At 39.3% G+C, this 72,089-nt stretch overlaps 3 protein-coding genes and 1 pseudogene across 3 annotated transcripts; 2 read left to right on the top strand and 2 right to left on the bottom strand.

Moving 5' to 3' along the window:
- Positions 1-16,074: 16,074 nt before the first annotated feature.
- On the top strand, positions 16,075-18,830 carry LOC133817857 (receptor-like protein kinase FERONIA). Its single transcript, XM_062250478.1, has one exon. The coding sequence runs from the start codon at positions 16,125-16,127 to the stop codon at positions 18,660-18,662; it is 2,538 nt and encodes an 845-aa protein (XP_062106462.1). The 5' UTR covers positions 16,075-16,124; the 3' UTR covers positions 18,663-18,830.
- Positions 18,831-19,139: 309 nt separating this feature from the next.
- Positions 19,140-34,825, bottom strand: LOC133814278 (uncharacterized; annotated as a pseudogene).
- Positions 34,826-36,268: 1,443 nt separating this feature from the next.
- Positions 36,269-38,204, top strand: LOC133817856 (uncharacterized). The gene is made up of 8 exons (XM_062250477.1): positions 36,269-36,424; positions 36,518-36,639; positions 36,721-36,773; positions 36,878-36,941; positions 37,065-37,107; positions 37,203-37,250; positions 37,545-37,712; positions 37,822-38,204. Exons 1-7 carry the CDS (start codon positions 36,344-36,346, stop codon positions 37,701-37,703), a joined length of 570 nt encoding a protein of 189 aa, XP_062106461.1. The 5' UTR covers positions 36,269-36,343; the 3' UTR covers positions 37,704-37,712; positions 37,822-38,204.
- Positions 38,205-41,704: 3,500 nt separating this feature from the next.
- LOC133817855 (uncharacterized) lies at positions 41,705-45,459 on the bottom strand. Its single transcript, XM_062250476.1, has 6 exons — positions 45,126-45,459; positions 43,914-44,295; positions 43,476-43,672; positions 42,825-42,966; positions 42,299-42,452; positions 41,705-42,144 (listed from the first exon to the last, which is right to left on the bottom strand). Exons 1-6 carry the CDS (start codon positions 45,185-45,187, stop codon positions 42,122-42,124), a joined length of 960 nt encoding a protein of 319 aa, XP_062106460.1. The 5' UTR covers positions 45,188-45,459; the 3' UTR covers positions 41,705-42,121.
- Between the last annotated feature and the right edge of the window lie 26,630 nt (positions 45,460-72,089).

Genomic DNA, 72,089 nt, shown 5'->3' with positions numbered 1-72,089 from the left:
ACTATCTTCGAGATAGACGAAGAAATTTATCCGAGAATAGAGGAAAGAGCTGATCCCGAGCCATTAGAAGAGTTCGAAGAGGTCAAACTCAAAGAAGTAGACCCCTCGAAGACAGTGAAGGTAGGGAAAAACCTTCCAAAAGAAACGAAATAGCAATTAATTTTCTTTTTGAAAAAGAACCAGGATGTTTTCGCATGGTCACATTCGGACATGGTAGGGATAAATTCGAATGTGGTAAGCCATGCTCTAAATATTGACAAGAGCTTCCCCCCGAAGCAGCAAAAGCGAAGACTCCTGGACGACGATAGGAAGAAGGCCCTAAAGGAAGAGGTCGACCGGTTAAAGGAAAATTGATTCATACGAGATGCCTTCTACCCCGATTAGGTCGCCAACCTGGTGCTAGTTCTGAAACCTAACAAGACATGGCGAACCTGTATTGATTATTCAGACCTCAATAAAGCTTGTCCTAAGGACTACTTCCCCCTACCTCGGATCGACCAGCTCGTAGATGCCACAGCTGGGCATGGACTTATGTCATTCATGGACGCTTATTCTAGATATAACCAGATCACCATGCATGCCCCAGACCAAGAGCATACGAGTTTTGTGACAGACAAAGGACTATATTGCTACAATGTCATGCCGTTCAGACTCAAGAATGCTGGAGCCACTTACCAACGGCTCGTAAACATGATGTTCTCCGAACAGATAGGTAATAACATGGAAGTTTATGTTGATGATATGTTAGTTAAATCTAAACATAACAATAACCATGTGGACGACCTTGAAGAGTGCTTTGTCATGTTACGGAGGTACGACATGAAGCTCAACCCCCAGAAGTGCTCTTTTGGAGTGTCGTCAGGTAAGTTCCTAGGTTTCATTGTGACTGCCTGGGGAATAAAGGCTAATCCAAACAAGATCCAGGCTCTAATTGATATGCCCTCACCTCGAAATCATAAGGATGACCAAAGTTTGACTGGACGGATGGCGGCACAGAGTAGGTTTATCTCGAAATCTACAGACCGCTGTCTTCCATTTTTCAACCTTTTGAGGGGAGGCAAAAAATTCGAGTGGATAGAAGAATGTGAGCTAGCTTTTTAGGAGCTCAAGAAGCACCTCATGGAGCCTCCCATCTTGTCAAAACCTATCACAGGAGAAGTTTTGTATCTATATCTCGCTACGACCGAGCACACCATTAGCGCCGTGCTCGTCCGAGAAGAATAGAAGGTGCAAAAGCCAGTATACTATGTCAGCAAATGGTTACTGGGGGAAAAATCGAGATACCCCCTAATGGAAAAGTTGGCTCTTAGCCTAATCCACTCATCTCGAAAGCTCTGACCTTACTTCCAGGCACACCCCATCCTGTGCTGACCGATCAACCACTAAGACAAATCTTATCCAAGCCAGAAGCCTCGGGCCGATTACTGAAATGGGCCGTTGAACTCGAACAATTCGAGATCACCTACCATCCGAGGACAACCATAAGAGGACAGGCCCTGGTAGACTTCATAGTGGAATGCACTGGAATGACTAACGATGAAGTTATAACCCCAGCCCGCGAGCTGTGGAAACTTTATGTCGATGGGTCTTCTAATGAAAATGGGTCGGGGGCAGGAATAATACTAATCACCCCAACAGGAAGTCAGTTTCACTCCACTTTGAGATTTGACTTCGAAGCATCAAATAACGAGGCTGAATACGAAGCTCTACTGGCAGGACTTCGAATAGCCAAGGAACTCAAGGCTAAGGCGATACATTGCTATACTGACTCCTAGTTGGTGGTCGACCAAATCTTAGGGGAATACCAGGCTTGTGGGATGAGAATGGCTGCATATTTAGAAAAAGCAAAGGCAACACTCGAGCACTTCAAATTTTACACGATAGAGCAGGTTCCCCGAGAGCAAAATTTGAACGCAGACGCCTTAGCCAGGCTCACCACATCCACTGAGTTCGACGAGCTGAATGTCGTTCCAATTGAACATCTATCGACACCCAGTATAAGTGAGCCTGAATAGGAAGATGTGTGCATGATTAACTCCGAGCCAACCTGGATGACCCCGATAATTGAGTACCTTGAAACCAGCATTCTCCCAGAAGAACGGACCAAGGCTCAAAAACTGATGTATCAGATTCCCAGGTACACCATTGTGGATGGAAGCCTATATAGAAGAGGATACTCTATGCCATTACTTCGATGTGTGACTCCACCCGAGGTTAAGAAGATCATAGAAGAGATTCATGAAGGATTATGTGGAGACCACACTGAGGGGCATAGCCTATCCAAGAAAATCATACGCTAAGGGTACTTCTGGCCTACCATCAAAGCAGATTCGTTTGATTAGGTCAAAAATGTGATAAGTGTCAATGGTTCGCCACAATCCCTCGAGCTCCACCTTCCGAGCTAACTATGATGACCTTCCCATGGCCATTTGTGGTCTAGGGAATTGACCTCATAAGCTCGCTGCCAACTGGCAAAGGCGGAGTCAAGTACGCAGTAGTCACAGTAGATTACTTTATGAAATGGACTGAGGCTGAGCCTCTGGCAACAATTACTTCGAAAAAAGTCTTGGACTTCGTGGTAAAGAACATCATCTACCGATATGGGATGCCATGGAAGATAGTGTCCAATAACGGTACTCAAATCGATAGCGACTTATTTACCAGCTTTTGCGAGAAAAATGGGATAATAAAAAGCTTCTCCTCCGTGGCCTGTCCCCAAGCGAATAGCCAAGTCAAGGTTGTAAATAAAACCCTGAAGAGTTATATGAAGAAGAAGTTGGAAGAAGCTAAGGGGAAATGGCCTGAAGAACTTCCCCAAGTTTTGTGGGCATATCGAACCACAACCCGTACTTCAACGGGACACACCCCTTTTTCTCTGGCATATGGATGCGAGGCTATGCTACCAATTGAGGTCGAAATACCCACCATCCGAACCCACGCTTATGACCAAGCCTCGAACTAATACCATCTCGAAGTAAGTCTGGACCTGATTGAAGAAACAAGGGAAGAGGCTCAGCTAAAAAATGTTGCATACCAGCAGCGAGCTACCAGGTATTTCAATAAGAGGGTTCGACATAGAAAATTCGGTGTGGGCGATTTGGTGCTGAGACGTGTGGTCTTGGCTACACGGGACCCAGCTGCTGGTGTGCTCGGGCCTAATTGGGAAGGACCTTATCAGATCGAATCAGTTATCCGACCTGACATCTACAAGTTGGCAAGATTGAATGGGAATTTGGTACCACGAGCATGGAATGGCGAACATTTACGACCTTACTATCAATAGTATAGGAACAATGACACTTGTAACCATGTTTGTTTATCTTTGTTGTGTTTTTGTTAACAAATTGTTCAATTTCGAATAAACCTCGTTTTCGTTTCAATATGCTGTATTTTTTGCAAACTCTCTTGATTTAATAACCTATGGTCACACTCATAGGATATTAAGGGGGCATTAGTGGTATATATACCGTCAACTTGAAAAAATAAAATAGCATATACGAAAAGCATGAAAGTGTTTGGATATAACCAAATACGCAAGCTAAGATAGTTTGGACATAACCAAATTATTAAGGGATAATTGTGGCAAAAGTACCCAAAGTTTGGGTTTTGTACGCGGCATAGACCCAATGTTTATTTTTAGTGGCAAAAGTACCCATAGTACCAAAAAGTGTTATTCCGTTTGGTTCCGTTTGTGGCTTCTGGGTGTACACGTGTACGCACCAGATAATTCAGAGTTTTAATTAAATTGAAAATATTTTTTAAAATCTATTTCTAAATTAATTAAATTAAATCTATTTCCTAAAACAAATTATTTAATTTAGTTGTGCAAATCATATTTATTTTTTAAAATTTATTAAAAATACATTTTAATTCATAAATTTTTTAAATATTAAAATAAAAATATAAGATCAGATTTTTTTACAAATGAAAACTAATTAAAGGTTTTTTTTTACAAAGCTAAAATAAAAATAAATTAAAGAGATGGTTAGAGAATTCGGGTAACAGAGGAGCACGTCTTGATCAAGAATGAGAGAGGAGAGAGAGATTGAGTAAACGAGTTTCGGATTTAGGGACAGCGAGAACTCTACGCCGGCATGGGGTTTCAGGCAAGGGAAAGATTTCGAACCGGACATGGGGTTTAGGGTTCGGGGATAGGATAATATGAAAAATCTCTTAGGTCAGGGCAACGCAATTTTTAGCTTTGGAGGCTGGCAAACATGGGTTCGGGCTTGAGTTGCGATGTCGTTGGCTTGGGTGAAGAAGACAGGGGTCAGACTTATTGGGAAGCAGTGGTGGTGGCGCTGGGTATCGCGAGAGTGGTGGTGTCGTTGGGTTTCAGGGGCAATTGGGCTGGTGGATGACGAGAATGGTTCAGGTCTTGGTTTATTTGTCTGCTGCTGCACTTGTTTCCCATGGATTTGCTCTATATGAATTTCATTTGATTTTTTTTTGGGAATGGCAATTGCATTTTTGTTTTGGCAGGTAGAAGATAGAATATGAACATGCTTGTTTACTTGTAAATTTGTCAATTTGATTCTGATTTTAGGGGGAACTGTCGGAGAGGAAATAGATTTAATTTAATTAATTTAGAAATAGATTTTAAAAAATATTTTCAATTTAATTAAAACTCTGAATTATTTGGTGCGTACACGTGTACACCCAGAAGCCACAAACGGAGAAAACCAAACAGAATAACACTTTTTGGTACTATGGGTACTTTTACCACTAAAAATAAACATTGGGTCTATGCCGCGTACAAAACCCAAACTTTGGGTACTTTTGCCACAATTATCCCAATTATTAAAAATAAAAGTGTTTGGATATAACCAAATACGCGAGCTAAGATAGTTTGGACATAACCAAATTATTAAAAATAAAAGTGTTTGGATATAACCAAATGCGCAAGGCAAAGTAATTTGGATAAAACCAAATGTGCGATCTAAGACATAACTAGATCAAAAATAAAAGTGTAAGGATGTTGTGAAAATTGATTCGATTAAAATGTGCAAGTGTACACAGTCACAAAACAAGTAATAAAGTAGTAAGTATTCAAGATCGTCTCCACAGGGATTGCAAATTAAAAAGTAAGCAAAATAATTACTAAACAATTTTAGAAAATTAAAAGTCAAGTGGTTGTTTATAGACTAAGCAAAGTATTAAAATAAAATAGAAATACTGAAATTAAAAACTGAACTGAACAAGAAAATTAAGAGAAATTTATGAATTGCAAAATGGACTTGAATTGTTGAATTCCCCTATATTATTCGTCCTGAACAAATTGCGAACGTGTTGCTGCAGCAATATTCTAGCAAAACTCCCAGGATAACAAAAAGTTCATTTAACACGCATAAAACTTTCCCAAATCTTATGACCTTAATTCTTCTATCTAATTAAACATATTCCTATGCCAAAATCAGATTTAAGAATGCAATCACAGTTCACTTCTCATAGGTTACACAAGGTAATTAACATATCCCTATATTAATTACTAACATAACCTAACCTAGATTATGACTTGTGTCATCCAAGTTTTTCCTATTACATTTAACCTTTCCAGCATTAAATATAATTAAAATAACTTGCCATTGCTGGCCAAACAACAACAAGAAATTAATTTAAGCACACTTGAATGATCAAGGGAGATTTTACTAAAATAAAGTGCAAGAAATGGATAGATTATAACATAGGGTTCATCAACAATCCAAGCCACCAAGAAATTAGTTCATGGCTGGTTTCATAAACAGTAATTCACAATCAAAACAGCCCATAATATTCAGATTTAGTATCTAACTCAGAAATTAATAACAGAAAGTTTAAGAAAAGAAGAAAGAACAAATCCAAATGATGCTTGAGCTTTCTATGCTTGTCCTCCTTCTTCCTTGTGGGTATCTCAGCTTGTTTCTCTGTTTTTTTTCTGGTTTTTCTTTGCCAAAAAAGGCTGCTGGTTGTTTATTATGGCTGGAGCATTCTTTTGGTATATTAGGTTATCTTCTTCTCCTCCAAAAGTACCATAATGCCCCTCTTTTCCTCCCAAAGCAACAAGTCTTCCTTCTCTTTTGTCCTTTTCTCCATTATGCTGATATTTCCTTCTGCCACTGCCACATCAGCTGAAATGTAAGCTTGACTCTTGACTGCCACGTGTTCCATGCTCCAAAATGCAGCTGATCACAATGCTTCAGTTTTGCTGCAGCAATCCTGAATATTCAGCCATCAACACAATAATTTCATCACAATAGACTCTTAAGCTCACTCATTCCTTTGTGCAAATATTTAACTATGAAATCATTATCTTTAACCCAATAGCTATTAAAATCTAAAAAATAATTACACTTAATTAAGATAATGAAAACATCCAAGTTAGCTACAAAAACTAAAAATAAACTAACATCACTCATGATTTTTTCACAAATATAAGTTCAAAAGCACATGAAATAACTCTTTATTCAAGATTTATCAAAGGACTACAAACCAAAAACACGACCTGAATAGGTTTGAAACAAACCAGCTAAAACTAATCGACAGTAAGTTGGAACATAAATAAACCTACTTCAAATTAAGTCGATATCAAGGCTGGAATATCTTGCAAAAAGATAGTTTCGACTTCATAACCTTGGGGAGCTACCCGAGGACGAGGAAAGGTAACTAAAAAGAGCAAAGATATAACTAAACCACCTACGTTACACACCATATTAGCACTTTCGGGTGCATGGTAAAAGTAATTTTTGACCTTGACAAATAACGAGATCGAATACGGATATATCGAGCAAACTGTGCATGAATGCATTGACGCTCGAGCTTAAAAATCCACCACATGTTTGTATGAATAAACAGACATAAGGACCCTTTAATATAAATTTCTTGAAATGTTTCATCTTAGGAAATTTAAAGCAATATTAAAGTAAAGTCAAAAATAGTATCATAAATATCCTGAACAAAAGAAAAAATAGCTCTTAACGAGCTATAAATTGTCTTGGCCCTAGGGGGCATAAAAAAGAAAATAAAACCTATTACAAAAGATTCGAAGGGACACAGCCCCAGGTTGAGACTTAGGAGGGAGGAGCATCCTCCTTAGCCTTCTCAGCATCCTCCTTAGCTCTCTCTGCCTCGTCCCGAGCAGCGTCCTCCGCGTCGAGCTGAGCCTGCCATTTGGCCACAAGTTCTGCCTCAAAAGAGCCTAGGAAGTTGGTATCGAGATCGGCATTACAAGCCCAGATCCTATACATGGCCAGGTCGACCGCCTGATCCTTCTTCTCCTTAAACTCTGCAAGGAGACGAGCCTTTTCGCCCTCCATTATCTCGAAAGTGGCCGCTTTCTCCTCCTCAAGCTTGGCATTGATCCTCTCAAGCTCCGCGAGCCGGGCATTCACCTTCTCGAGCTCGGCTGTCTTGGCCTTTATCTGTTCAGCTTCAGCCTCCATCTTTGCCTTTGCGGCCTTGAGCTTGTCAGTAAGCTTAAGTTGGAGATCCTTTGACTCTTGGGCATAGGACATGCTCAAATGGACCTCATTGTTCAACTTATAATTAAGCTGAGCAGAGATAGCAAGAGCTTGGCACATAAAGAAATCAAATTAGAACATACGCTAAGCACAAGTACAACTAATAATAAGATGAGGGAAGTTACCGCAGTAGTGAGCTCGATACTCTTGTCATAAAGTGTATTGCAGTCCCAAGCATTGTTCAAAAACTGCCACTGAGGGGCGTCAAAGCCACCAAAGCTCTGGCCCACTCGGGACAGAATGTTCGAGCCAAGTGTAGCCCCATGGGGCCCGGCAGCATTGTCGATTACATACTCATCGACGTGAGTAGAAATTGACAACATGTGTGTTATGGAGGCCGAGGGATTTTTCAGGGGTAGGCCGAGTGTTGAGTGAACCATGATCGGAGGAGCAAGGGAGGAATGATCGTAGTGGACGCTTCGACCTGAGGAGTCGGATCCACAGCTGGGCTCGTAACAGTGGGAGCTGGTGAAGGAGGAGTCTTCTCAGTCCTCTTAAGGACCTTGGCAGGTCAGTCTGACTTTCGCGAGCCCCCCGGGTGCTTACTCCTCTGGGGCCCCTCGCCACTGGCGAGCACGGTGTCGAGGTCGGAGTCCATAGCACCTGCACAATTACATCGCATTATAAGATATTCCAAGATAAAAAGTTAGCATGGTGCAGACAGGCAAGGAATAAAAGGACAAGTAGAGAAAAACCTAACTGGAACTCTTGTTAGAGAATATATATTATTGCTCAATGGAAATATGGAAAAACCAATTACAACTCTATGCAAAAATACAATGGACAAGATAATATTTATTAAATAAGTATTACAACTCAATTGCTCAAAATACAAGTAAATATAAAGATGTAGAAGAAGAAGATTACAAACTCAATACTATAACAATACAAGTAAATAAGAAGAACACAAGAATGAAAAACACAAACAAACTCTCACACAACCAAAGTGTAGAGTAGTGGGGATCACCAACTTGAACAAGGTTCAAGACCTTTGTCCAAAAGTTTATTTCCCCCTATTCCCTAAGCACTAAGGGATCTCTCTAGGAAATAGCTCTCTGGAATTATCAAGCCTTTTGGTGTATTTTTCAGTCAAGTGCTTTGTGGATGAAAAATGGTGTGTCTTACAAGTGAGCATTAGGCTCCTATTTATAGAGTTTGAGATACCCCTTTGAATTTCAAATTCCCCCAACCCCCATGGCTGTTACCAATGATTAATTGGGTGTTTTATGGAATTAAAATAGAGATTTGGGAGTTACTTGGTTGTTGGAAACGTTCAAAATTGGAAAAAAACCGAAATTCAAAGAAGCTGTCAGCCACTAGGGCCGCGGCGCTTGTTCTAGGCGCCGCGGCGCTCAGTCAAGTTCAGACACTAGGGCAGCGGCGCTTGTTCCAGGTGCCGCGGCGCTCAGTCAATTTCAGCAACAAATTTTTTCAGTTTTTTCCAAAACGTTCCAATTTATTCCCACTTGATTTTGTAACTTCCATACACAATATGGGAGTTAAAATCATATCTCTATCATCCATTTCTCATATGGCTTTATGAAATCCAATCTCAAATGTGTAACATATAATATACACATTATTGGGTAATATTTGGGAGTTACAAATTTGTAACTGATTTTGTAACTCCAAAATATGTCACATTTGGACACACACATGTGTCCAATTTTGTGACTCTCAATAATATGTTACAAGGTGTGACAAATCACATTTGTGTGACAAATCACATTTTGTCACATTATTTAATCTAATATTATATTATATGAAATAATATAACATTCCCCCACTAGATTAAATAATCACTTTTTGTAACACTTATTTAATCAATCAAACATTATATTAAAATATAATAACTCTCCCCCGAGCTCGTGCTCGGCGATCACGTAATTCCCCCATCTTTAGAGGAGGCGGGGGGAGTACCTTCCCTATACGTGGAAGTCAACCTCGAAAGGTCTCTATAGTCATTTGTCCCGTATTGAACGGCTATTTCGTTCCATACCTTATTCAGACTATACATAGTGTCATACCTCCCAAGCCAACTATCGAACCTATGAACCCTCTCATCTACCCAGGACCATACATAAAAATGGTCCCTATCATCCTTACACAAGACTAATCTGTCGGGCTTATGCTTAAGTAGTGAGGGAGACCATAAGTCCGAGCTAAGGATGACCATACCTCTGTCGCTCGAGCTTGAGGCCTCATCATTGGCCTCGTTCCCCGATTGCGGACTCTTGCGACGTCGGCATGGGGATTGTGGCTTAGTACTTCGCCTCGGAGGAAGGCTGCCAGTTGGGAGTGGCACGAACTCCCACTTGGTATATTTTTTGTTGGACCAGTCGAACGTGGACTGATCCTTCTCCAGGAGGCCACAGGCTCAAAGCCTATCTTCGTGAAGAAGATAGGAAAGGAAGCGCCTGCCGTAGGGAAGTTGGAGCAAAGCCTCCTTATGCTCTTTCATCTCCTCAGTGGGAGTGGGTTGACGGTAGTTGGCTGGAAAAATGCACATGTTATGGCTGGTACGAGCCTAAGCAACAACTCGAGCACAAAAAGAATAAATTTTTTTATATACTTACGGATTCGCCTGAACGAGTAGTGTCTGGAAGGAGCCAGGCCATCCGTCCAAAAGAAAGCCTTCTTGAAATCTGGGGTATGGTTGGGTAGATCCTCAAAGATTTTCTTCTCCTTGGGATAGCTCGAAAGGTAATAGAAGTCGTCTCCTCCCCGAGCTCGGGAGGGATTGCTTTTCAAACAAAAGAGATACAGAATCTCCTTTGGTAAAGGTCCTTCCCACTTTAGCTCGTGGTAAAGCGACCTCAAGGCAGACAAAACCCTTTACGAATTGGTGTTGAGCATGAAAGGGGTGAGCCCAACGAAGTCCAAGAAGTTCTTGAAAAAGGACGTTAAGGGCAGTAAAGCCTCTGCCCTCGTGTTTTCCTGGCTCCAGGCCGCGTACTTCAACTTGTTGTCGGGGTTCCCATCTCCCGGGGCACGGCAACTTCGCTCGTGGGATATCAGAGCTCGACACCTCAGCGAGCCTGATAGTCCAATATTGTGAAGGGCCAAGATGTCGGAGATCTGCCCTAATGAAGAAATCGAGCTCCAGTAGTGCTCGGCCTTGAAGAATTCTCTCTTCGAGGTGGGACTGGAGGTTGACTGCGAGGTAGAAGGGGGGTTTGATGGTTCTCCCATCAGTGAAAATTGAAGGTCCCCCGGCTTGAAGGCGATTGTCACTCTAAGAGTGGGATCGATGGGGATTGGTCTGGGCTCGGGGTCTGGATCTGGGTGGATGGCGACCCTAAGTCTCTTCCTTTTCCTCTCCTCGACCTCATCGATTTGACGTTGAAAGTGATCTCGGGTATCTTCTTGCTCACGCCTTAGTTGGTACTCCCGAATCAAGCGCTGATTCCGGGTGAAAGGTTACTCTAGGCTCGAAGTTTTCGATGAGTAAGGAATCGCGAGCTTTGACCCCCACCGCTTTCCCGAGTTCTGCGACATCTAGCAAAAGAGCAAAAGGGTGAGGGTCAGGCGAACAAGAAATCAAGAATGAATATTAGGATGACTTAAGCTCGAATGATCGAGGCTACGGGGCAAACTTGATCCGAAGGACGAGGCCAGTCTCGGAGCATGTATTCCACGGAAAGGAAGGAAGGTGGATTTATTTTTTAAGATCCCGATATTTCAGGGAAAAAAGTTGGCGGTTACTCAAAAAGTGATATTTTTGGGAAACATGCAATTTAAAGACCCTAATTTTGTACCCAATATCTTGGTGTACAAGATATGTCATCTGAAATTCAAAAACTCAGTAAAAGAACCGTATTTGGGTCTTTTACACAGAATCTGGGTTTGGAACCCATGATATTAGAACTTAAGACTAATATTTATCAACTGAAACACTCTAGTGTGCAAAACTAGTGAGTGAACCAATAGTGCAACAATATAAACGTGCATGAAAACAAATTATATATATGGGCATACGAAGCTATGAACAGATACTTACACAATGCAGTCGGTGAAAACAAAGAGATTGATGACTGAATAAGCGGTTGCAAAAATGATCTCACGGAGTCGAAAAGGCCAACGTTGCTTTGTCTTCTCAGATTGGAGAACATGCAAGAGCTGGGCAAAGAAATTTCTGATTTTTTCTTCTTTTTTCTCTCTGAAAGCTTGAACGTGAAAGTAAAGTGGGGAAGATGAATGGGGATATATTTACAGACCCCTGGGAATGTTAAAAGCCAAATTAATATGGGCCATTGGCCAGATTTTGTATCTGATCTGACGATCAAGGACCAATGAAATGATAGTACCATAAAGTTGGCAGGCGAACGAACGTGGGCAGGGTTCCAAGGCACTCAAGTACTTTGATTGGTCAATACCCGGCTGACGCGTGTCCACATTCGGGTGTATTTGATGGTACAATTTCCAAGAGGAGCAGTTCAAAAATTTCCTTCTCATAGGATTCGAACTGATACTTTTGAGGGGGCAAAATGTTACACCCAGATTTCGAGACAAGAGGTTATGACCCCGAAAGCTGGGCTCGTCAAGTGTGAGCTCGAAATGTATGAAAACATTGCATGGTCGAGCTATAAAATCTTTGAAGTAAACAACGACCTCAAAGATGTGTAACCTCGGGATATTTTCTGAGTTCGAAATGGCACGACACTGGGATACATCTGTTACCGATTGTCTTCGGATAAAACAGTCCGAGCTTGGGAAGTGCAAGCTCGGGTGTGATAGCTTCGATAATATATCTATCTACTCCGAGCATGTCCTGAAGTTGGGTGACAAGTTTGTAACAGTTCCATAAGTCTTGACAGTCACAATGTCGATTGCTGATCTCGAAGACCTGATGAGTCACCTAGGATAATCCATTACGTGTGAACATATTTATTGTGGTGTAATCCCAATATTTAAGGGATACCATGTAGTCTGTTATCTGTTCTCGATATTTATGGGACATTTCCATGTATATATGAGATATTGCATTTATTGTCATTATTTGAATTGATATACAGAATATCTTCCCGAAATATGTGGGAATGAACTCTGTAACCTTCCCTATAAATAGAGGAGGAATGACCACTTGTAAGGGATCGATTTCTGATTTCTTGAGAGAAAGCTCTGGGTAATTCATCTCTGAAGAATTTCCAGAAAACTCTAAGTCTTAATAACATAAACTCGTAGACTAAGTAGAATTAACTACTGAACCACGTAAAAATCTTCTTATTTCTCTTCATCATTGATTCGCTTCATAGTTTACATTGTTTAATTGCTTTACGATTTGAGTTGACGAAAAACGGCGTCAACAAAGTTTATAATATATTTAATGAAAAAATAATATTTGTAGTGATAGTACTCAAGTTATCTAGATTTGCACTTAAGTACCCAATTTTTTTTTTTTTTTTGCGTCAAAAGTACCCGTGATTAACTTTGTTGTTAGATGATAACATTGGGTACAAACCGTGCAAGGAAAAGTTGAACATTGACACTTTTACCCTAAAAAAATAACTTAAATATTTTGTATAAGTTGAGTAAATTTCGCGGCAAATATTATATCATCATGCCGTTTATATATTATAGGGATAATGGAGTTCCCTATTTTTTATTTATCAGCCAATTCCACAAATATCTATGGCAAAAGGTACATTACACAGTTCTCTTCACGCTAGTTCACGAATTCTTTCATTATGATTGTTGAGCTTCAACTTTTCACGGGCTCGAAGCGAGTGGCACTCTCGACTAGTCCAATAATAATTATCAATAAAAAAGACCCCATGCAAACGTGACAGTTACTAAGAATAACAGATAAAGGAGAGCCGTTCAATAAATACGTCTTAGGTATACCTGTAGCTTTATTTAAGGCAAATAAACAATAATGCGTATATATATTTATATATATAGGAAGGGATCCCTGAATAAACTGAACTAAAACTCTGTAAAAAGAGAATAGAAAAGGCTGAAAATGAGGAGAACAGAATGCATGGAAATCTCTAATTATGCCATAATCCTTGTATTATCACTACTTATAATTCACTCAATAATACTTTCCGGAGCAAGTAGAACACCAAAAATGGAGGCTGTTTCGGTGATTGAGGGGAGCAGTAGTACAGGGCAGTGGCAGTGCAACGCCACTATTGGAGAATGCGATGGAGAAATAAAAGAGTTGATTTTTATGGAGGAGGATCCTCCTCTTGCTGCTGGTGATGATGAAGAAGATAATAACAAGTACATTGTTTATGACGTTTCGAGAAAGAGAGGACCGGTTTGTAATGCGCTCATATACCAGTCATGCATCCAGCTGAGTAGTAGTAAGCGACCCTCTCGAGCATGCACTATCTACAACTTATGCGATCGTGGACGTCGAGGACTCTAAGCGCTGCCACCCCTAGCTAGTTACTACTACTACGTACGTACCCTCTAATAATTAAGGCCTTTCTAATCAGGGTTTTATTTATATTATATATTCATCGGCGAATATGTATGATTTATGTAGTAAAAGAAGTAAGTCGTAATAAAGGAGAGAAATCACTAAGTTTATGTATAATATGTATGAGTTGGTGCTTGTCAACGTACGCCGTTAATATATATGTGTGTTTATGTATTGCTAAATTAATATATATTTATCTCCTTAATTGGAAATATTATTATATAAGCTTTGTTTGGTTTAGTTGGAAGAAACGTCACAAATATTCCACTTAAATCAGGGGTGCTTATTCAATTTAATCCAATTTTATCATAGAATGGATTTTGAAAATCCTAAACCAGTCTAATCTATTTTGCTTTTACCAATCTAATTCTTGGTTTTTACAATTTTTGTCATGATCGTAATAATTAATATTTAAAATAATAATGAACATATATTGATTACTATGGATAGATTTTTATTAGGAATTTTGAAAGGAGTTTCATTACAAATTTGGATAGAAAATTCTAAAAATTTACCAATTAAATACTGTGATTAAATTTTTAAAGCGTCAAGTGTTCTAATTTTTAAAATCTAACATTTGTGCTGCTCCAATCAAATTTAATTATAATTTGAATATCCAATTTTTACTAATTGGATTATTTAAAGCTTTTTCAAAAATATGGACATCACCAATCATAGAAATTTAATAACGTACAATATCGGGGACCGTAAAAAAAGAAAAATATCGTATAAATAATTTTTTTTTAGTATTTCCTTTTGATTAGTTCAGATCATTGAATTTTTATTTATTTATTAATTTTGTGGCATGGTTTAGAATGAATTCTGGTCGCCTCTACAGTACGTGATACAAAAGTGTACACATACAAACAACAAATTTAGCAGACATGCAAATAATTTGAACAATAAAACCAAAAAAAAAAAGTTAAACTATAAATGAATTATTAACAAAATCAATAATTGGGGCAGTCCCACAAACTTTCAAACAAAAAGAGAGATAAAATCTTAACAAGAGACTTGAAGATTAATTTCAAAGAACATGACCACAACGCTTCATCTAATTACAATAGACATTAGCAGAATAATATTAACAAGTAAAATTACTTTTCAATCAAATAATATCTCAATAAAATTGGTGCTCATAATCAATAGACAATACATTCAACATCAAAAGCAAATTAGACCATATTAAAGCACACTAAAAAGTAGAATTCAGGTTGACATCATCAGAAGGCACTACTATAAATCCCTTATTCACATCATCCTAAATCGTATTTTGAGCGTCATAAAAGTCTTCTTTTTTTTTCTATTTTTTCTTTAATTTTACTTTCGAGCGTCATAACAAGCTTTTTTTTTTAATTATTATTATGATTGTGTGGCTAACGAATTCCAGGGTCTATATATGCATCGTTATAGACTAATTCTTAAAAAGAAATAATTAAAGGTGGGCACTTAAATCCTATTTTTCCAACACTAAATACACTTTCTACATATCACGGTCACGCTCACGGACTTTTATTTTACTAAGATATTTTTGGCTTCGGCCTTTCACGGGTTCCGAACTGATGATATAAACTCCAAGTCAAAAAATTAAAGCATATATATAAATATCATCAAGTAGCCTCCCTTTTTGCACAACTTTTAATCACACCATCAATATTTATAATATTAATATAATTATATTATATGTAAACAGACAATAGTAAAATGAAGGGAAGAAATTTGAAAATTTGTCCAAAAAAAAAAAAAGATGTGAGTATCCTGGACAAAAAGTACTACTTACTGGATAGGGATCAACCTACGGACTCTTATAATCATAAAGATTCTTCCTCCAAACAATACGTTGCCCTAAATTGTTTCCTTTCATTCAGTAACTAAAGTGTTCAGGCGCATCATTTTTTTTTATTAACTTTTTCACTTTTTTTATGGTGGTTACATGAAACTCGAGAGAAACCAAGTCATAATCTAAAAATCTTCATCTTCTTCTTTCTATCTATGAAAAGTGCGCTGCAAGTGGTACTAAAAAGAAAGTCAAAGAAATGGATATCATGGGAGGGATTACATGGGAATCAACCACCCAAGCGTGTGTTTCAAGTCACTCTATATATTAATACATGCAACCACTATATGCATGCTAATCTCTATCAGAAAAATAATATATATAGAACGCTACTCAAAGTCTCAAACCTTACGGTTTACCAAATATGCTAGACGCCATAGCTAACTGTATCTCAATTTTTCTTCTCTTAACTCTTTCCACTGCCACTACTCAAACGCAGCCACCTTACAATCCTACTGATTATTTTTTCCTTAGTTGTGGTTCATCTTCTAATGACCAGACTGATACTCAAGGCCGTCTCTGGGAAAGCGACTCGCACTCGAAACATTATAACAACACAGAAGACGTATCTTCAGTATCCATTGCCTCAGAACACGACTCTTCTGTTCCCAAAGTCCCTTACAAGACCGCCCGAATCTTTCACTCCAAATTCAGCTACTTATTTCCCTTATCACCCGGACCAAAGTTTCTCCGTCTTTACTTCTATTCAGCCACGTACGCCAACCTCAGTATATCTGATTCTTTCTTCTCTGTCACTGCCAATGATTTTATTCTCCTGAACAACTTCAGTGTTTATCTTACTGCTTCGGCTATCAAGGATCCACCTCAACCCTATTTCGTAAAAGAGTTCATCATCAACGTGGGCAACAACCAAAAGCTGATCAATATAACCTTCAATCCATCTCCAAGCTCTTATGCGTTCATTAATGGCATGGAAATCGTTTCCATACCAGACAATCTCTACATTAGCAATACAGATGTTAAATCCATCAACTTCGTAAATAACCTTGCAATCCCATTCTCCATTCCAAACCACACTGCTCTTGAGAACGTTTACAGGTTAAACGTCGGGGGTCAGGATGTACTCAGCATAAACGACACTGGATCAATGTTCCGAGCTTGGAAACAGGACTTGAATTACATATATAGTTACAATGTTGGGACAGTTCCTCATCTTCCTAATGTTACAATCCAGTACAACAACGACACACCTGCCTACACTGCTCCGGAGATCGTTTACACCACCTTTCGGGAAATGGATCCAAAAAGTGAAAACAACACCAAGTACAATCTCACATGGCGCTTCCCAGTGGACTCCGGGTTTTACTACCTCGCTAGGCTTCACTTCTGCTCGATTCTTAACGAGGTAACTCGAGAGAACCAAGTAGTGTTTAATATTTATATGAATGGAATGACTGCTCAGCCACAAATGGATGTAATACATTTCACCGATGGTTCAAAAACTCCCATGCACATAGACTATATTATACTTATCAAAGAAGATTTTTTAATGCTCGAGTTGCAACCTGCTTTGGAGGTAAAACCAGATTATTACAACGCTATACTCAACGGTGCCGAGATATTTAAGCTGAATCGATCAGAAGGCAGTCTTGCTGGGCCCAACCCTCCAGAGCTGGACCAAAATCACAAACCAAAGCTAAGCCAAGTAATAAGGAATAGTAAAAACAAGCTCTCGCTAGTTGTCAAAGCTATCACAGTTTCCGGAGTTGTGCTTGGTTTGTTATTCGGTGTACTTTCAGTGATATTCTTCTTTATCCTCCGCCGGAGAAGGACATCGCTCGAACCATCATCCAAGATATGGAAAGGTTCTTCTCTACCCTCCAAGCTGTGTCGTCACTTCACCATCACGGAGATCAGAATGGCCACAGGCAACTTCGACGAGCGACGTGTCATCGGATTCGGAGGCTTCGGCAACGTGTACAAAGGGGACATCGATGGCGATATCGTCGCCATAAAGAGACTAAACCCTTCGTCGAAGCAAGGAGCTAAAGAGTTCATAACCGAGATAGAGATGCTGTCCAAGCTAAGACACATGCATCTCGTGTCTCTCATCGGTTACTGCGACGATCACGGCGAGATGGTTCTCGTGTACGAGTACATGTCACGAGGAACCCTCCGTGATCACCTGTACAAGTCCGATAACCCTTCTCTTCCGTGGAAACGGAGACTCGAGATTTGCATCGGTGCAGCCAAAGGATTGCATTACCTCCATACTGGGGCGAAGCACATGATTATTCACCGAGACGTGAAGTCAACGAACATACTTTTGGACGAGAAGTGGGTCGCCAAGGTTTCGGATTTCGGGTTATCCAGGACGGGTCCGATTACGGAATCGGTGACCCACGTTAGCACCGCCGTAAAGGGTAGTTTCGGGTATATGGATCCGGAGTACTACAGAAGGCAACAGTTGACTGAGAAATCCGACGTGTACTCGTTTGGTGTGGTGTTGTTTGAGATTTTATGTGCTAGGCCAGCTCTGGCGCGTAATTTGCCGAAAGAGGAAGTGGGCCTGGCCAACTGGGCCCAGAAATGTTGCAGAAAAGGGATAGTTGAGCAAATAATTGATCAGAATTTGATTGGCGAGATGGTGTCGGCGGTGTGTTTGAAGAAGTTTGTGGAGATAGCCCTGAGCTGCTTGGAAGATGACGGAGCTGAACGGCCGTCGATGAATGATGTGGTAGGAGGACTTGAATTCGCTTTGCAGCTTCAAGAGAATGCTGAGAAAACTATTAATATTTGTGGATTAGAGATGACGGCGATTAGTACGCCGTTTGGTGAAAGTGGTGACGACTCGTTTTCTTTGGATTCTAGTAATACGACGTTCTTTATTAGTAGTAGTGGGACGAGTAGGGAGGGACCTGATTCAGATAAGTATTACTAACGCATTGTATGCCAATATATATATATAATGTGGTCGTATGACTAGGAATCTGTGTCTAAATCTATAGGCCGGTAATTATTATTAGTTTATAAACATGCAAAAAGATTTGTTTCTATTAATGTTTTGATCCATTTGGTGTTACAAGCCAATTCTTTATGTGCCTCCGAATGTAACTAGTGCAGTAGAAGTAATTTAACATAATTCATTTAAGAATTAGTCTTTTTTTTCATTAATTCTTTTTTATGAAAAGTGGAAAGAAAAAAAATATATGAAAAGTTGATTTCATCTAGGAAATTTTTGTACATAAAGCAGTAGAGAGAGAGAGAGAGAGAGAGTGATTCTATTTTATTACTTACAAAAACAAGAAATTATCACTATGGTGACCTAGTTTTACGCATAGATCCTGGATTGAACATATGGTGAAAAGGCATTTACTGCCCCAAATTGCATTAACACGAGCAAAAAGTTTGAGGGCTTCCTGATGAAAATAATGTGAATCCAACATGTATATACAGAATCAAAGAATGGTCATGATTAAAAAAAAAAGTATCATAAATTAGTGTGGCTAAGCAATGAAAAGAGTTGTGTACTATAAACTGATTTCATGGGTACTTGACAGCACAAACCAAAGGGTAAAAAGTATGTTTACCATAGAGCTGGCTTTGACTTTAAGCCAGCGGATGCTGCCAATCTCAAAATGAGCAAGCGAATCAAAAAAATCAGAAAAAATAAAATAAAAAAAATCTATCCAAGGAAGCATGTAGCACGAAGTCCCTATTTAATAGCAGCAAAAGCTGCAGAGGCACCAGCTGCCTCTGCTATTAAGGAAACTGGCTGACGAGCCTGCAGGCAACACCTATGCCAAAAGGGTGCAACTCATCAAAAAGAAGATTAACACTAGGAAGGACAACTTCTCTACTGTCTCAGCCCTTCTAGCTCAACTTTTGTTGTGCTCCCTGAAGGGGATTCTTCAATTGGCCTTGTGGCAGCCGCATATACAGGCGCTAAAGCATATGATCTAAGTATGCTCCCATCAAAGCTCAACACTTCAGTTCAGCAACGATTTTGGTTAGCCAGTTTTAATCTCTGATGTTCACTCAGTGCTCCAGAAATGGGAGACGAAGGATCTACAAGTGGATTCCACCTTCCACTAGCATAATTCGTTAGCTATCGAGATGGCTCATTGTTTGACTTCTCTTTCTGATAAAGAAGTTTTGCTGCAGGACCCGTTGCTTGATACTCTGCACAAACATCTCGCAATCTTTTTCTTAGGCCTTGCATTGCATCATGATGCTCGTGTAGTGAATCTGCTTGAAGTAATTGGGATGAAACGACCCTTTTGCATATATTAATGCATAACTTTGGACTGAAAAGTGGTACGCCGAATTCCACACTTAGTGGAACCCATTCATACTTCTCTTCATTGGGTGAAAATTGTTGAAACTCTTTCTCCTTGAAAAGTTTTAAGACTCGAATATAACCTACTGTCCTCTCAACTCCATACCATTAGCCAAATAAGCCAACAAAGAGTTAAGCTTTTTACATTCCTCTTCACTCAGTCCCATTTTCTAAAACCTGAAGACTTTTCAGGTTTAAAAGTAAAAAAGAAAAAGAGAATTTTTTTTTATATATAAGTAGTGGCACCTACTTATTTTTTTATTAATATTGAGATTTTTTTTTTCTTTTTCCTTTACTTCTTCTTCTTCTTTCGGCAAACCATGGCAAGGCACCAGACCCAACCACCACCGGTGCAGCTCATCGGTTTCGCCTTGCTCCGGCGACCTCAACTACCAAGCGGCACCGCCCAACTCGCTGTCAATAGTTCGGAATCGCCATTCAAAGTTTTGGTTCGTCAACTTTGACTGTGTTTTCCAGCCAACTCCGACCACCTCTCAACGAGTGGTTGATACCATTGGAACCAGCGTGGAGAGAGGAACAAAACCCACTAAACCATTCCGGACAACTCACTGTTTTTCTCCAATGAGATTATGGGTATCTTCGCCCTTTTGGAATAATTTTCCAGCGACACCGGAGGTCATTTGGGCGAAGGAGTTGTACTTTCGTGATGTACTCATCGAGATGATCATTTTAATATATGTCATGCATATATTCGTCGACGTTTCCGGTACACCACTCACTGCTACCACCAACTGCTACTGTGCACCACTTGGGTGAGGTTTCGGAACTTGAAATTTTAAATATGGTCATATTATATGTCGTTGGACACGATTTTGAATAATGAATGCGATGATGATAATTGTTTGTTCATTTGGTGCACGTAGCAAAAACGTGATATTAAAATTGGACTAAATCACTCTAGGATCATCGTTAAGCTTTGGAGCGTCGCTTTGGGCTCGAATTGATAATTCTAGGTAGGGACTCAACTTGACAATTGGACTTATTTTACTCATATTGAATTTCATTTAACATATTCCAATTTTGATATTTATAAAATGTTTGAAAAATTGAAAACTTAATCTGCATGTTTTCTGATCTGTTCTGAGGGCACTGAATGCCAAATATATTTTTGTTCACTTATTTATGCAGGTTATGATTTTTGGGTTTTATTCAAATGCAGCTGTTATGCTGCCAAATTTTCTAAAATATAAAGGGAATATGTTTCTTTCTTTTCATGTTTACCTGCATTTGGTTATACCGATGAGAGCCATAGTGATCATGATTTATGCATGTTATTGTTTAATGACCTAGTCTCTGTGTCAGCATAGGTAGATTAGGTGTCCACTCGCCTGTAGGTGTAAAGATCTAGCATCTGTATACAGGAAGTGTTCTGAGCCACCCTTGTGGTGGTTATCAGGTCCGGCTACCCGGTTTAGGATGTTAGTTTTTCTATGGTGGGTAACGGTAACTAGGGATCTAGTGGACGGTGTGATGTGCACTTGTAGCTATGCTCTTATGATTATTAGTGATTTCTCTCTATTTTGGTTTACACATGATGATATATGTTTTGTTTTCAAAGCTAACCATGCATGGGTTTTATTTAACTTTTGGGTCCATGATATTAGTTGCTTTCCTACTGAGCTTTATAAGCTCACCTCCTATATCTCTCCCATTCCAGGAACCCAGTGATGCGAATGTGGAAGGTGAAATATTAGTGGAGCCAAGGTGTTTAGCCTATTTCTATTTATTGTCATTGTCTTATCTTTTGAACATTATATATGTATTTGATTTGGAACCTAATGATCGGTATATCTAAAGTAGCTATGTAATAGTAAGGAATGGTGAATGCTAAGTATTATTTTTTGTGTTTATGACTTATTAAATTTAACTGTTTGGTGACTACATAACGGTGGGAATATTATTATTTTATATATAATAATAAATGATCATGATTTTATCACTAATATTTTTATATATATTATAGGAGTTATTTCATTATTTTAACTTATAATTATAGTACTATTTAATATAAACTAAATGATCATTAATAAAGACTATTTTCCAACAAGGGTCAAAGTTTGACCTTTGATCACCCAAGTTATGGATATTACAAATCTTTCACGGCCTAGGGCTCGGGTCGTGACACATTTCCTCCACTATACGAGCAATTGAACCATCAGAATTCTTTAGACGCAATGGAATATCCAGAGTAACGACTTGGCCAGATTCATCAAGGTTGTACTTACTGAGGGGCTGCAATAGCACAGCCGAGTGTTTTAGAAGTGAATTTAAACAGTGTAAGAGCATACCTCCCTTAATTAAATTTCCTTCATACTAGTCCCCCAAGCCTCCTACTGTAGAACCATCCCAAGACCATATGAGAGCCTTCTCACAACTAGCTAGTAGTGCAGGAAGTGTAAGCATTGCCCTTTCATCAAAACAATAGGACACTTTTTAGGGCACTCACCTAGATGCGAGTCCTAAAAACATCTCCTAGACTTTTTAGGACTCGCGAGTCCTTAAACAATTTCTTTTAGGGCTCGCGGAGCGAGTCCTAAAAACTATGTGTGTCCTAAAAATTTGAATTTTTTTTTAACAAACACCTACTGGACTTTTTAGGACACTGATTGCGAGTCATTAAAGAATCTTTTTAGGACACTCATTGCGAGTCCTAAAAACGTATGTGTCCTAAAAGTTTGAATTTTAAAAAATTACAAATTCCCACCAATTTTTTTTAACTAAAATTTTATTATGTATTAAGTCACAAAGAAAAATAAACAACAGTCCATTCTCTCTCTCTCTCCTTGCTCTCTTCCCACATTTCTCTCTCTCTATCTCTCTCTCTCACGAACTCCACAATCCAGCCACGAACGGCGGCGCTCCGGCCACCCCATGCCTACACGCCGCGGCCCACGGTGTTCCCCGGCCCCCGAAACCCCCAGCCCCGCGAGCCCATGGCCTCACGCGCCCCCCAAGCCTAGTCGATGGAGCCTCCAAGTTCGGAAACTTGTGTGGGTTTTTCTCACGAAACCCCACTGCCCAGCCACTTACGGTGGCTCTCCGGCCACCCACCGCCTACACGCGTCAGCCCACTGTGTTCCCCGGCCCCCGAAACCCCCAACCCTGCGAGCCCCTAGCCTCACGCGCCCCCTAGCCTAGTCGACGAAGCCTCCAAAGTTCGACGATCATGTGGGTTTCCGAAACATTTTGGGCATTTTTTGACCACCTCTAGCCACCCCGAGCCAAATGACCACCACCACTGCATTCTTTGTGCTTTGGGCTTCAAAACCAACTAAAGGATCGGACTGAACCACCACCGTGGGGTGGTGGCGTCGCTGTCATAGTTGGAGCTCCGGCGGGAGCTTTGGCTACCATTTAATTTTTTAAAAATTAAAAATAAAACTTTTTAGGACTCGCAATGCAAGTCCTAAAAAACCTCAGTTTTTAAGGCTCTCAAATAGAGAACCCGCGGGGCGCGAGTCCTAAAAATTCGTTTTTGTAGTAGTGTGATAGAAGTTGGCAAGCCACAGTTGTACGTACAACACCAACTTCATCCAAGGCGGCATAGATGAGTGAGAGGGAGGACCAAAATGCACACGAAATGTTGGCCCATGGAGAATTGATGAATGCGAAAGAGGAATAATAGAAATAACAATATCGTAGTCATTAAGAAACAATTGTTCTAAAGTTGTGGGTGCAAGAGACGCCAAGCTTTGACAACGAATTATATCTACGCGATATTTCTTTATCCTCCTTGGCATTTCTTTTCCAACATTGACCCTTCAAGAATTATAGATTCAGAGACCTCAGATTCCACCTGTGAAATCTCTTTATAAATGGAACCATCACAATTAAGCCCATCGCCATCCACCAGTAGGTTCTGATATGTCATTTAAGGTAATATCAGCAACCAAACACTAGTACAAAAATGGCTTTTTAAGGCTCGCTTTGTGAGTCCTAAAATCGTTTTTAGGACTCGCGCCCCACGAATCCTCTATTTGAGAGCCTTAAAAACTGAGGTTTTTTAGGACTCGCTTTGAGAGTCCTAAAAGAATGTTTTTAGGACTCGCATTGCGAGTCCTAAAAAGTTTTATTTTAAATTTTTAAAAAACTAAATGGTAACCAAAGCTCCCACCGGAGCTCCAACGGTGACGGCGGCGCCACCACCCCACGGTGGTGGTTCGGTCCGATCCTTTAGTGGGTTTTGAAGCCCAAAGCACAAGGAATACAATGGAGGTGGTCATTTGGCTCGAGGTGGCTAAAGGTGGTCAGAAAATGCCCAAAATGTTTCGGAAACCCACATGGTCGTCGAACTTTGGAGGCTCCGTCGACTAGGCTAGGGGGCGCGTGAGGCTAGGGGCTCGTGGGGTTGTGGGTTTCGGGGGCTGGGGAACACAGTGGGCCGACGCGTGTAGGCAGTGGGTGGCTGGAGAGCCACCATAAGTGGCTGGGCAGTGGGGTTTCGTGAGAGAAACCCACAAAAGTTTCCGAACTTGGAGCCTCCATTGACTAGGCTTGGGGGCGCGTGAGGCCATGGGCTCGTGGGGCTGGGGGTTTCGGGGGCCGAGGAACGCCATGGGCCAGCACGTGTAGGTGGGGGTGGCCAGAGCGCCGACGTCCGTGGCTGGGTTGTGGAGTTCTTGAGAGAGAGAGATAGAGAGAGAAATGGGGGAAGAGAGCAAGGAGAGAGAGAGAGAGAGAGAGAATGGGTTATTGTTTATTTTTCTTTGTGATTTAATACATAATAAAATTTTAGTTAAAAAAATTGGAGGGGAATTTGTAATTTTTTAAAATTTAAAATTTTAGGACACATAAGTTTTTAGGACTCACAATGAGTATCCTAAAAAGATTCTTTAAGAACTCGCAATGAGTATCCTAAAAAGTCCAGGAGGTGTTTGTTAAAAAAAATTCAAATTTTTAGGACACACATAGTTTTTAGGATGCGCAACGTGAGTCCTAAAATGGTGTTTTTGTAGTAGTGAAAGAAGTAGTTTCCTCATTGCTTAAAGCCATTTTATCCACATTGTTGAAAAACTCATCTGTTTTCACATAAGTTGCGACTCCACTTGAAGGCATTCTAAAACACAATGAAGGCTAGAAGCATGATTTGCGAATTCCTAAAGTTCTCCCTCAAATTTAGCCCCCTCTAATGTACCAAGTTTACCCGCTACATACAGTATCACAGCATGAGATTTTAAGCCTGGTGAAATAGATCCCACCATAAGATATGATGTTATGTTAGCATCAACAATGAAGGCAACAAGAGATAACATTGAACCTGTTGGCCCATACTTTTCAGCCCCTGAAGAATAAGCTTCCCCTTCCAAGGAATTATAATTATCACCATTTATGAAAATATTTGATGAGCCTACACTAGCATGAGAAGACGTCTCTTCATCACTTAGAATGGTCCTGGTAGAACGAGGATCACTTGTTTCTTGAAGAATAGAAACTGGATCAATGACTTTCACTGCCCATCATGATGCAGTGAAAATTCAAACAAAACACAACTCTAAAGGAGAAAAAGCTTTGAGAAGCTTCGATTCTTCTATAGGGTTGTAATACAGGAAAATAATATTCTAGAAGGAAAGAGAACACCATAGCCAAATTCATTCCATTCTACTATGTTTTCGTACAACCCCAAATAAGAAAAAGGTTCTCAATAGCTGGTAGACATCTGGCATAACAAACTCATAAAATGACAAATTACACAATATAAAGTATTATAATAATAAAACCATCCATATAATAAAAGAGCAAATATATATGTATAATTATATCGCCTGCATCAGTTCCCCTCGGGTTGATAAGAACTCATCTCAAGTGGTTCAACAAAAATGGCACTATCATCTGGAGGATAATAGTCATAGAGATCAGACACATTAAATGTGGAAGAAATGTGAAGAGATGGAGGGAGGTCAATGATATATGCATTGTCATTGATCTTCAGGAGAACACGAAAAGGTCCGAGCTTCTTAGGATGAAGTTTGTTATACGTGTCAGGAGGAGCTCTATTTTTGCGAAGGTGAACCATGACTAAATCACCAACGCAAACACTTTCTTGCAATGATGGAGGTCAGCAGCAGCCTTGTAGCGGGCATAAGATTCAACCAGACATTGTTGGACTTCTTTGTGGATATGAGAAACATGCTCAGCTAGTTCAGCAGCAATTTTTCTCTTAGGCTTATGAAGAGATGAGCGTGATTAGGAGCCTTGGAATAAACAATAGAGAAGGGTGAGAAACCAGTGGATCGATTAATCATGCTGTTGTAGGCAAATTCTGCTTGAGCAAGGTTTTGGTGCCATTGCTTGTGATTGCTCTCGGCTAAACAACGTAGCATATTTCCTAAGGTGTGATTTACCACCTTAGTTTGGCCATCCGATTGAGGGTGGGAGGCGCTACTCATATTGAGGTCTATGTCAAAGCGTTTCCAAAGCTCACGCCAAAAAGGGCTCACGAATTTCACATCACGATCAGATGTAATGCTGCGTGGAATACCATGGAGATTAGGGGTATACACGGTTTGGTTTGGTGAGGTTTAGAAGAATTTTAAAACCAAACTGCTCGTGCAGTTTTTTCAAAATGAAAAACCAAACCAAACCATTAAAATTAAAAAATCAAACCATAAATAAACGGTTTTGTGCAATTTGGTTTGGTTTTAACCATATAACCAAATTATTAAAATTTTAAAAAAAATTATTATAAAATAATTAACTAAATAATTGTATTTAAACAATAATAGTTTTAGCTTTACTTTTAAGACCATAAAAGTCTACAAGAAGCTTATTGTCTTTGTTGTTGTAAGTTTAAGTATTTTGAATCATTTTATAAAAGTGAGAAAAAAAAATGTTTACTTTCTAAACAATGGGGACTTTACATTTCTCTTTTTTTAGTTTTAAAAACTTGTGCATGTATTAAATACTACTAAAAACGTATCCTAAACAATTAAATTGTTTGGCTTTGATGGTTTGGTAGACTTTATATTAACTTAAGTGTAGGGGTTCAAACCTTGAACCATCATTCCTAAAAATTATTTTTTTAGAAAAAATCACGGTCCGGTTCGGTTTAATTGGTTTTAAAAAATTAGAAATCGTGACCAAACCATTAAAGTTGAGCGGTCCGGTTAAACCGAACCATCGAAAAACGGTTTCACCGGTTACGGTTTTTGGCGGTTTGGTGCGGTGTGGTTTGGTTCCAAACCATGGTTTGCAGTTTATATGAACACCCCTAATGGAGATGAACAACTTCTTGAAAGAAAAGGACAGCAACATTATTAGCATCAAACGTTTTATGACAGGCAACAAAATGGGCCATTTTGGAAAATCGATCGACCACCACCATCACCGAATCGGCATGTGTTCAAGTTTAAGGGAGGCCCAATAAAAAGTCCATGCTAAGATCCTCCCAAATGTGAGAAGGAATAGGCAAAGGGGTGTAAAGCCCAGCGTTTTGAGCGTGTCCTTTAGATCTTTGACAAACAACACACTTTTCGACGTACAGAGATATGTCACGCTTCATCTTTGGCCAGTAAAAACGTTCTTCCAACAAGGAAATTGTCTTATCATGTCCTGTATGAGCGGCTAGACCACCTTCATGCATCTCCTTGATGAGATGTTGACGCAATGAAGTATTAGGTTTACAAAGTTGGTTTCCTTTGAATAGAAAACCATGGTGAATCAAGAAGTCCTCTGATGGCTCATGGAGTAAGCATTTGGTCCAAATCGTGTGGAAGTCTTCATCAAACTCATAAAGGTCTTTCAAGCTTTCAAAGTCTATTATCTCCGCACAAGGAGTGATGAGTAAGGAGCCCTTTCTATTCAAGGCATCAGCCACACGATTTTGATGTCCTACCTTATGGATAAAAACAAAACTAAACTTTTGCAAGTAAAAGACCCAACGAGCATGCATGCGACTCAAATTATTCTGAGAATTAAGAAATTTAAGGGACTCATGATCACTTCGAAGCACAAATTCCTGATGTAATAAATAATGCTCCCAATGTTTAAAAGAACGCACCACGACATATAATTCTTGCTCATAGGTAGACCACCGCTACCTACTATCACTGAGCTTCTCACTAAAGAATTCAATTGGTCGACCCTCTAGAAGGAGAACAGCCCTTATGCCTATCATACATGCATCTGTCTTGACCTCAAAAGGTTTGTCAAAATTCAGCAAAGCTAAAACTAGAGCATCACTCAATTTAGCTTTAATCAGAGCAAAACTAGCATCTTGATCAAGACCCTATTCTGGTTGCTTTTGTTTCAAACAATCTGTGATTGGTGCCATAATAGTGTTGAAGCCATGGATAAAACGGCGATAGAAAGTGGCCAAACCATGAAAACTTCGAATATCATGAATGGTTTGGGGAGTAGGCCAAGTAGTGATAGCAGCAACTTTAGAATCATCAACCTCAATGCCATTTTCGATAATGATAAATCCTAAGAACAACAAGCGATTGGTAGCAAAATCACACTTCTTAAATTTCAAGAATAATTTGTTGCCACGTAGTGCTACAAAAACTGATCTCAGATGGTCAATATGAGATGCTTCATCCTTGCTAAATACCAATATATCATCAAAATATACCACTGCACACTTGCCCATGAATGGTTTCATAACTTGATGCATGAGACGCATAAAAGTGCTTAGGGCATTACAGAGGTCGAAAGGCATGACTTGCCATTCATAAAGTCCTTCTTTAGTCTTGAAGGTTGTCTTCCACTCGTCTCCTAGTCGAATACGGATTTGATGGTAGCCACTCCGCAAGTCAAACTTGGTAAAGATTCGAGAACCCGCAAGCTTATCTAACATGTCTTCCAAACGCAACATCAGAAAATGATATTTAACTGTGATTTTGTTAATAGACCTGCTATCAACACACATACGCCATGAACAATCTTTCTTAGACACCAACAGAGCAGGCATCGCACATGGGCTAAGGCTTGGGCGGACATATTGTTTGGCTAATAAGTCATCCACCAACTGTTGTCAAATGTCTTATTTTCGAGGACTCATTTTGTAATGAGGAAGGTTTGGCAAAGTAGCTCCAAGTATCAAATCTATTTGATGTTGGATGTCACGTAAAGGAGGCAAATCATTGGTTAAGTCTTCAGGATGAAGGTCTGTTAATAAGGGATGAATCATTGGAGGGATGTCAACATGGAGAAGATGGGGTTGTTTAACTCGTAAAGCTAGAAGAAATTGACTCTCTCGAACACTGGAATGGAGTTCAGACCCAGCACATGTGAGCAAAATGCTATTACCACCGTGAGGTGAGGCAATAGAGGGATTAGACGACACAAGTAATATCTTATTTCCTTTCCATAAGAATCAGTAAGTGTTCTCACGACCATCATGAGTAGTATGCATATCAAATTGCCATGGTCTGCCTAAGAGTAATTGACACGCATCCATTTCAAGCACATCACAAAGAATTTCAGTGGCATAATGTTTCCCTATGGAGAAGGAAACTCGACAAACTTTCGTTACCTTAGTCTCGGTGCCTTTTTTTATCCAAAAATTTTTGTAAGGTGTTGGATGTTTTTCAGTAGGAAGTTGTAACGCCTTAACAAAAGCAAGGGAGACTACATTTTCTATGCTTCCACTATCTACGATAACATCACAAACCTTCTTAGCAATAGTGCACCTTGTTCGGAACAAAGCATGGCGTTGATTAGCAGTGGGTCGCTTTCATGCTAGAAATAATCGTTCCAATACTCCCCAAAACAGAACATGATCTCCTTCATCCCCACGAACAATTTCCACATCCTCCAAATCATCACACACCTGTTCTTCCTCATTTGTACCTTCATCTCCATCTACTATATCAACTTGTCTTCGCATAGGGCATTCATTCGAGTGGTATCCCGATTGATTGCAACGAAAACATTTTCCAACAGTAGGTTTAACATAAGGATTGTTAAACTGAGAAGGTTTAGGTAAAGGAACTGGTTGCTTACCCTGTGACTTCAAAGGAGTTGATGTATCAGTAAGAGAACGAGTTTGGGTTTGAAGGGAGCTTCGATTAGGCATTTGGTTTGAACTGTTCCGTTGTTGTTCAAGAAAAGGCCGAACATACAAGTTTATATATGTGTGACGGGAAAATGATGAACGTGGGGTTGGCCGAGCTAACTATGCCTCCACACGATAGGCAAGGTTCACTACCTCAGATAAATTCCAGATCAAACGTAATTCAAGTTTATCCCGGATAGCCTCACGAAGTCTTCCAATATAGCGAGCAACCTGCTGCCACTCAGTTTCATTAAGATTATTCCGAGCACTCAAACGATAAAACTCCTCTGTATATTCATTCACCGAAAGAGTACGTTGGTGGCAGTGTTGATATTGTTGATACAACATTTGTTCGTAATCAGCTGGAAGAAATCGAGCACACATCAATTGTCTCATTCGAGGCCAACTTTGAACTTTCCCTTTTCATTCACGTTGCCTATTCAACTGCATCTATTCCCACCATGCCGAGGCTCCTCCTCATAGTTTATAGGCAACTAATTTTACTTGCTTCCCATCTGGAATATCCATATAATCAAAGAAATGTTCCACAGTCTGCACCCAATCAAGGAAATCTTCTATGTGTAAATGTCCATAAAAACAAGGGATGTCGATTTTGAGCTTATACTCTGAATGTTCACTCCGAGTATTATGCCAAGGACAGTGTGCTCATCGTGGGTACCTTGGTGGGTCTGCTACCCATTCTTCAACATCTTCGTCAGTCTCCGAATCTTATGGTGCGAACCGCCGATGAGGACCAATGTCATCATCAGACTCAAAAAACTCTGGTGCAGCTGGTCGTTCAAATCGACGAGCCCTTCAAGGATTTTGAACAGCCATCATTTCTTCAGGAGCAATCGGTGGTGTTGTTCTGTCATTCCGATCTCTGGGATTTTCATTCCTGCCGCTCGTCACAGTGAGAAGTTGTCGCACATCACGAGATAATGCTTCCAGCTTCGCATCCATGGTGGCGTAGGAGGCCCATAAAGCCTCCACACTCTGATCGTCATCAATAGTGTGGCAATCTCCACTACTGTTTCTAGCCATCAGTAGCTATGGCTGACCTGGCTCTGATACCAAAAATGATGTAGTGAAAATCTAAACAAAACACAACTCTAAAGGAGAAGAAGCTTTGCGAAGCTTTGATTCTTCTACAGGGTTGTATTACAGGAAAAACAATATTCTAGACAGAAGGAAAAAACCATAGCCAAATTCATTCCATTCTAATTTGTTTTCGTACAACCCTAAATAAGAAAAAAGTTCTCAATAACTGGTAGACAACTGGCATAACAAACTTATAAAAAGAAAAATTACACAATATAAAGTATTATAATAATAAAACCATCCATATAATAAAAGAGCAAATATATATATATATATATAACTATATCGCCTGCATCACTTCCTAATCGACATGCAAAAGATGCAGCCGACTGGAGCTGTGAAAGGTTAGTCTGTAATGTCACAGCAAGCTCGGCAACAGTGGCATTCTCACTTGAAACAAGGAACACTGCATACAGTACTAACTCATCGATCTTCACGAGACTGTTCTCTGTTGGAAAGAAACCCTTCAAGCTTGGAAACTTTAAAGCGGTCATCGGAGTAAACAAGAACATCAAAGTATATTAATCCCTGCCGGTAAAGAACCTTGATAATGTCTGGATCAAACACGATATACGAATTGGCTTCTTCCTTGCAAACTTTATCAATGGTGGCCATTTCTTCTAAGAGTCTCTTATATTCTTCCAATGTAAAGATTAGGAAACAAACTCCCCACCATGATTCAATTTCTAAATCCACAGGTAATTGGGTTGGTAAAAGTTCTTTTGCAATTGACTTGTTAATCTTCCACATGATTTTCTTAGATCTGCACTTGTTCATTATATCAATAAATTCATTTCTTCCCATGCCTGTAAGCCGCAATGCATCTGCAGCACTAAAATTTGGGACGCTGTCATAAGGTTGCTCATTCTTCATGACCTCAAAAATCATATCGCAGTAGTACTTAAAAGGCGATACTCTCTTTACACGGGAAACATACTCTGCAAGGTGATAAGGAAACAGCAGCGCTAAATTCTTTCGCAAGTATCTCATCAATTCTTCGTAATATTAAGCTTATTTGCATATTTTGCTAACAAAACAAGTGCTCCATGGAAGTCTTTTATTAATGCATTGTTCAACTATTTATATATATATATATATATATATTTCTATGCCATTCTTCCTTGGAAGCCAAGGTGGCTTGAAGCCGTTTGGGTAAGCTCTTCCATAGGCATTTATCTTTGATTGCTTCCAATACCAACAGCTCCTCGATCGTCGCTGGAACACGCTGGATCCTTTTCACAATCACCTAATCTGCTCTCTGAAGCTGATAGTGTGGTAAATTTCATCAGGAATTTGGAATGGGAGGGAGAGATCTGTCAATGGAAGAAGAATGTGGGTTGTTATAAACAACAACTACTGGATCGGTATGCTTCCCACAGTTGAATCCTTAGCATAGGGAAACTACTCAGTGTGTGTTGTTAATACGAAACGATCACTCAGTCAAGGCCTAATAAAACATATATTTCTCTTTCTCGGTCATTGGAAGAACTGAACGGATGGATTATTGTGTCCAACATTTTCCATCTTACAAGTCATGTGGAAGTTGTTCCGATCATAATATTCATGTAAAGTTGGATTCTGCAATTGCAAGTGTGTAATTTAAGAAGTGAAAATTACATTTTATATGGATTTTTTTAACAAAGTTTGCAAAAATATGGCTTTTTTTTTTCAAAAAAAGTTATCTATGGATTTTTATAAATTTAATCACTTTTATGGGGTTTTTTCCCATAATTTTGTAACAAATCCTGATTATGCCATATTTTTATTACTAATGAGAGTTTATTAAGGTAGAAGGGTAGTTATGTAAATTCATTTTTATTTTATTTATTTTAACTATTTTAGTTTACCTATTAATTCAAAATTATTAACTTTTCTGTTTTTACATTTTTTATTGTTTTAATGTTTTATTTATTACTTTTTTTTTCTTTCTTTTTTTTTTTGGATTTTCTAAAGCAAAGTAACTTTGAAATTTATATATATGAGAGTTTGTGATAGAAGAAAGTAAATGTTTTTTTTTTTTGGATTTTAGATTGTTATAGTGGGTTATTTGGCTTGTATTGTTATTTCAGGGTAACTAGTTTCCCTATATCGTTGTTTTGCTGATATTTTTTAGGTAACTAGTTGCCTTCATGCATGTTTCCTTTTCATGTTTTTGGTAACCAGTTACTTCCTTTGCTGACATATTTATGTTGATGGTGACATTGATAAATAAGAAGTAAACAAACTCAAGAATTTAGTTTGAAAGGAATTTATAAGTTTGTGTAATCAATCAATGTGTTTAAATTTGAAATAGACTTATTAAAACACTCAATAATAATTAATGAATATGAAATTCACTCCTTTAATGAATAAAGCCATGATAAGTTTGTTTTACTGTAAAATATGAAGCTATGTCTTTTGCTTTTTCTACTTGTTTGGCTTCTCAATTGGAGCATTCCTGGTTGCCCACATTTCCCACATGTGATTATTATTTTTGGTTCTCTTTTTTATCTTATTATTTTCTTTATTGGTATTCCTACAGGGATTATTGCCTTTTGGAGGCAGCATGATTATGTCCAAGTGTTGTGTGAAATTCCATTCATCTTTATGGGGCAAATGATGAACATTTTATTGATACAACGCTTTCAACGCTTATATTTTGTAGAACCTCGCACAGTTTTCATATACTCCCAAGTTTCTCTTTGCAATTACATCTATTGCATGCCCACAAGGCATTTCATCTTCTTGAAACCTATTGCAGGTACATGTTCTATTGTGTATATTTATTGTGAAATTCATACCATTTTCATCGCAAACTTGGTATTCTATTGGGTTGAAAGGCAAGACTTGAAAATAGTATTGTCATGAAATAAAATAATATAATAAACATTTTAACTAGAATTAACATTGAAAGTATCTAGTTATCCTTCTGTGTAACGTAATGTTTTTTTTTTTTGCTGTTACATAAGGTAACTGGTTACCATCCACTGAGAGATTAAAAAATAGTAAGAATAAGTTAAGTTGCATACCTCCTCCTTCATTTTTGAAATAATGTCATGCCTCAATTCATTATTTGTTGCTGTGGAGACTTTTGTGAATGTTCTGTTTGCCTCCAAATTGAACCAATGAAGTAGTATTGTCCATTTATGCAAATTTTGGCAACAATTAAGGAGTTAGTATGGTGCCAGTTGACAAGGTAACTGGTTACCTTTTTCTTACTGGTTTTTTAAATAGTTTTTCATTTTGCTGGAATCAACTTTTGGAACGAAAAATTTCTATTCAAAATACAAAATGCAAATATTCATTTCTAGTTCTTTTTCTTTATTCATAACAAATTATATATATATATTCATTTTATATAAATTTAAAGCATGCTTTTATAAAACTCATAGTAGCTAAGAGCTGATTTGATTGTGTTCTTGTCCTTTTAAGTTTGTCCTTGCTCTATTTTGTTCACTCTGTAATCAAATATTACTATTAGGATTTCCTTCAATTTCTTTTTTCTTTTTGTATTGTCTTCAATTATAAAATCAGCTACTTCTTCAGCAAGGTGAGGTATGTATGCCACATTGATGCCCCCATTTATTGTGCTTGACATTCCTTCTTCAAGTAACATTTGTTCATTGATGGAAGCTTTGTTTGCTTGCATTAATAATGTTCCCACCTCCATTTCTTCTATTGTAGCTTTCTGATTTGCTAGTTGAAGAAGGTTATTTTCATCACTTGATTCTTAAACTATAGTGACACACAATGGTAAGTCTGTTATTTTTGCAGCAACTCTTTTCTTTATTTTCATGTAGAACAACACTGAATTGTCTGTTTCAACCTTCATTGGTGGTGTTCCTTTGACTCTTTGATAATAAACTTCAATAGTTGCTCTTGTTTCCTTTATCTCATCTTTTATCAAATTTACCAAGTTGTCAAGAGAAAATTTTTGTGGAATCAATATCCCAGTCATTAGGTACCCTTCGTACTCGTTTTTTTTTTTAATTCCACTTGCCTCCAAATTGAACCAAAGAAGTAGTATTTTCTATACCTGTAAAATTTGGAAAATTTTTAAGGAGTTAATTGGTTGTAAATGGTGAAGGTAATGGGTTACCTTAGTTTGCAATTACATACCTTACTGAAAAACTTAATTTAAAAAATGACAGTTTTTCAAGGTAACTGGTTACTTTGTTGTTACTGAATGTTTTGGCATTTAGAATTCAAACCAATATCAAATGATTTTTTATTGAAAAAAAATTAGAATTTAAAATAATCATGATTCTTGTTTTTTTTCTACTTTTGGTCACTGATGTAACCATATTAGTAGGTTTAAATAATTTTTTTTTTTCAAATTTCAAGTTAAAAAATTGTTTTTTTTTTTAAATGCACATCATGAACTTCATCATTATCATGATAATCAGTACAATAACTATGAGAAAATTATGAAATTAAGGGTTCTAAAATATGTAGAAGAATTAGGAATTTAATAGATTTGAAGTTGAAGAAAATGAGATTAAAATAGGAATTAACAAAGCAAGATTTTACAAACCTTTGTTTCTTGGATGCTTTGGACGCTGGAGAAGCTCGTCGCCGGAGATGCACGTTGCTGGAGATGTCGAAGAGTGCAGCAGAACCGATTGGAGGTTGCCAATTGTTGTTAGAGGTTGTCGATCGGAGTTGGCTGGAGGTTCGTGATTGTCGCTGGAATTGATTTTGAGTGTTGATTTTGATCGGACCTTGAGGATGCATTCAAAGATTTGAAGTTGTTGCCGGAGGTGAAATGTGTTGTCAGAGATGGGTGTTCTTGCTTAAGAAAAAATTAATGTTGGGGATATTTTTGATCGACTCAAATTTCAGCAAATGAGTATTTGCAACTTTAATTACCATAGTACCCTTCTTTTTTTGGCTCATGTGTTATTGTTTTTTTTTTCCAATATGGGATAACTTTTCCCCTAATCTTTTTTTTTTTAAATTAAATTTGTCCATACAAACTAAAAAAAGTTTGATTACCATATTTTTGTACATTAAAAATATGGGCCTTAATTGCATCGACCCATTTATTATTGGGCTGGACCATGCAGTAGTAGAAAAATGTCGAGAAGCCCAAACCCACAAATAGTAGAGACATATAAATTAGGTCAGCCGCCCGGAAATGTTCCAGTTCGCCGTCGAGTGTGTTTTTGTTTTGTAAAGACGAAGGAAGATGAGCGGCAAACAAGGCCCTCCAAAGCACCAAAACAAGGTCGCATGGAAACCAAACGCCGGCGTCAAAATAAACGAAACGGTGCCGTTTCAGTCTTCACCATCCCACCTTCTTCATCTATTAATGTACGAAGTAAAATTCAGTGTATTTATATATTATATTTATTCTTTTCAGGAAGTTGGAGGGAGGTTCAGACCGTTATCGGAGGTCACCGGAGTCTGCCCTCGCTGTAGGGATCAGATTGAGTGGAAACGCCGCTACGGAAAGTACAAGGGTCTCACTGAACCTGCTAAATGGTATCTTTCACTCTCTTTTTCTCTCTTGTGTTTTTGTTTGTTGCATATTATTGTGATTAATCTACAGTTGGAATGTTTCAGCCAACGTTGTACTAAACGAGCTGTTCGTCAAGCTTACCATAATCTCTGTAACGGTTAGTTTCAATTGTAGTCTGCTTTTGACTGAAGCTGAAATGGGTTTTGGATTAAAAGTGCTATCTATGGGAGCTAAAATGGGTTTGTGTAATTTCATTTTTAGGTTGTGCCAAGGAGCAAGGTGTTTGTGCCAAGTGTCGCTGCAATGTTAAACAAATAGTTGGAAGGTTAGTTTTGAATGTCGATATATGAATTACTTTTACTCTTTACTCACACCCCTTTACCACTAGTTTGTGTTTAAGTTATAATGTTAAATATTGTTTCAAATGTGTTTTTCATTCTCTTTCAAGGGACATTTCAGAAGTAGAAGCTGAGCAAAAAGAGCTTCAGGAGGTTAGTTCTAAATTTTTCTTTTTGGTGCATATTATATCGAAAAGGCTTGTTTTTAGGCATTTAAAGCTGATGGGATTGGTTAATTCTGTCATCAGGCTATCAAGCATGCTCGAGAGAGGGAAAGAAGGACTCTGTTGCGAACTGTAAGTTTTTGCTTTGATCTGAAATCGTCCTCTAATTTTCTCTTTGGCATTATACAAAGAAAGGTTGTTATGATTGGGAATGAATGCCGTAGGGCGAAGTTAATTGTTTGAGAAATGTCTATGGATGGTTTTTAAGCTTACCTGCTACGCATTTTGTCTATGTAAAATTTTCATTCATAGTAGGCAGACAGACCAATGTGTTGTCTATGCCAAGTTCTGGATGTATTTTCATTTTTTGTCCTTGATGTATTTTGCCAAGTTCATTCGTTTTCCCGTTATGTCCTTCTGAATCAGTTGAACAAAGAAAAATCTAGCAATACAGTTAATACTACAACCGAAAAAGGAAACAAGGTTGGTGAATTATTCCCGTCAGCATCGCTGGAAGACTATGCAGAACTAAACAGAGATGATTTTGAAGATGAAGATGATGAAAATGGGAGTCGAGTTCTGTAATGAAAAGAGGTAAAAACAATGTTTCAGCAGTTGCATTCAGTATATGGATCATGGGATCACGTATTAAGTTATGTTTCACTTTGTAAGATTACTTGAGAAGTGAATTTTGTTTTTATAGATAATGTGGTGGACTTTTGGTGCATGTCATGGAAGCAGTGCCTGCTTTGTTGCAAACTCCCAACGGTAAAGAAACATTTAGGCAGAGCATTCTCTCACCATCTTCAACCGTATGAAATTCAGAATATTATGCAATTTTGAATACTCCATCTATAGAAAGTATTTTAGCCATAGAAACTCAACATATATATTTATTTTTCTTTTTTAAAGATATCCATGTTGTCTTTCATTTTTGTTTTCCCTGTTGGAAGACATTTATTGATTTGTTGAGAATTGATATTGAAGTGAAATTATGTAGCTTTTTTGCCCCTTAGAAAGTTCTAGTTGAATCGTGATTGACATTCACCTTTCTATTTAATGAATTTTTCTTTTTCTCTGACAAAATGCAAGAAAATGTGGTATGATCATACCATAAATTAGGTTTGAGCTTATTAATATGTTATTTATCTTGTTTTTAGATGTCCTTGGAGGATTTCCACGGAACTATGAGCAGTTTTCTTATTCTGAAAAACCTAATTATTTATTATTTTTACCATTAGAAAACCAAGTGCTAAATGGGGTCTTTAATAGTTGTAAAAGGACCAAAAGACACTGCTCTAGAAAAGAGAAACATTATGCATACCACTCTGTTCTGCATTGTTAAGATCCTTTGCCCAAATGCAATACACTCCTAATTTTATATACTTTATTTACTGTTTAAATAAAAATAGGAAACGACCTGTCTTACAATCTTGTTTTAATGTCAAGTTAAACTAACCTTGAACTTGGATAAATTTTCCACTGAATTGGAGTACGAAGAATCACTCTTGACAACGACTATTAAGCACTAGGGAAGCTGAAAGAAGAAAAAAAGAAAAACCGATACAGTTCATGGCGAAGTCAAACTGCAACATAATTAATGTCATTGAATCATACTGGTTCTTCTGGGAAAACACAGCTGCTAGAAACTAAAAAGATTATAGATGCATTAAGGAATTACTCCAAAGCCATTGAAATGTCTCTCCGGCGTTGTTCTTCCCTTCATGTTACGAGCTCTTACCCTGGCCATCCTCCGCACTATCTTACTCCTCTTCAACTCCACTGTTGCTGTGATGCACGCCACCACCAATAATTTTCATGCCTCATACTGCTACTTACCATCTTCCCTCCAGAACCATTTGTCCCATCTTCAAATCAAACTGGGAATTTTGCCCAAATATTCTTTGTAACAGAACTTCAGAACCAAAAACACTTGCCAGCGTTTCTGATCAAGTACTTCACATTGCCCAGAGAGCTTTCGGAAAGCGTATCTGGTCTCTGGCAATATCAATAATGAGGGAAGCAATGTGGACAATGATACGAGTGAACATAGGAGGAAGATGGTGATTCTGAAGGAGGATTTTCAGTGGACAAAAGGCCTTCAACTCAGGTTAACTTCCTAACTACACTTCACCTAAACCAGACTAAAGGGGAAGATAAACTTTATTAAGTTGGCACCAGAGAATCTTTCAATTGGGTTATCTTGTACCAAAATGGCCTCACAAGATCTCTGGGACTTTCCCGGATAATTCGGACATAGCTCAGAAACTGAGAGCCAATTGGTGCTAACTGTTGCCAAGAAGATGCTTAACGAGGACACCTCCTCGCAACACTGAACCACTTCCTATAAACTCCTCTCCGGACCCAACCAAATGCAGGGACTACTTGTTTCTAAGAAAAGAATTGGCAAAAGGGCCTACTTCAAGTGCACAGATTCAATCTCTCAACAAGGTTGGGATTATAGCAAATAATGAGTCTATCCTCAGCATAATTCACCATTAATGAAGTTCTAAGCTTAAACCATGAGGAGATCAGAATTAGACTAGATTTTAACCCAGCCAATTGTACATCTGCAGGTATAATGAAAGAGCACAATGTTACCACTGCATCAGCTACGACTTAGTTACCAAGGGTTTCCTTTCAACGAAGGCTCCTTTTAAATATCACTTCTTTTGGGGATATGGTGTATTTGAATCAGTTCAAAAGTTTCTCCGATTCTTAGTGGTAGTTTGGCACTAAAATTTATATTTTGTTTTTAAAACTTAAAAATAGTTTTTAAAAAACGAGTAGGAATATTTTACATTGTTATCATAAAACAATTTTTAAAAATAAAGTTACAAAATTTTTTTTTTTTTTGAAAATATCAAAAAATTATTTTTAGTTGTTCTCAACTTTTTTTTTCAAAAATAATTTTTTTAATTATTATTATCTCACATTATTTTTTTTCTCATTAATTTATCTCTCATATCTTTCTCTCACGTCACTTTCTCTTTCATCACTTTTGATCTCCTTATTTTTTCTCTCATTAGTTATATCTCATTATTTTCTATTTCATCACTTCTTATATCTTCATGTTCTTTCTCATCGTTTTTTCTATCTCACCAATTTCACTCTCATTTTTTTTTTTCTTGTATCAATTTTTCTCTTCTCAATTTTTTCATCTTCAAAATTTATCTCTCTTTATTTTTCAATCAATGGAGCCTTACTATTTAAATATTTACAAGTAATCATAAATGTGCTAATTCGTTTTCCTTTTTTTTTATTTTTTTATTTTTTTATCTTTCTAAAGAAAACTTATGCTTGGTAATTTTGTGTTCCGTTATTATGCCACACTTCTGCTCATATACTAACAGAAACTCCCTACTTTTTCTTTACTGGGCCATATTTTCCTAGTTTTCTTTTCCAATTTCAACTGAAAAAGCTTAAGCATGCCAAATATAAATATTAATGGGAAATCTACCAAAATGCACTAAAACTTAAAAAATATGTGAAAAATATGGTGCATTATAAAAATAAGGAGATTTTGTACAAAATCACGGAGGGGCATAAATGTAAATACGGAGTTGCAAAACTACAAATAAAATCTAGTTATATGTGGTGTTTTTGTGAACAATGTTTACAAACTTATAAACATTTGTTACAAGTGTAAATAGTTGTTACATTTTTTTTAAATATTTGTTACAAAAATCAGTTTTTAACAAAACTAGTTTTATAATTAAAAAGTATATTTTTGTAACTAACATTTACAAAAATAATTTATAATTTTAACATCAAAATAATGGTCACAAAGATTTACAAATCTAATCTAAAAATATTCAAAATTTAAAATGGCGACTATTAACAACTATATTGTAACACACAATTATTAAACCAATAACAATTGTTACTACAAGTAAACATATGTTACATTTTAGTAAAATAACTTTTACATTTTTGTGAACAATTTATAGAAAAAAAAACGTCTTTAAAAAAAATTATAGACTACTTTATAACTAAAAAAAATCATTTTTGTAACAAAATTTTTTAAAACTAGAAAGTAAGAAATTTATTTTGTAGCTAACATTTTAAAAAATATTCAAACAATAATGATATTGTGATTATCCTTAACTGCATATTGTAACATATAATTATTAATATTAATTTCAATTAATTATATATTGTAACATATACACTATAATAAATATTTCTTTTAGTATTAATAAATAAATTTACGTTGTATATATAATATGAAAGTAATAAAATAAAATAAAATGTCATTTATATATATATGAATACCAATACATCATCAATGTCTCTTTATGTTCAGTTAATATATCTCATATAAATATATAGTTTGCTTGGAAAAACTTGAACAACTATTTGTATATAAACAGTATTTTAGTAATTATTTTGGATTACCGTATAAATCAATTTTTTTTTTTAAATTACCGTATTATTTGTAATTTTTCCAATATATCCTTTGAAAATTAGTTATACAACATAAAAAGTTTTAATAACGTAATATGACATAATTCTATAATATCTTTCATATTTATACAATGCATTCTAAATTAACCATAAAAGAAACAAATACATGGGACAAGATGTTAAGAAAATGCGTTATATTCCTGAATTTCTTATTGAAGAAAAAATAAAATCAAATTTCGTTGCTTAGTTGATATACACTTGCTGTAGGAGAGCAAAAATTTAATTGATAGTGTGCAAAATGAAGTAACTTTAACTATTAAAGAAAATTGGCAATGACCTCCAAGTCCTTCCCAAAAAATGAGTAAGTAGACCAAATATGAAAATCATATTATGGGCTTCCGAAATATAACCAGAGGCTTCAAAACCAGCATTCCTGGTCCTGGAAGTGTGTTTGCAATATGAATCCTAGAATGAATCTCCAAAATAACCATCGTAGTAGTATCCCACTAAAGATGTTTGATCCAACCTAGTTAAAAGAACCAAATATCTGTGCCCCTTGCACACACAGCTAGAAGCTAACCTCGCACTCGCATATATCATTCTTTTGAACACAAGCGCTCTGAAAATAATATATATGTAAACAGAACAAAGGATGCATAAGTGAAAAAAATCCTTTTGGGTTCATGATACCACCATAAACAGAGGAATACTATGCAAAAGACAATTGTGCCCAAAAGAAATGAACACGAAAAAAATAAAGGTTTGGTACTTACTTAGATATTCATAAGTCAGGATCATTGAAGTTCCCCACATCGACATGCTGAAAAATCTTGGACCCAGCCCTCTGTAAAATCCTTTCCAGCCCTCATCGTGAATCAAGCTTTTAATCACTTGCCTTGCATTTTGTCCTTTGTCGTGTCCAATCACCTTTGATACGGCAAGAGGCAATTAACATAGCGCATCAGAAAAAATGTATCTATGCAACAGAATATTAAAAAAAATATCTGAAACAATACAAAGTTTCCCACTTATTGGACCTATAAGATTAAGAAGTTGACAACTCCTTGCAAAGTAGACTTTCCAATAGAGTGTCAAGTATCGGAAAAGCTACTTTACAAAGAAAAGAATGTCATTTTAAAAAGTAACATTAAAATATATATATATATATATAAATAAACAAATAACGAAGATGACCATCAAAATATGAAAATATTACAAGATAATGAATCAAGATGGTTAATTAAGAAAAACTAAAGAAAGAAGGTTTGGCATTAGTTGAATTCTAGGAACGCAACTTACCTGCAACCGTGTCTTGATAGTGTCCAGTGGGGTCGTTATGCAGGATGCTGTTGCGCCAGCAATAATTCCTCCAGTAGCTTGAACTAAAATTATTTTTCTTTCATCAGGAACTACTGAAGAATCAGACCCATGGCCCAAAAAACTGCAGTCATAAGCAATGCATCCATAAGTAAAATACATATACCTCTTTCCACTTGCTCAAAATTATTTGGACATTCCGATACACAAAAATTTTCTAAAAAAATTTATTCTATTTCATTTATATTCTTATTCTCATTCTTCTATTTTCATTACTCCCAAGAAGAACTAACTAGTATCTTGCTATCTTCTATATATTATATATGAATAACTCAATTATGGAGTAGCCTCCAAATCAAGATGAAGCCTAACAGCATTGCCTCAACATTATAGCCACTAATTAATTACTAGCCAAATATTTCAAAAACCATCTCCCTTTTGTTGTGTAGTTGGTGAAGTCTTCAAACATAACAATATATATAAACTTGATTCCTAATGGAACATCATTTATTAAGCTAATAATATAGAAAAAAACTACCGTCTACAGATACATTGTCAATTCTTCCAGTAGTATAATTAAAAAACTTGTTCAACGCACTTAAAGTTTGCAGATAAAAGAATTCTATTGCTCACCTCCAGATCAAGCGCTGACTTGAACCATAACTTGCCCACCAAACAGCACTGGAGGGGGAATAAGTCATAACGGAAAGACCAAATCCCCTGTACAATCCCCGGATGCCATCAGCCTTCACAATCTTACGAGCAACATCCAAACCACCATTATAGTTTGCTTGGCCTGAGTATCCTTGTACCATCAACTTTTGACTAATCTGATAAGAATCAAAACCAAAATAAAATTATATTAGCATGCCCAGTTTTCTACTTCTCACATATGTTGATTATGGTGGCTCTAGAGATTAGTAGGCCAAACCAAATCAAAATTAATTCTTGATCCATATCACAGGCATCCACATTTTCCACCTTTTCTTTTTCGGTTGATAATATATTATTTAGCATTCCAAATGAAATGACATTAACATGAAAAAATAGACTAAGAAATAGCCCCCATACCACATCAATTGGAACAAAGACAGCCTGTGAGAAAAGAGAAGCGGTCATGCCAGCTATGCCATTTGCTATAGCTGCCTTAGTTGGCTCTGAAAATTTTATTGGTTCCACCAACTTGAAGGCTCCAATTTTCGTGGTCTCTAAAGCAGTAAGAAATATTATCCTGGCAGGAACCGCACCAGTGATCACTGTGCCAAAGCCTTTGTAAAGTCCAGGAATCCCATCTCTTCTTAGTAAGCCACGGGCAATAGAAAATGCATTTCTTTCAACAGCATCCTTTGAAGCAACTTGTAGCCTGGTTTTCACAACACTAACAGGGTACAATGCAACCGTAATTCCTGTAAAGAGACCAGCTCCTACGACATAAAATTTAGTTTTGTCAAGCCTGCAGAAGTGGATGAAAACGATGTGAAAATCTGGAATACAAATAATCCAACAAAAAGACAAAATACTATTATACTAATCAATTGACAAGAGGTTGAAGCTAATATTAAAAGGGCAGACAAAATAATATCAAACTTGAGGAAACAGTTAAACACAGGAAATAGAAACAACCAAAACAAACATCTCCCAAATGAACAAAACTAGGGAGAAACGATCAAAATATGTATCTTTCAAACCAAGGAAAAAAATATCATAAATTTAACGATTACCGTCATCCAAAAGTTCAAGTATCCTTGCCCCTAACCCTATCCACACATAAGGCCTCTTATTTCTAAAACAGCAACTTGGCACACCAAGTATTAATATCAAATGGGAAGCAACTCTTGAAGAATGAAGAAAAAACCACAAATTCTAAGGCAACAACCATATAATTGAAATTAACTGTATTACACATTAAGAGTATATGTAATGTAAGTAGGTATAAAACACTCATATTTTCGCAAGTAATTAACAATGACTATAAGCCAAAAATACTTTAAAAAAATAACCCTTCTATCTTATTTCATTCATTTCTAATAATTTCCGTCCCAAATCATTAAATCAGCGATCAAAGGTACAATTTTACAATTTAGAGTAAACCCAAAAAGGGTTTTAAGAAAAGATTGCAAAACAACAATTTTCGTACAAGAAAAAGAGAACAAAACAGAACCCAGCAAATTAAAATGCACAATACAAGAAACCTAACAGAGAGAATAAAGCAGCGATTAGGCGCTAAAAACAACGTTTAAACTTTAAACTTTAAACCAATAATCAAGAGAAGGAAAATCGTACTTGTCCCAGTTAATCTCGGTCTGACTAAACGATTGGGCTCCAGCGTTCGATGCAGCAGCCATGGACTCCCTCCGTCTCTCCCTTAATCGCGCTAATTACAAAGAAAAACTGAATCTGGAAATGAAGATCAACAACCCATTCTTCCCAGAAAAAACTGTCGGAACACACTGCTTCTTCTTTCTTCTCTTGAATCGAGTTTGTTGAATCTGAAACCGCCAAATCAAGTTTGTTTTTTTTCTTATTTTCCTTTTTTGTCTCTTCAGATTTCTTGGAGCTAAATCCAGTCTCCCTTGAAAATATTATTGATTAATAAATTTAAAAAAATAAAATGACAATTTAAAAAAATAAAAACTCTAATGGGGTTTTGACTGTAATTTGGAGGGGGGGTCGACGCGGCTGGTTGAGACTCGTGAATAATATGTTACGTTGTTAAAAATTAGGTCTTGTTTGGCGGCTAATTATTATGGTAATAAGAATTAGACCCGCCTTTTTTAATTATGTCGAGCACATTTTTACATACAAACTCTAATCCCAATAACTTATTACTAATTGGTCAATAATTATTTGATTAAGCAAATAGCAGAACCCAATTATTTTAAATGTTTTATTAGAGTCGTAAGAATTTTTATACGCCGCATAATATATATACACTGACACTTCTATACTGGTGGTGGGATGGGATTTAGTACAGCAAAATTTATTTTTAATAATTTCTGAAATATGAAGGACAATATCTCTCTTTGATTTTTCATGAATTTTCAATAAATATATTGTAGAATAGTGAGAGTTGCATGAAAGAAGCCAACTAAAATGTGGAACGTAGAAGAATTCAATTTCGAACTGTACATGTTTTAATAGACATGATAAAAGTCACTTGTAGAATTAGAAGAGGAAAAAAAAGGTCTCGTATCCAAAATTGTCTCTAAATTCTTGCTAATTGTGTACTAATTTAACTAAATAAAACAATTTATAGGGTTAGATTGGTGGCATTACTAGCATAGCTAATAAAAATAGAATTTGTCTATTTTTAATTCATTATTTTTCTATTATTATGCACTCGATTATTTATTTATATATGTTTAATTAGTTTATTTTGTGTTTTTAGGATTTTCAAGACATTTGAGTGAAAGTGAATGAATTGGGGATGTGTTTACAAGCAATGGTTAAGCTCGGAATTACAAGTCTAAAACTTCACACTTGATTTTGATAATTTTTCAATACTGTTTTGGAAATATACCTAGAAATAGAAGTTTTAGATATTTTTCTTAGTTTTCTATAGCTTTTCGAATCGTCCAATTCCGAGTTATATCGAGGAAGTTATGCTTAAAATACTTTCAGTCATTACAGCAGAAGAAAACCAAAAAACGGGAAAACTTGCTGTGGCCGCGGCCAGCAATGTCCCAGGCCGCGGTCGGAGCCCAATTTTCTGGAAAATACATTTTTCTAGTGGCCGCGGCCGGCGATCGATTTTTTTTATTAAATTTCAATTTTTAAATGTAATTTTTGAGAGCTATAAAAGGGATTAGGGTTAACTTTTATCATAACTTTGGATTGCGATTTTTAGAGGCTAGAGCAGCAGAGGAGGAGGAAAAAACATCATCATCTATATTCTTCAATCTAGTTTTTCTTTCTTCTCAAAACTCTTTTATTTTCATTGAATATTTATGTTTATGAATATGAATATGATTATGGAGTAGTTTTCTTTATAGTTAAGGGTTATTTCAAAACCTTAGACATGAGATCTTGAATGTATTGATGAATTTTATTCCCTTATATTAAATTGCTTCTATTTTTCTATTTGAATGTCATGGATCTTGTAAAATCTTGTTTAGATGGCCACTAATTAAGGTTTTGCATTGTTCTACTATCATCTTAGGATTTCTATTCACCTAATAGTTTAGGATTCTAAGTAAAGTGATAAATTGCAATTAAGGTATTGTGACGGGTATTTTAATTGTGATGAGAAATAGAACCTATGTTAAATGAATTGCATGCTTAATGAATTTGTTGCCTAGATTAACCTGTTTCCACAAAGTGTAATGCTTTTACTAGGTTAAATAGATTGCATGTTCCTGAGTTTATTGTTGGGTAAAAATGGTTAATTAAGAGCGCTTAGCTTTAATTAATTATATTAGGGAAACTGAGATAATTGACTGATTAAGTGTTATCTGCGGGGTTAATAGTTTAATTGGGAATAGGGAATATTATTCATCATTGTTGATAGATTGATTGTTGAAGGTTGAGAGTAATTCTTGACTATTTATTTAATATCGTTATATCCTTAGTTATTCAATCGTTGATATTTATTTCATTTTATGTTTTCAGCTATTAAAACTAAAATTCTTTTTTAATTTCAGTCCAATATTATTTTGAATAATAATTTGATCATAGTTCTCGTGGGTTCGGCCCTTATTTACTGCTATACTGAAATAGCTGGTGTAAGTGAAAAAAAAAATATATTTAAATTTGATACGGTATACGACACGCATCAATATCATTAGTATTAATTATAAGCTAGTTTTTAATTTTGTGAGAAAATTAGTAAGGAAGGGCGTGTGAGGCATGAAAATGACTATAACTAAATACAGTAAACATAAATTAATCTTATAAAGAAGGGTTATATTTACACCCAAAATATTATATATATATATATACCCCTAGTCTAAGTTCACGATGTGGTTCGTACTAAGTATTGAAACAAGGAAATGTTCTTAATTATGAACTCAAGCCTTCGAATTCTTTGGGTTGGAAGACAATTGTTAAAGCTCGTGGGCTGCTGGACAAGGGCCTGTTCAAAAGAATTAAGGATGGAAAATCAACTTCCATTTGGTTCGCTGATTCGCTTCCCACTGCTCCTCATAGGCTGACCCCTCTATTGGATGTTACTCATGGTATTAGTAGGCTGAGCCGTTTCATAGATAACAAAGCTTGGTGTGAATCCAAACTGCGCCCGTGATTTGCTCCATTGAATGTGAAAGGAATCATCAATAATATCCTTCTCCCTCAGAAGGAAAAGCAAGATGGTTGGTTGTGGCATCCTGACTCATCAAGAACCTTTTCTATAGAGTCAGCTTTCTCTATCCATTACTTAACGAAAGATGGATCTTGTAACGTTCCAAATTACCTAAGAAGTTTTAGGGCCTTGATTAGAGGGTTAGGATGACAAATTATAGAAATTAAATGTTTATGTATTATATATGTGTGTAATTATGTGATTATATGAGTTATATTATAATATGATTTGATATGCATGTTTATGTGTATTAATTAAGCATGTGAGCCTGTTTCTTATTTGAAGAGCAATTTTTGTAATTTGGCATGTTATGGGTATATTTGGCATATATGTTGTGTGGGACCACATTATTATGTGGATATATTTGGGTTATTCGGCACGAGACGATCCTAGGGATCAAGTTAGTGGGAAAGTCACGGGATCAATACTTGACTCGGGGTGAGTCAAGAGGTATATATGGTATTTAGCACATTACTGAGTTATTGGGTAATGGGAATGATTGTTTGATGACATATTGGAAGTTAGTGATATCAGGAGGAATTTCTTGAAATTTTACCTTCGGGGCATTTTTGGGACCCCGAACATTGGGATTTACTTGATGTTACTTAAACTCAAAGTAATCTGTCAGAAAGAAATATATGTTCAAAACACTCTTTCTCTCTCTCTCTCGTTATCATTTTTTACCGTTCGTCCAATTTTCGAAGGAACTCGAGTTTTAGGACTCAGATTCAAGCAAGGATCGAGTCATAACGATTCTAGGAAAGATTAGAAGCTTATTAGCCAGAGGATTTAGCGAGAAATGACATAATCAGAGGTAATTTAAGCTTTGAATTTCTGAGTTTCCGTTTCCTGAAATTTCTTAAGTTTCGAATTTGGATTTTTTGTTTTGAGGAGTTTATGAATGATTTGAAGCTTGGGTTTTGATGATTTTGTGCCATTGAGATGATTGTGAACTTTATTTTTGAGATTTGGATATGTTTGGATAGGTTTTTGGAAGGATTCAAAATGGGAAAAACAGAGTTTTGGGGTTGTGTTCGTGGTTGAGTCGCGTCCCTTTTCTTGTGTACCGTAGCCCAGGCTTGAAAAAAATGAGGAATTGGTTGTTAAGGGCACCTTGGGCCGCGACACCTTTTAGGCGAGCCGCGGCCCGCGACGCAAACAGTGAAAAGGTTAGCCCATGTTCTTGAGCAGGGCGCGACTCAAGTTTTTGGGGCCGCAGCCCAAAAGGGGAAAATGGCCAAAATGGGTTTTTAGTGATGGGAACTTAAACCTAAGGGCTCGGGATCGATCCTACTACCCAGTTTGGTAGGATTCGACGTCCTGGAGGCTAGGACTCAGTCCGGAAGCCTTTATTTACTCATTATTGACGGGATTCTATACTTGGTTGTGACTAAGTTATCGCTAGGAGATCGGGATCACGATCGTGCTCGAGGGTCGTTCTTATTTTTCATTACACTTGGACCTGAGGTAAGAAACTGCACCCATTATGTGATGTACATGATTAGGGCTTGGCCCGAATGCAAAATATAGTCTTGACTGGGCATTGACCCCTCTAAATGCGCATGATTATGATTATGTCTGTGATTGTTGATGAAGCATGTTGAGTGCTTTATATATGGATATTTGTTATATGATGAATGCTTGTTTGCATTATATACTTGAGTAAAGCATTGACTTATCAGTCAAGGACGGCAATAGCGCTGGTCGTAAAGCATTGACTTATGAGTCAAGGGCAGCAATAGCGTGTCGAGCGCTGGTCGATATGATTAGATCTAATCAGGAAAGCATGACACGCTTGTTCGACCCAATGTTCGTAGAAAAATAAAGCACTTGGCTAGCTCTATGGCTAGTTACTCAGAGCTAGGGCAAAGGACCCAAGTTGACCCTATGGTCACATAGCTAGAGCAAAGGGCCCCAGGTTGACTCTATGGTCATCTATTCATGGCAAAGGACCCCAGGTTGACTCTATGGTCATCTGATTAGGGTTGCGAGTGTAATGTCCCAAATTCCCTAATGTGGCTTAGTGATTGGATTAGGGGGCCAGGAGGGTCATAAATGATTTAATGCATTATTATGTGATTATATGCATGATTATGTGCATTGTATTATTATATGGCTGTATTGGTATATCTATGTGGATGTATGTGATATATGGGTGAGACCACATTATTATGTGGATATATTTGAGTTATTCGGCATGAGACGATCCTAGGAAGCAAGTTAGCAATTTTGTCATAACGGGGTTAATTACGAGGCTCGGGGTAAGCCTAGGGGTGATTTGGTGCTTAGTATATTATCGGGATTGAGCGGGTAATGGGATATGATTCAGTAATTATTTGAGGATATTGTAAGTAACGGGAATTGGAAGACGTTAATTATGATTAACGGGGTAGGTGGAAATGAAAACTTTGCCCTTGGGTGGCTTTGAGGGATTAGATTGGCCCTAGGGGCATTTTAGTCATTTTAGGCTTTAGATAGGCTTGACTAAGGTAAGTTGTAGAAGGAGTTAAGGTAGAAAACAGAGTTGCTCTCTTCTCTCTCTCTCGATCATTCACTATCTCTCTCTTGGTTGGATTTTGAGGCAAATTAGGAGAATTAAAGCTTGAGGATTTTGAGGCTTGAGGGTTTAGAAGTGTGTTACAGCAATTCAGGGGATTCAATCCATATCTGAGGTAAGGATTCTAGCTTAACCTTTGAAGTTTTACTCTGTGTTGACCCTTGGTTCAGCCAACGACACGGAGTCAAAATAACGACAAAGAACAAAAATGAAAACAAGAAGAGGATCAAATGAAAAGAAAGTGACACAAGTGATTTATAGTGGTTCGGCCCTAATTGGATGGTAATGACTTACGTCCACTTAGTGTACTTATTGATATTGAATCCCAAAATTGTGATCAAAGAACTAGGGTTCTTGAGTTCCACAATTCTTGGGAGCATTACAATTTCTAGTGGATAACTATGCTTTTATCTCTGAATCCAAAGACTAAAGGTTCAAAAGTCCCTTCCTTGAGCCTTCTCTTTCTTATTTATAGGCTTAAGGGGGTTACATGGGCCAATGGGCCTTAATTATAATTAAGATCAGCGTATTAAGGTAATAAAAGGAAATATAATGAATATAATTATTACAAGATTGCGTATCTCAAAGGAAGTAAATGGAAGTATGAGACTAGACTGGTCGAACTTAACCGCGAGACTTGACAAACCAACAATTATCTGGTCGATGATCGAACAAGAACCCTTCACTCAGAACTGCAACGTGCCAACCACGTGTAAGAAATTATTGCCACATCATCAGGAGCCATTTTTGGGTAAACATTTGCCCCCCAAGTTTATTTTACTGCGACCAGCATAAAGTAAACTTAAGAGACCGACCCTCGCATGCCCTATCAAATCTGTCAGGGTCGTCCATGCCTTCTCGAAAAAGGCAACTAATCATGTCTTTCCGGTTTCCCAAAAGTGGTTTGACGACTATTACACTTCCCCATGCCTTGAAAAGTTACCCTTTATGATTACCTCGGTAACTGCTCCTCGACTAATATAAATAATCCTTTAGAATCAATTTTCACTTTTTACATTTTACCTTTAACCTCAAGAAAACCGAAGAACAAGGCGCAAAACCTCCTGCCCAGTCAAATCGACTTAGTCTCATAACTCTACTCCATCTTTTATACAAGTACTTTTCTCAAACTTTCCAGTTGTTGATATGCCATGCAATATCTGTTTTATCTCTATTTTTTATTCTGACTTCCTGAGTTCTTGAGTACTTTTGACTGTTCTTGAAAAAATTTGTTTCAAGGTAAACAGGCACGTAGATTTGAGCTTGAAATAATACTTTGCGGGGGTTAAGGATCAGTTTGGTAGTTAGGATTATGAATTTAGGGCGTAAAATTGAAGTAAAAATTCGATTTTTAAGCTTGTAGAAAAACTGGGTTTTTCTCGCCCCTTCAGAGTCGAAAAAGTTTTTCCTTAAAAGCTTTTCACTTCTGCTTTTTGATCCATTTTCCAAACTGTTCGTATGTAACTTAGTGTTTCTGCTAGAATGTTGCTGGTCGTATAAAAGTCTAACTTTTATACGTGAGCAATGTTATCCTAGCTCTTTTACACCTCTTGATCTTTTGGGCCGTAGATTCTCATCTTCCCTTCTCTGCTCGCATATTTTCATGCACGATCCGTGGGGAGGTGAAAGGCCAATCGATGATGACCTACTCGAGGATGAAGAACAACCATTGCTACTCATTCCGGGGATTCCTTTTTCCCATACCCCATCCAACAGACCTTCGACCAGTCTATCAAACATGGGTAGAGTAAAATCCACCGCCTAGAAAGAGAAACCAACCAACCCTCAAGCAAATCAGCCTGCTCCTCTGGTTGAAATTCCTTCGACTAGCAGTCGATTTGAAAATACTCCTGAGCCAGGAATCCAAACAAAAGCCAAACCCCGAGACATCCTTCGACCAGACATCGAGTGGTACGTTGCGCCCCATAGCAATATTACTGCTAGGATGCTAACCAATTACCTCAGGAAGAACGGACTTCCTGGGGTAACTTTATTCAAACCCACCATCGACCAGCGGGAAAACCTGCCTGGTGGCGCCTTCAGTGCCTGGTCGAGATACCACATCGAGGCGGGAGCAATCTTGCCTCTCCGTCCTTTTTTCCAGGGAGTGCCCAATTATTTTGGGGTCGCTCCCTTTCAAATAACTCCAAATGGGTATAGAACGCTTTCTGCTCTCTATATCCTCTATAACCATAAAAAGTGGCATGTTCCCACACCTCATGAGATCAACTACTTGTTTGATCTCAATTCCAACCCCAACCAGAACAACACGGGGTTTTTTTATTTCAGCCACCAGGAATCGACTCGCGTTTTCCTAAGTGAATCCTCCTACAAATCCAATGTAGGAAAGTACTTCCAGGAGTACTTTTTAACCACAGATTTGGTCACCAACAACTTGGCCTTCATTGAAGGAGGTAAATTCTTTATTCACTGGCCGCTTAAATTCCTTTTAGCTTTCCCACATGCTTACTAGAACTTTTATGTCGTTCAGGTCCATGGCTACGACCAGCTCCTACTCCAGAGATGGAGATACGAGCGACACTTTTGGCCAGCATGACCAACGTAGAAAAAAGCGTCAAAGAGCTGGTCACAGAGGCCAACCTGAGGCTAGTCGGCCTTCTGGCACCTCACCAGTATGTGAGGGAATCCACAGCGGGGAGTGCCACCGGCGGAGAAGTCCCCGAACAACAACAAGATGTGTCACAACCCGCGACGAGGAGGGCAACATGAGTGACCATCAATGAACCATCCGGCGCCCCGTGACCTACTGCTGCTTCAGTCCCTTTAGGGAAGGGCAAGAAGAAGGCTTTCGAGCCTATACTTGAATCATCGGACGAGAACGGTACTGATTTTTCGCTTTTAGATAGTTTGACTATTCCCTGTAACTTATTTGACGAGGACGACAACTTTAAATACGCCCCTACTTTAAATTCAGACTTTTTCAGGGCAGAGAGTGAGTGTAGCACTAGTAAAGTAAATAGTGTAGCGAACAGTAATTATAGCTCGGGTATTATACTTTTAATTTCTTTGCCCTTGTTTCCTTAACTTAGCAAGCTCCTTTTATTATATTGCCTGACTGTTCGTTTGTTTCTCCCTTGCAGACATGCCTGCTGACCGAGCCTTTGACTTGTATGCCAAATTGGTGAGCAAGAAAAAGTCCAGCAAGCGCCAGCCTGGGGAAGGTTGCAGCAACCCCTCCGCGAAGAGGGCTCGAACAGAGGATCCTCCTGCGCCAACTCCCACAAAAGAGACAACTTCGCCAACTCCTGTGAATCAAGATCCCCCAACTCCAGTCGAACAGACTCCTCCTGCGACTCCTGCTGACCTCACTCCCCCAGTTTTCACCGACCACATGCCTGCTGGTCGCTGAGAAGAAGCCTCGAGTGAAGATTTCACGAGCGTGGTGCTCAATTCAGCCAAAGACAGGCTGACCAAAATAACAAAGCACCGCCGCAGCTGAGAGGCAATCCAAGAGACTGGCTCCATGGCAGTCGATCAGGTCTTTAACCGTGCACTGAATGAAGTGCTTGTTGTAAGTCGCCATTTTTACCATACTTTTGCTAATTTTCTTCGTCAATTTATTCTCACTAATAGCTTTATCTCTTTCTGATCGCAGGGAGTTCTCCCCATGAGTTCCGGCTAGCGGAGTTCGAGGACACTGGCTGCCCAGTTTGAAAAAAGGCTCAGTGATCAGCTTGGCATAGCCGAGGCCCAACATGCCGAGCAGCTTAAGGCCATCAAAGCTAAACACGCCGAGCAGCTCAAGGAAGTTTAAGCGAAGCATTCTGAGGCGCTCAAGGTGATCAACACTGAGGCGCAGCAAACGGCTGAGGCCAAACTCGCCTCCCTCGAAGAGGAGTTGAAGAAGAAGGAAGCAAGCATTACCAATATCACCGATTCCAAGGAGTTGTACAAAGAGGCCTCGCTTATGAATTATCAAGAAGCCCACAAGCTGCAAGCGGAGCTGGAGATTAGCCGCAAGGAGACTGTTGCCCTGGAGGAGGCAAACGCCCGCAACCACTACGAGGGGGCGACGTTCGAATGCTTTTATATGTTCTGGAGATGCTATCCCAATGCCAACTTTTCGTATCTACCAGGTCTTATAAGGGAGGCAGAGTTGGCGAGGTGTGTTGCTCGCTTAGAAGAAGAAAATACTCAAGGGTCTCCCAAGATCTCTCTTGCAACAAGCATTGAGGGCGCCCGGGAAGATGCTGGAGTTACTGTCGACCAACAGCAACAAGAGCCTCCGCAGGATCCTCCGGCCACCTCATAATTCTATCTTCTTTTTTTTTTTTAACTTTTTTTTTTGAGATACACGACCTAAGGGTCATGGTGTAAAGACAATTTTTATCTTTATTGCTGCATGGGCAGCTTTTTTCCTTTTAACAAATAATTACATCCGAGCAGAGACTGCTCGTGGTGTAAAGGGATTCATTTTTGATATTATAATACTTGCATTTTATTATAACATCTGTTCGCATGACCGAACTTAACATAGTACTTTGGTTTGATTTAACAAAATAACAAAAATGTTGAAAAATACTCTAAGTATCCTAGCATGCTTTCACTTATTTTGCTCATGTGTTTACATACCTTTTGATATGCTTTGCTTACTAGATACCTTATATGCCCCCCAAGTGATTGAGGAGCTTTAGGTCCTCGGTCACTTGCCTTGACTAGGACCTGTTCGAATATTGCTGCTCGTAGTAGAAATTTTAAAATGATAATATAGCAAAACAACACACGTAATGAGCAAATACTTGTAATAAATACAATAGTTTGGCAAGATTGACTGGCTGCGCACAGTCCCTTTTATTTCTCCTAATAGATGGACAATCGTGTTTATACGAGTGATCAATAAAATGATCTTATACTTATAAGCAATCAGTCACAAAAATGACTAACCCTTGTTCATAACTTGTAAAAAGTAAAATTAATACAAGCCATTCTTTAAGAAGAATTATTTATTGATAGTACTTGTGTGGATGTTCTCCATTCCAATATCGAGGAATGAGATCTCCATTTAAGCGAGCAAGTTTGTAAGTGCCTGGATGGAGGACTTCTTCAATTTGGTACTATAATGCCCTGAAATCCCTAATATGGTTTAATGGCTGGATTAGTAGGCCGGGAGGGCCATAACTGTTAAATTATGCCATTAAATGAATTTATGCATGTTTATGAGTTTATATTATAATATGATGTTAAATGCATGCATGTGGGTCCACATTTGTTTACAGGGGTATTTTGGTAATTAGGCCCGTTGAGGGCATAATTGTATATTTGTTTGCATGTCAATGATATATTGTGAGGCCACATTATAATGTGGATTGGTTCGAGTTATTTGGCATGAGACGATCTTTAAATACAATTTATCGGTTTGGTCATAACAAGCTTAAGCTCGGGGTGAGTCTCGGGGTGATTTTAATGATTAGAGCATTACTGGGAATTATAGGATAACGGGATATGAATTATTGGTGTTTAAGATTATCGAGATTAGCGAGAATTGGAGAGCGTTACTTATGATTAACGAGATAGGTGGAAAATGCCGATTTTACCCTTGGGATGACTTTAGAAACCTTAAATGACCTAGGGGCATTTAGATCATTTGGTTTGGATTTATATGAGGCTTTAGTTGGCTGTAGAAAACAGAACAAAATAGAACAAAGAATTCTCCTTCCCGTACATCACCTTCTCTTTGTCTTCCTTCAGAGTTTTTGAGCTCAAAGTGAGGAATCAAGCTAGGAAATCAAGGAGTTGAGTTCATAGGGCTGGTTCATTAGTTGAAGGGGGTTTAATCTCAAGTTTGAGGTGACCGCCAAGGAATTAAAAGATTGATCGTTCTGAAGGGTCGTTCTTGTATTTTTTTTCACTCGAACCAGAGGTAAGAAAACTGCACCCTGTGTATATGTGACATGCGTGTTTGTATTGAGGCATGTTGACTGATAAATGTGGACATGGATTGCATGTTAAATGCTAGTGAATGTTGATTACTTGTATATGGCACTGGCCAGTCAAGGACACTGACCTAAAGGTCAGAAACGACATAAGCATTCTGAACGCAGGGCCGAATAAAGATTATATCTAATCGATATCAGCATTGAATGGCTCTATAGCATTAATGCTGGACCAACCCTAAGGTCGATGAACTTATAAGCGCTTGGCTAGTCTAAGAAGAGTTACTGAGAGCCAGAGCATAAGGCCCAGGTGACTGCTTGTCACATGGCTAGGGAATGATGTTCCATAGTTATGACTTTAGAGTCACGAGGAAGGTTATGTTGGTGACTAATCACCATGCACCTATCCTGTTTAAGCTAGTGAAATGCTCACTTATCTGCTTAGCCCTGGTGACCCTATCGTCACATGGCTAAAGGGAACTATCCCCATTCTAGTGACTTTTGCGACTGTCACCTATTTGTTTGGACTGAAAGTCCTGAATGACTGTTATGATCATTGTTGATATTATATCATGCTATACTGTGTTTTCTTGCTGGGCCTTGGCTCACGGGAGCTAAGGTTACACAAGGTTACATATGCGGCCGCTTGACCACCACCGCCAAGGAGTTCTCAGGGGAACTAGGGGGTTCACCCTATTTTTGCCGCTTAGGTCGACGGGGATTGTAAATTTGAAACAGTAGTGGCCATTTTGTACTGTAAACAACTTGTAAATGTTTTGAATAGCTCATGAGCAATTTATATACTTAATGAAATACACCCTTTCCTTTTTATTAGTTTTTTACCTTAGCCTGTTAATAACACTTAGAACATGTTTTTAACCAAAGGACTCGGGTAGCGGGTCAAATTTCCGGTTCACCGTTCACAGTAACTGTCCTGGGGTAACCAAGGCGTTACAACTTGGTATCAGAGCAATGCCAAGGTTAAGGTTCCTGTAGACTGGCTGGGCATGTACACACATCACTGAAGTCAAGCTCGACTCATGGTTTGGTAAATATTTATGTGGTTATATGTATAACTTCTTAAATGTGGTATATATGCTTTACCTGTGTGCATGAGACACCATGTTAAACTTGTGCCCTGAAATATTATATTCTCAGCAAATGTGTGCTAATTAGTACTGAGATTGTTGGAACATACTTATTAGTGTGGTTGTTTATGAGTTATTATGTGATACATGGTGAGTGCTAAATGCTATAAACATGTATCTGCTCATATATTTGTATGACTGTGGAATATGATAATTGTCTGCTTGTTCTTGGACTGTAAGGCGACAAGAGGTTTAGTTATTACTACCTGACTGGTTGTATTGATTATTGTTTCAGTAAGGTATCAGTGACAGAATGAATCCAGGGAAGACAGACATGTCAGCTGGCCAGAGTGATCCATGACAGAATAATAACAGCCAGGGTCAAGAGAATGACCAATCCCAGATTCCACAGCCAACTCCTGCAAACTGGCAGCAGTTGTTTGATGATTTGCAGGCAACAGTGTTGAAACAGGGAGAGGAGCTTTGTCTCCTAAGACAACAGCAAGTGCCTGTAGTGGCCAGTGTTTCAGAGGCACCTTCTGTGTCGGTGCCAGCAGCTGGGCAGTTGCCTGAGGTTGGAAACAAATGGGAACCTCTTTATGAAAGGTTCAGGAAGCAACAACCTTCTGTATTTGAAGGCAGTGCAGATCCTGCCAAGGCAGAGCAGTGGATGAGTATGATTACCACTATCCTTGACTTTATGAGGGTGGTTGGTAATGAGAGAGTGGCCTGTGCCACTTATATGTTTCGGGAGGATGCCCGGATTTGGTGGGAGGTGATTACCCAGACCAGAAATGTAAATGCCCTGAGTTGGGAAGAGTTTCAGACTCTGTTTAATGAGAAATATTTATAATAATGCCATCAGGGCAGAAAAAGCTGAGGAATTTATCAGGCTACTTCAAGGAGGTTTATCAGTCACTGAGTATGCCTTGAAGTTTGATCGCTTGGCAAAGTTTGCCAAGGAATTGGTGCCCACTGATGGGACCAGGAGAGAGAGATTCCTTCAGGGGCTACAGCCTAGATTAGCCCGTGATGTACGTATCACCACTGTGGCAGGGGTTACTACCTATGCACAGGTGGTTGAGAAGGCACTCACAGCTGAGAGTGCAGAGATCAAGATCTGGCGTGACAGTGCAGCCAGAAAGGATTTCAGGAGGCCAGGTCCTCCATTTGTGGGTTCTGGTAGGGGTGGAGGCCCCAGTGATCAGAAGAGGAAGGTTCCTGACACCTTCCCAGTTCCAGGTCCTGATAGGCGGCCCCGTGGTATTTCTATGGGTCGTCCAGGTGGTGGTGAAGCCTGGAAGTCTTATCCCGAATGTCCTAGATGCAAGAGGCATCATTTGGGAGAGTGTAGGGCAAGGGCCTGCTTCTCATGTGGAGCAGTGGGTCATCTTAAAAAGGATTGCCCTAAGGCAAGAAAAGAAGAACCCAGGAAGGCGGACAGCTCGACCCCAGCTCGAGTGTTTGCATTGACACAAGTAGAAGCTGAGGCTTCTCCCTCAGTTGTTATAGGTCAGCTTCTTAGTGCTGGAACCGCTTATAATGTATTGATTGATTCTGGTGCTACACATTCCTTTGTTGCTAGTAGTGTTATTGATAGACTGTGTAGACCCTGTGATTTTTATGCTGTGGGGTTTGGTACTTTGTTACCCACTAGAGAGTTAGTGGTATCCAGGAGATGGGTCAGATCTTTTCCAGTGATAGTGGAGGGCAGAGAGTTGTCAGTGGATTTGATAGAGTTGGTTATGACTGACTTTGATATGATATTGGGTATGGATTGGTTAGCGAAGTATGGGGCAATCGTTCACTGCAGAAGGAAGATGGTCACCTTTGAACCTGAAGGTGAGGGTCCTTTTGTGTTTGTTGGTGCTGTGCATGGACCTTGCATACCATTGATTTCTGTATTAAGAGCTAGGGAATTATTGCAAGGAGGTTGCATTGGATTCTTAGCCAGTGTGGTTGATACCACCCAGGTCGTGCCAGTGAGACCAGAGGAGACTAGACTTGTTTGTGAGTTTCTGGATGTGTTTCCAGAAGATTTGCCAGGGTTGCCACCACACAAAGAGATTGAGTTCGTTATAGAACTGGCACCAAGGACGGAGCCAGTGTCTAGAGCGCCTTACAGAATGGCCCCAGCTGAGTTGAAAGAATTAAAAGTGCAGTTGCAAGAGCTGTTGGATTTGGGTTTTATTAGACCTAGTTTTTCACCTTGGGGTGCGCCAGTTCTGTTTGTAAAGAAGAAGGGTGGTTCTCTGAGGATGTGTATTGATTACAGAGAACTGAATAAGTTGACAATTAAGAACCGGTATCCTTTTCCAAGGATAGATGATCTGTTTGATCAGTTGCAAGGTAAGACAGTATTCTCTAAGATCGACCTTCGTTCTAGTTATCATCAGTTGAGGGTCAAGGAGGGAGACATACCGAATACTGCTTTTCATACCAGGTATGGGCATTATGAGTTCCTAGTTATGTCATTTGGATTGACTAATGCCCCTGCTGCTTTCATGGATATGATGAACAGAGTGTTCAAGGATTATCTGGACCAGTTTATGATTGTCTTCATTGATGATATTCTGGTATATTCTCAGTCTGAGTCAGAGCATGAGCAGCATCTGAGGTTGGTTCTACAGAGATTGAGAGAACACAGACTATTTGCAAAGTTCAAGAAGTGTGAGTTCTGGTTATCTCATGTATCCTTTCTTGGGCACATTGTCAGTAAGGAGGGGATTAAAGTAGATCCAGCAAAGATTGAAGCGGTCAGAGATTGGCCAAGGCCAAAGAATACTTCTGAGGTTAGAAGTTTCCTTGGATTGGCAGGTTATTACAGGCGTTTTGTGGAAGGATTCTCAAAGATTGCTACTTCTTTGACTGAGCTGACACGCAAGAGTCAGAAATTTGTGTGGTCAGATTAGTGTGGGAACAGCTTCTAGGAACTAAAGTAGAGATTGATTACAGCTCCAATTCTGAGTCTTCCGACAGATCAGGAGAAGTTTGTGATTTACTGTGATGCTTCTCATCAGGGTTTGGGCTGTGTTTTGATGCAATCAGAGAAGGTAATTTCTTATGCTTCTCGTCAGTTAAAGGAGTATGAAAAGAGGTATCCTACTCATGATTTAGAGTTGGCGGCTGTGGTTTTTGCTTTAAAGATATGGAGGCATTATCTCTATGGAGAGAAGTGTGAGATTTATACAGACCACAAGAGCCTGAAGTACTTCTTCACCCAGAAAGATCTTAATATGAGACAAAGGCGTTGGCTGGAGTTGGTAAAAGATTATGACTGTGAGATTTTGTATCATCCAGGAAAAGCCAACGTGGTAGCTGATGCTTTAAGCCGGAAGGGTCCGGGACAGATTCATGATATGAGGCTGATAGCCAGAGAGTTAGCAGATGATATGACCAGAGCTGGTATAGAGTTGCTGGTGGGCCAGTTGGCCAATATTACGCTACAGTCTACACTATTAGAGAGAATTAAAGAGGGTCAGCTGAGTGATCCACAGTTGATCAAGATTAGAGAGGATGTCTTGGTTGGAGCATCCAGAGATTATACAGTGTCTGATTTGGGGTTGTTGAGATACAAGGGGCAGATATGTGTTCCGTTAGGCACTGCTTTGAGGCGAGAGATTTTGGATGAATCTCATACTACACCTTTCTTTTTGCATCCAGGCACCACGAAGATGTATCAGGATGTGAGATCATTGTATTGGTGGCCGAGGATGAAGAGAGATGTAGTAGAGTATATGGCTAAGTGCTTGACATGTCAGCAGGTCAAGGCTGAGCATCAGAGGCCGGCAGGATTATTGCAGCCTCTGGATATCCCAGAGTGGAAGTGGGAAGACATCATGATGGATTTTGTGGTGGGCTTACCCATGACTGTTGGTCAGCATGATTCTATTTGGGTGATAGTGGATCACTACACCAAGTCAGCTCACTTCTTGCCAGTGAGGACTACTTATACAGTTGATCAGTATGCAGATCTCTATGTGAGAGAGATCATGCGCCTCCATGGAACGCCTAGGTCGATCGTGTCAGATCGGGACCCTACTTTTACTTCCAAGTTCTGGGGGAGTTTACAGAAAGCCATGGGTACACAGTTGAAGTTCAGTACTGCTTATCATCCTCAGACAGATGGGCAATCTGAGAGGACGATCCAGATATTAGAAGACATGCTGCGGGCATGTGTGCTAGACTTTGGTGGATCTTGGAGTAAGTATCTGCCTTTGATAGGAAGTGCAGATCCCCCATTCATTGGGATGAGATAGGTGAAAGGAGATACTTAGGTCCTGAGGTAGTTCAGAGGACCAGTGAGGCTATTGAGAAGATTAGAGCTCGGATGCTTACTTCTCAGAGTAGACAGAAAAGCTATGCAGATCCCAAGCGCAAGAACATGGAGTTCCAGGTGGGAGACTATGTCTTCCTTAGAGTCTCGCCATGGAAAGGGGTGAGAAGGTTTGGGAAGAAAGGCAAGCTGAGTCCTAGGTTTGTAGGTCCATTTGAGATCCTGGAGAGGATTGGTCAGGTGGCTTACAGGCTAGCTTTGCCTTCAGCATTGTCGGCCTTGCATAATGTGTTCCATGTATCTGCTCTTCGGAGGTATGTATCTGATGAGAGTCATATCTTGAGCTATGATGATTTGGAGTTAGAGCCAGATCTCTCCTTTGAGGAGCAGCCTGTTCAGATACTTGACAGAAAAGATAAAGTCCTCAGGAATAAGACGATACCTTTGGTTAAGGTATTGTGGAGGAACAGCAAGGTCGAGGAAGCAACCTGGGAGCTGGAGTCAGATAAGTGGAGTTAGTATCCCGAGCTGTTCAGGTAAATTTTGAGGACGAAATTTCTGAAAGGAGGGGATAGTTGTAATGCCCCGGAATCCCTAATATGGTTTAATGGCTAGATTAGTAGGCCGGGAGGGCCATAACTGTTTAATTATGCCATTAAATGAATTTATGCATGTTTATGAGAATTATATTATAATATTATGTTAAATGCATGCATGTGGGTCCACACTTGTTTACAGGGGTATTTTGGTAATTTGGCCCGTTTAGGGCATAATTGTATATTTGTTTGCATGTCAATGATATATTGTGAGGCCCATTTATAATGTGGATTGGTTCGAGTTATTCGGCATGAGACGATCTTTAAATACAATTTATCGGTTTGGTCATAACAGGCTTAAGCTCGGGGCTCGGGGTGAGTCTCGGGGTGATTTTAATGATTAGAGCGTTACCGGGAATTATAGGGTAACGATATATGAATTATTGGTGTTTGAGATTATCGAGATTAGCGGGAATTGGAGAGCGTTACTTATGATTAACGAGATAGGTGGAAAATGCCGATTTTACCCTTGGGATGACTTTAGAAACCTTAAATGACCTAGGGGCATTTAGGTCATTTGGTTTGGATTTATATGAGGCTTTAGTTGGCTGTAGAAAATAGAACAAAACAGAACAAAGAATTCTCCTTCCCGTACATCACCTTCTCTTTGTCTTCCTTCGGAGTTTTTGAGCTCAAAGTGAGGAATCAAGCTAGGAAATCAAGGAGCTGAGTTCATAGGGTTGGTTCATTCGTTGAAGGGGGTTTAATCTCAAGTTTGAGGTGACTGTCAAGGAATTAAAAGGTTGATCGTTCTGAAGGGTCGTTCTTGTATTAATTTTCACTCGAACCAGAGGTAAGAAAACTGCACCCTGTGTATATGTGACATGCGTGTTTGTATTGAGGCATGTTGACTGATAAATGTGGACATGGATTGCATGTTAAATGCTAGTGAATGTTGATTACTTGTATATGGCACTGACCAGTCAGGGACACTGACCTAAAGGTCAGAAACGGCATAAGCATTCTGAACGCAGGGCCGAATAAAGATTAGATCTAATCGATATCAGCATTGAATGACTCTATAGCATTAATGCTGGACCGACTCTAAGGTCGATGAACTTATAAGCGCTTGGCTAGTCTAAGAAGAGTTACTGAGAGCCAGGGCATAAAGCCCATGTGACTGCTTGTTACATGGCTAGGGAATGATGTTCCATAGTTATGACTCTAGAGTCACGAGGAAGGTTATGTTGGTGACTAATCACCATGCACCTATCTTGTTTAAGCTAATGAAATGCTCACTTATTTGCTTAGCCTTGGTTACCCTATCATCACATGGCTAAAGGGAACTGCCCCCATTCTATTGACTTTTGCGACTGTCACCTATTTGTTTGGACTGAAAGTCCTGAATGACTGTTATGATCATTGTTGATATTATATCATGTTATACTGTGTTTTCTTGCTGGGCCTTGGCTCACGGGAGCTATGTGGTGCAGGTAAAGGGAAAGAGAAGCTCACCCAACCTTGAGTGGAGAGCTTAGGTGGTGTTGTGTACATATGCGGCCGCTTGACCACCACCGCCAAGGAGTTCTCAGGGGAACTAGGGGGTTCACCCTATTTTTGCCGCTTAGGTCGGCGGGGATTGTAAATTTGAAACAGTAGTGGCCATTTTGTACTGTAAACAACTTGTAAATGTTTTGAATAGCTCATGAGCAGTTTATATACTTAATGAAATATACCCTTTCCTTTTTATTGGTTTTTCACCTTAGCCTGTTAATAACACTTAGAACACATTTTTAACCAAAGGACTCGGGTAGCGTGTCAAATTTCTGGTTCACTATTCACAGTAACTGTCCTGGGGTAACCAGGGCGTTACAGGTACGGTCCTTCCCAGTTAGGTCCGAGTACTCCTGCAACCGGATTGTGGGTGCTGAGGAAAACTCTTCTTAGTACTAGATCTCCTACATTAAGTTTCCTTTCACGTACTTTAGAATTGAAATACCGGGCGACCTTTTGATGGTAAGCTGCTACTCGGAGTTGGGCTTGCTCGCGCTTTTCATCGACCAAGTCTAAAGATTCCATTAACAACTGGTTATTAGAGCCTTGATCATATGTCATCCTACGATGCGATGGCAGATCTAATTCAACAGGCAACATAGCCTTATATCCATAAGCTAGGGAAAATGGAGTATGGCTGGTTGTTGTTTGATGGGATGTTCTGTATGACGAGAGGACTTCAGGCAATTGCTCTAGCCATGGCCCCTTTGCTTCCTTAAGCCTTTTCTTCAGGGTATCCTTTAGCGTTTTATTGACTGCCTCGACTTGTCCGTTTACCTGAGGGTGAGCAACTAAAGAAAAGCTCTTGATAATTCCATGTCGCTCGCAAAAATTTGTAAACAGATCACTATCGAACTGCGTGTCATTGTCTGAGACAATTTTTCTTGGCAATCCACAGTGACACACTATTTTCTTGACCACAAAGTCCCGCACTTTCTTGGTCGTTATGGTTGCAAGTGGCTCAGCTTCAACCCACTTTGTAAAGTAATCAACCGGCGTACTTGACACCGCCTTTCCCTGTGGGCAAAGATCCAATTAGGTCTATACCCCTTACAGTGAATGGGCACGGACTTTGCATCTGTTTTAGCTCATTAGGGGCTGCTCATAGAATTTTGGAGAATCTCTGGCACTAATCGCACTTTCGCAAAAATTCCATCAAATCTTCATTCATTGTTGGCCAGAAGTACCCTTGCCTTAGGATTTTCTTTGATAAACTCTGCCCCCCAGCGTGATCTCCGTAGAAACCTTCATGGACCTCTCGCATTAATTCTTTGGTTTTTTCTTTTGAAATACACCTGAGGAGCGGCACAGAGTATCCTCTTCGGTATAGAATTCCGTTGACCAGAATGAACCTAGTAGCCTTCCGTTGAAGAGTCCTGGCTTTGTTTCTGTCCGTAGGCAACACACCATGCGTCAAGTACTCCACGAAAGGTGCCATCCATGTATCTGCCGCCTGGATCACCAGAGAGGTTTCTTCTACTTGGATGCTTGGCGCGGACAGCCATTCAATAAGTACTATATTCAGGGTGTCAACATCCTTGGTACTTGCTAATTTGGCCAAAGCATCAACGTTTGAATTCTAGTCATGAGGTACTTGCTGGATAGTATATTTTTCAAACCGTGCCAACAGATCCTTTGCTTTACCCAAGTAAGCGACCATCTTCAGACCCCTGGCTTGGTATTCTCCAATGATCTGATTAATCATTAACTGGGAGTCACTGTAGATTTCAAGCGATTTTATGTGCATGTCTTTGGCTAACCGTAAACCTGCGAGCAGAGCTTCATACTCGGCTTCGTTGTTAGAAACTGTGAAGTCGAATCTAATCGTGCAGTGAAATCGATGCCCTTCAGGCGTTATCAAAATCACTCCGGTTCTAGCCTGCTGCTCATTAGAAGAACCGTCCGTGAACAACTTCCATGAGGGAGCTTGGCTTTGAGGTTTAGGCACTTCTGTCTGCTCACTGTCTGGAAGCCCAGTAAGCTCTGCAATGAAGTCGGCCAACGTTTGTCCTTTTACTGCTGCTCGTGGTAAGTAAGATATATCAAACTGCCCAAGTTCCACCGCCCATTTTAATAGTCGGCCTATGGCTTCTATAGAACTTGTCGTAGAGGTTGGTCGGTTAAAATTGTAATTGAGTGAGCTTGGAAGTACGACCGCAGCTTTCTGAAGGCTAAAATCAAGCAGTAGGCTAATTTTTCAATAGGTGGATATCGCAGTTCTACTCCTATTTGCCTTTTGCTTACATAATACACGACCTTTTTCACATTCTCCTCCTCTCTTACTAGAACAGAACTCGCAACATATTCTATGATTGCCAAGTAGATGAACAGGGTTTCTTTATCAACCGGCTTTGATAGAATTGGTGGCTGCGACATGTGCGTCTTTAAAGCTTAAAAAGCCTGCTCGCACTCCTCTGTCCATTCAAACTTCTTGTTGCCTCTAAGTAGATTAAAAAATGGGATGCATTTGTCCGTCGATTTGGAGATAAATCTACTTAGAGCAGCAATTCTTTCGGTTAAACTTTGAACATCTTTGATCTTTATTGGCAATTTCATATCGACCAAGGCTTTGATCTTCTTAGGATTGGCCTCAATTCCTCGTGAGATTAATATAAATCCCAAGAATTTCCCTGATCCAACTCCGAAGGAACACTTGAGGGGATTCAGCTTCATTTGACATTTATTCAAGACGTTGAAGCACTCTTGCCAGTCCCCTATGTGTCCTTCTGTCTTTTTCAACTTAACCAGCATGTCATCAACATATACTTCCATGTTTGTACCGATCAGCTCCTTGAACATGTGATTGACTAGTTGCTGGTAAGTCGCACCAGCATTTTTCAAACCGAAGGGCATTACTTTGTAACAGTAAAGCCCTGTATCGGTCTGAAAGCTAGTGTGATCCTCATCAGGTGGATGCATACTGATCTGATTATACCCGGAGTATGCATCCATGAATGACAGGATCTCGTGTCCTGTAGTGGCATCGACCAACTTGTCAATCCTAGGGAGTGGGAAACAATCTTTAGGGTAGGCTTTATTAAGGCCTGTGAAATCCACACACGTTCTCCACTTGCCATTCAGCTTGGGAACTAGTACGGGATTAGAGACCCATGATGGATAAAATGCTACCCTGATGAATCCGTTCTCCTTTAGCTTCTCGACTTCTTCTTTCAAAGCTTTTGATCTGTCTTTGTCGAGCAACCTTCTTTTCTGTTGTATTGGTGGAAAACTTTTATCTATGTTCAGGACATGGCTGATAACTACCGGGTCTATCTCAACCATGTCTTTATGCGACCAGGCAAAGACTTCCTAGTTCATCTTTAAAAATTCCACCAGCTTTTGCTTTGCTGTTGTCTCTAAGTTTTTACCGACTTTCACAACCCTGGTCGGATCTGCTTCATTGAGTTGGACCTCTTCGAGGTCCTCGATGGGTCCTACTTCTTCTTCACAATCCCCAAAGTGAGGATCCAAATCTCTATCCTCACTTTAGGCAACACCCTATTTGGTGACACAATCACCTGATTGGGTTTGTACTTCATTGGTCGTTTGCAACTCTTTTCCGGCGGTTTCCCTCGATCCACCTTTCTTTGCCTTATATATCGAGGCGTTGTAGCACTCCCTCGCTTCTCGTTGGTTTCCCAATACGCAACCTACCCCTGCGTCAGTTGGGAATTTCATGGCAAGATGCCATACCGAGGTTATAGCTCGCAGGTCGACCAGAATAGGCCTCCCAATTACAGCATTATACGCAGAAGGACAATCAACTACTATGAAAGTAGTGAGTAATGTCCTATTTGCAGGAGCAGTTCCTACTGTAACGGGGAGCCTAATCGACCCTGTTGGCACGAGCCCTTCACCAGAAAAACCATATATGGTTTGGTTGCACGGCTCTAGGTCCTTGACGGACAACTTCATCCTCTCCAGTGAAGACTTATACAAGATGTTGACTGAGCTCCCTGTGTCAACCAACACCCTCTTAACCATCATATTGGCAATTTGGACGTCCACGACCAGCGGATCTGAATGTGGGAATCGAACATGCTGAGCATCATCCTCAGAGAAGGTAATCAGCTCATCCTCTGTTCGAGCTTTTTTAGGTGCCCGATCCTCCACACTCATCATCTCGATGTCCTGGTTGTGGCGTAAGGTCCGAGCGTATCACTCTCTTACCTTCCCACTGTCTCCTGCAAGGTGTGGGCTGCCACAGATGGTGAATAACGTACTTGCCACAGGAGGCTGTAAAGGTGGCGAGCATTGGTGTGTAGACGCCTGTTCGTTGCCTCCTTGAGACTCTCACTAAGACCCTCATGTGGGTCGTACATACCTCCTTAGGTGTCCCTATCTGATAAGGAACTCAATCTCGTCCTTCAACTGGTTACACTCATTGGTGTCATGTTTGTAGTCATTGTGAAAACGACATAATTTTGTTGTATCTCTCTTGGAGATATCCTTCCTTGTAGGTGCTAGTCGCTTATAAGGGACATTGGCATTGGTCTCCTGGTAGACCTCTGCTCTACTCTCGACAAGGGCCATATAGTTGGTGAATCTCAGCTCGTATCTATTGCCTTTGGGGCATTCATTTTCGAACGTTGATGGCTCATTGTTCGCCCTTTTTTCCACCATTCTTACCATTTCTGTTCCCGTTGCTTTTGCCGTTGCCATTGGGTTTATCCGACGCGTTGGTGGCTTTGGTGGGATCTTCCTTTGGTCCCTTGTCCTTCGTAGGCGATTTCCCCTCATTGGCAATCGCGTCCCCGATCTTGATGTAACGATCAACTCGATCAAGAAACTCCTAGGTACTCTTTACCCCATTCTTTCTTAGGCTGTTCTAGAGGGGAGAATGGCGCCTAACCCCAGCAGTTAGGGCCATCATCTTTCCCTCATCACCTAGTGTTTTGGCTCCAGCCGCTACTCGCATGAAACGCTGGATGTACTCCTTTAAGGGCTCTCCCTCCTTTTGGCGTATCTCGACCAGCTGGTTGGCTTCAGTAGGGTGTATGCGACGCGCGTAGAATTGTCCGTAAAATTCCTTTACGAACATTTCCTATGATACTATACTAGTAAGAGGGAACTTAAATAACCACTCTTGAGCAGTGTCAGATAGGGTGGCGGGGAAGATCCTGCAGCGGGCATCGTCCGACACCTTCTGAATATCCATCTGTATCTCAAATTTGTTTACATGAGATACTGGGTCCCCGTACCCATCGAAGTTCGGCAACATTGGCATCTTGAACTTGCTAGGGGTCTCTGCTACAACAATCCTTTGTACAAACGGAGTGCCTCTCCTCCGATGGTACTCAATGTGGGATGTTCGGCTCCCTACTAGCTGTTGTATCGCCTGATTCAGAGCATCAATTTGAGCCTGAACAACATCTGGGATCGCTGGGGCGACTGGTGCCGGAGGAGCGTACTCATCGTGCCTCTCGCGCCTGTCGTTGAGCACATCCCTCAGGTCATTATCTCTGCACCTTTGTTCACTAGCGCCCAACCAATCAAAGATGTTATGCTATCTGGGCTGCCCCCCAGCGTTATGGCTTGCTGGCTTATTCTCTCTTGGTGGGGGGTTTCTGTCTCCACCTCTTTCCTCGCGCCCTCGACCAGCATTCCTCCTGCCAGAATTGGCCTCATTAAAGTCATGGCCATCCCTAAACTACGATCGACTGTGGTGTGATCGACTGGTCATGCTGTTTCTTCCTCTAGCTGGCATCTCTCAAGCATCAGGGGGAGGCCTGCGTTGGTCGGTGGGTCCCCGTGCATTATTATGCTATGGGGGGCCCCTGATCGTAGAGCCTGACTCGTTGTGCCTTTTGTTAGTAGAAGGACGCTGCCCCCTGCTCAGTGGATGTGGCTCATCGCCCCCTGGGCGTCTAGGACTTCGAGGAGGCTGCCCGGCCCTATTCTGCCTCTGGCGCTGGGAATTGTCGCGACCAACTTGAGAGGGTAGCTGTTGCTTAGGATCTTGAATTGGGACATCCTCTTGGGCAACAAGCGGTTGCTCCGACCTTTGCAGGCTGGAGCGGAGGACTCGGATTTGGGGCCCGTTACGGTGGTGCATTTGGTGGCTGATCCAGTTGAGAGACCGGCACAGCTTGTCCTTGAGCCAACTGAATGGCTGCTTCAAGAGCGGCCGTGGAATCTCTCTGCCGACAGTCCATGTCCGCCTGCCGCTCATTCAGCTCCTAACACTGACGCTCAATCTCCCTCTGCTGCAGCGCCAAGGTCTTTGCCGCATTCTCCTGATTGGCCCTCAGATTGGCCAACTCGTCTTGCAACACACTCAGTGTTGTCCTCAGCGTCTCCAAATCCATTTCTTCCTCCTCAAAATCCAAGTGTGGCTCATATTCAGCTACATTTGGAGGAGGAGGTTGAGAGGATGCAGCGCCAGCAGCCTGTCCAGCTCTCTTGGATGTCTTTGCCATATGGTCTCTTGAAGTTCTTGAGTTCAACTCTCAATGAAAGCACCAAAATGTTGACCCTTGATTTGGCCAATGACATGGAGTCTAAATAACGACAAAGAAAAAAAAAGGAAAACAAGAAGATAATCAAATGAAAAGAAAGTGACACAAGTGATTTATAGTGGTTCGGCCCTAATTGGATGGTAATAACCTACGTCCACTTAGTGTTCTTATTAATATTGAATCCCAAAATTGTGATCAAAGAACTAGGGTTCTTGAGTTCCACAATTCTTGGGAGTATTACAATTTCTGGTGGATAATCACACTATGATTTCCTCTCTGAATCCAAAGACTAAAGGTTCAAAAGTCCCTTCCTTGAGCCTTCTCTTTCTTATTTATAGGCTCAAGGGGGTTACATGGGAAAATGGGCCTTAATTACAATTAAGATCAGCGTATCAAGGTAATAAAAGGAAATATAATGAATATAATTATTACAAGATTGTGTATCTCAAAGGAAATAAATTGAAGTATGCGACCAGACTTGTCGCACTTAACCGCGAGACTTGACAAACCAACAATTATCTGGTCGATGATCGAACATGATCCCTTCACTCAGAACTACCACGTGTAAGAAATTCTTGCCACGTCATCAGGAGCCATTTTTGGGTAAACACTCTGTTTTTAAGGTTGTTTGTAAGCTTGATAGTTTGATTATGGAGTTGAGTATTTGATGGTGTTTTAGGGGTTTTGAAGCTTGGGTTTTATTGCTAGATGGGTGGTTATGCTATGTTGGGGTTTGGTTTTGATATTGGGATTGTTGGGTTGTGTTTTTGGCTAAGTTTGAATAGAAGAAAATGCATGGGAGCTAGGTTTGTGGGGTCAAGTCGCAACTAAGTTCATGGGCGTCGCGACTTGAGTGAACCCCAGAGCCTTCACTGGGCTCTATGTGGCAGGCACGCCGCGACCCTCAAGTGCAAGTCACGGCCCACCCCTGGCACCCAAACAGGGGGCTGTTTGTCAGAAACGACAATGGTGTTAAGTGCTGGTCTTGAAGTTCTGACTTATCAGTCAGGATCGACAATAGCACTGAGCGTTGGTCGTATGGAATTGACTTATGAGTCAAGAGTGGCAATAGCATCCTGAACGCTGGTTGATATGATTAGATATAATCAACAAGAGCATTATATGCTCGTTCGACTTATTTGTCGAAGAAAACTAAAGCGCTTGGCTAGTTACTCAAAGTTAGAGCTAAAAGGCTCAGGTGACTTGATGGTCACATGGCTTAGGGTGTAGGACCCCAGGTTGACTTAATATCATCTATTCAGGGCACAGGACCCCAGATTGACTTAATAGTCATCTATTCAAAGCACAAGACCCCAGAATGACTTAACAGTCATTAATCCAGGGCGTAGGACCCAAGAAGGACTTAATAGTCATTAATCCAGAGCACAGGACCCCATAATGACTTAACAGTCAATAATCCAGGGCGTAGGACCCCAGAATGACTTAATAGTCATTAATTCAGGGCACAGGACCCCAGAATGACTTAACAGTCATCATCTGATTAGGGCTGTGAACCCCATAATGATTTCATGATCATTTATTAATACTTGTATACGTGCAGTAATAAATTTTGTTGCTAAGCCTTGGC

This window comes from Humulus lupulus, chromosome 2 (assembly GCF_963169125.1).
Source record: "Humulus lupulus chromosome 2, drHumLupu1.1, whole genome shotgun sequence".
Lineage (NCBI taxonomy): Eukaryota > Viridiplantae > Streptophyta > Magnoliopsida > Rosales > Cannabaceae > Humulus > Humulus lupulus.
Note: the sequence above shows the minus strand (reverse complement) of the source record. Positions and strands in the feature narration are given on the sequence as shown.

Excerpts from the sequence above, each read along its gene's own strand:
- LOC133817856 (XM_062250477.1), top strand. The coding sequence starts at position 36,344 with ATGAGCGGCAAACAAGGCCCTCCAAAGCACCAAAACAAGGTCGCATGG. Across the intron at positions 36,425-36,517 it reads GCGTCAAAATAAACGAAACG|GAAGTTGGAGGGAGGTTCAG; the intron begins GTGCCGTTTCAG and ends TATTCTTTTCAG. Across the intron at positions 36,942-37,064 it reads GTTAAACAAATAGTTGGAAG|GGACATTTCAGAAGTAGAAG; the intron begins GTTAGTTTTGAA and ends TTCTCTTTCAAG.
- LOC133817855 (XM_062250476.1), bottom strand. The coding sequence starts at position 45,187 with ATGGCTGCTGCATCGAACGCTGGAGCCCAATCGTTTAGTCAGACCGAG. Across the intron at positions 44,296-45,125 it reads ACCGAGATTAACTGGGACAA|GCTTGACAAAACTAAATTTT; the intron begins GTACGATTTTCC and ends CCACTTCTGCAG. Across the intron at positions 42,453-42,824 it reads CTATCAAGACACGGTTGCAG|GTGATTGGACACGACAAAGG; the intron begins GTAAGTTGCGTT and ends GCCGTATCAAAG.
- LOC133817857 (XM_062250478.1), top strand. The coding sequence starts at position 16,125 with ATGCTAGACGCCATAGCTAACTGTATCTCAATTTTTCTTCTCTTAACT.